The sequence below is a fragment of the Anastrepha obliqua genome, chromosome 1 (assembly GCF_027943255.1).
Source record: "Anastrepha obliqua isolate idAnaObli1 chromosome 1, idAnaObli1_1.0, whole genome shotgun sequence".
NCBI classification, from domain to species: Eukaryota; Metazoa; Arthropoda; class Insecta; order Diptera; family Tephritidae; genus Anastrepha; species Anastrepha obliqua.
Genome location: NC_072892.1, coordinates 36,006,666 through 36,078,754, shown reverse-complemented (window position 1 = coordinate 36,078,754; position 72,089 = coordinate 36,006,666). Strand labels below are relative to the sequence as shown.

Here is a 72,089-nt window from a genome sequence, read left to right as displayed (position 1 = left end):
CCTCCAAGTTTTATTAGAAAGTTTGGCAGTTTTCTGTTCGGACTTGTCACAAAATACTTTGCAGTTCTGCAGCGTTCTAGACCGGACCATTGCGATTTTATGTAGATTGCCTATATAAGCGCTGATCCAATTCAAGATTCCTGTGGAACTGATTCCGATTATTGGCTCTGGCCCTTGTGGGGGAACCGCTGATCCACGGTTGGCCAAATCATCCGCAATTTCGTTTCGTTGAACACCGGAATGTCCTGGAACCCATATTAGTACAAGCCTGTTTTATCTTGCGACAGAATTGAGCTTCTTCTTACATTCTTGAACAATTTTTGAGGTTTGCTTCGGGTTCTCCAGGGCCTTCAGTGCAGCCTGACTGTCACTGAAAGCTCCAATCTGTTTCCCGCTCCATCTCCTCTCGATTATCCATTCGGCTACTTTCAGGATGACAAAAACGTCCGTTGGGAAAGCAGTTGCCATTTCCTCCATAGCATAGTGATACTTGTTACTATCGTTTATGTACCATCCGGCTGCAGACCTTATTTCATTCTTTGACACATCGGTAAAGAAAATATCCGTCAAACAACCTCCCTGTATTCATTCTGGATTGCTCCATTGTTCACGCAATGGAAGTCGGACATCAAATTTCCTTCCAAATGAAACTGTGGGTATTTGGTCATTTTTAGGTGCCAAAAACAGTGCATACTGCTCAGATAGCTACTTAAAGATTTCTCTGTGCCCCGAAGTGCCGTCTTCGTGCCAGAAACCATATTTATGGAGTACTGTGTAGTCTACTGTATCTTAAGATCCAGGGGGAGCAAATCAAGTATAGCATTTAGGGCATCACCAGATGCATAAACATGCACTTCTTTGCAGCCTGTATAGTTTCCGGATTGTGGACTTAACTACGCTCCGTCACCACCAGACTACGGAGGCGTAAGTGATTATTGGTCTGATAATCTTCCCAAAACAAAGAAACTGATGCACGATACGCATGATGCTGATGATGTTTGTGTTCTTCTTGTTGAGGATATGCAATGTTGTGTCAATTGGTTTATTTGGTTTAAATTATGGTTGTGATTTGGTTTAAATTATGGCACGCAGAGTGCACAATTAAAGTAAAGGGAAGCACTCTTTTTTTAAACTATTTACCAAAAACTATTAGATGTCCGAATTTTTTTGATAGCTACTAAAATATTATAGTTTGATTAAAAAGTTTAATAATATGGCGAAGAATATCAATATAAAATGGGAAATGGTCCGCATCAACTCACGTATATTTAAGAAGACATTTGATGACTGGTTTAGAGGCTAAAACTTGTGGTTGTTAGCGTCTAATCTAAGTTGGTTGTATAATTCATTATACAAATAAACATATAATAACTATAACTATTGGGGTCATGAAAACGTCTTCATATTTAAAATCTGGTCGCCCAAATGCTCCTTTGAGTATTAGAAAAAAGGGCTCCTCAAAGTTATGGGGCCGAATTAGCAGCAATAATGGATTGATAGTTTTGGCTAGAACTTCAGCGTGTAAGAATGGAGATGAATACTAAGCTATGATTCTTAAGTAGTGGGTCATGAGTCCAAATTTTACTGCAGTAATAAAAAAACTATCATATGTTCAGCAAAGAAAACAGATATTATTCCGTTTTCTGTTTGAATCCTTAGCTCTTTTACTGCAAAATGTATTTACGAAATAACAGGAAAATATAATAGAACCTTTACAACCATTTTTCAAACAGAAGTGATGCACATTAAGTTCGGGATTTCATAGTCCAAGCGGCCTTCTGAATTATAAAAAAACTTTCCTGAATCGCTCAGCTTTACTGGTACATATCTCACTCTCTTTGCAACATCTCTGATACGTCTTGCGTCTTTTATTATCAGCAAAGGTATTCATTTGCCATAATCGCATACTTCCATCGGGTACGTGTAGGTTTAGCATTAAAAAAATTGTGAAAACTTATTAAGCTACAGATTGTGGTATGTGCGATGTTAAAATCATCAACCTCTCTACCATATTAACCTTCAGGCTTCAATAAGACTTGAGAATTTTTTATCTTTTTAGGATTTAGAAGAAGAATTAGTCAAAAAATCTAATTTTTTTACCATTAAATGAATTCAATTTCATTTAAAGTCAGCGTATCTGTAAAATGGTTAATGATAGTAATAATTATTTAAATTTTTTTTTATTAATATTGCAAAATATTTTAAAATTAAATTAAATTGCAATTGTATGCTTTTACTTCAAATTAGATTAGGATATATTTTATATTATCATAAAACAATCTTCGCTTTCTCATAATTTTCTCGTGCATTTTGTTTGGAGGCTGATTCACTAGCAACAACAAGACTTGAATATTTTTGGCACCACAGGCCATTTCTTTGATGAGGAGCGAATAATAGGACAAAGTAGATTTAGTGATAAGCCTGCCTGGTCTGCGAATATTTATTAGCGCATGAATTTGTCAAACTTCTGTGTCAGCTTGTGGATAAAGATTAAGCGATAAAGAAATACATTTGGAAGAGAAGAGGGAGAAAAGAAGGGGAGTTTAAAATACACATTTTAGCGGAAAATTTGAGTTTAAGATCAAGATAACAAAAATTTAGGAAAGATCATAAGCAGCATAAATTAGTATTCGTAAAGGACGAACAGCAAGTAATATGAATATTTAACAATTTACAATGTGACCGTAATTAAATTACTTATTTCTCTCTACATGCAGAAATTTACAATGTAGACATACCTATTTGCGGAAAATATATGCAATAATAATTTTAGTAAAATTTAATTATGTTGGAATTACAATTCAATTGTGTGACTCTTTTTGCATAGTGCATCTGGAGTACTAAATAATATGCAAATACTCTTATGAATGGACTTAAATGTATTTCATATGCTCGTGTGTATCGAAGAGTCATATGCATCTACGTACATACATATGTACATATACACGTTAGGGTGCACACTCGCCATGCAAAAAAATGCAAAAAAAGAAAAACATGGTACTGTTTTTCCATTAGATTGTAAATTTAAGACTTCTGACTTTTAAGACTTCTGACAAAATATTGAGGAGAAGTATCTATTAAGATTTACCTCAGCTAAGCCGATTTGAAAATACCTCAATATATCGAGTTTTTTGTAAATAAAATTAGTTTTTCCAAAAAGAAACCTTTGATAATAGAGAAGTTTAAGTTTAAAAGGTATGCACGTAAAAATATTTAATATTTTTACCAACGGAGTAAAATCATGCGATTTTGTTCGGTTTTTTGACTTGCTTTGGTTGATCGGTTTCAGGAAAACTTGAAACACTCGACGAATTTAGACTTTGAGAGTATGACTGGAAAGACCTTTTATATTCCCTCATATTTGCTGACCCATTTTTCAGCCAATTCACATCCAAATTTTTATTCACAAATATTTTTGCGGATATACCCTAATGCAGTACATATTATATATGCTTAGGCACGAACTTATGTCAGCCGATTTATTCTAAAACAACAAGAATTTTAGTATTCAAATTGTTTAGAGTTTGATTATACCTATATATACACATATTTGCTGGTCTAGCTATTGGAGCTGTTGGGAAGGCGCTAAACATTTTATTATATTTCTTTCATGTGCAACATTGCGTATACGTAACAGTTCCTTTCCACTTAGACTAACATACAGCATTTCTTTGAACGGCAAATAGGTCAAGTCAACTGCTTGTTATGGAAAATAAAACAACTAAAAATGAGTGTGTGCGTTCAAATGGAATTCAACTTTTTCAAAAAAATGTCATTTTTTTCCTCGTAGGTGGACTAGAAACCCTTCATATGTGCCTGTGTGAATCAGTGCGTATACGTAACACTTTGGGAATCGATTTAATTTATTCTTCGTGTGAAAACTACAGGTATACACATATATATTTTCTGTTGAAATCAAATGTAGTACATGTTGAGCTTTATCGTACTTCACAAGCTCGATATTAGTTATAATTCAAGCGAACAGTGGCGTGTAGTGCGTGTGGATGTACGGGTAAGATTTTAAGGATTCAGTGAGTAAAGTGAAGTGCTCAAATGAAGTGTATTGAATTGAATTAAATTTTGAACTTTCTAGAATAAAGTGCTTAATTGTTGCGAGAAAATGCTTTTTAAATATCAAAGGCTCGTGAAGACATTGCAAGATTTTCTGTACACAATATTTATTCCCATTTGTTTTTGTAGCCAACTGGATTTGTGCATGATGTGTATCAAACAGGAAACAAATTAAATCCAAACCATCTGTTTAAGTTGACTTATTTAAGGGTTTTGGGAATCAACACGGATTATGGCAAAAAATATTATATTATATGTGAGAAGAAGAAGAACAATTCCAAAAATAACTAAACAACAACCCAAGTTTCATGTCATCAGCTGACTCTTAAAATAAATTAACTAGGAGATCTTCATCCTAGCGCTAGCATTTAAAAAGGTTGCGTCAGCTCAATTCTCCGATGACACTGCTGGACAGAAAATCTACCATCATCAATGTACCACAAAACTCCATACTCGACATTTTTCCAGAAGTTCTGACTAAAATGTTTGAAATTTTGATGAATATTTTTTAAATTTTCTACAAAGTTCGAAATTTTGCATTACATGGTTTTTGTTATATGTAGTATAAACTATACTAAGAAATGGTTGAAATAAAAAAATTAATTAATAGATATTCAAAATTTGCCGATATGTGATGTACGCTTTATTTTGACGCTGATACCATACGTTAACTTAAAGCTGAAATTATGCTTAAAAAATTTCTTGATAGTTTTGCATTTGGCGCGGTCAGTTGTGTGTGGTTAAGTTCCCAAATGGAGGCTAAGCAATTGAAAATTTAATACAATCTGTGCCATTATGAGTAAGGAGAAAATATTTAGTTCTCTCATATGTATATACGAGTATTTGATGCGAAAAATTGTTGTTGGGTCTTTGGCTGACCTTGACTTATACTTTGTGCTGTGTGTTATGAGGTACCTAATTTTTATGTCGTCCCTGAATTTAATTAATTTTTGTGACAAATATTTTCATGTCGAAATTGTATTTGAAGGTATATCACTGCTCGCGAAAAGGGTGTTTTCTGTTAGAAATGGTATTATTTGATAATTAAATATTTATTATAAATAAAAAAATTTGTTTATTTTCCTCTATGAACAATAACATACTAAAAAAAGGTCTAAGAATATTCTCAGTGGGTTTTGAGCCTACGACCTGAAGCATAGTAGTCATGCACACACTCAGCGGCCATAATAAGAATTGAATGGAGAATGGAAAAATATTTGGAGGTTTTACTAATGCACATTTTCATGCTGAATTGCCATAGTCGTTCACCCAAAATTGCCTGTTGCGCTATTCATTAAATCCTTATTTGCAAAATACCAACCATACACCTTCTTCTATTTTTCACATGCGTGATCATTCTCAGTAACTTATATATACTGTATATATATATATACTTAAATATACTGCACGCAAAATTAATATATGCTTTTTGTGAGACCACTATAAATGATTCAATTGTACAACGCCATTGCGTATACGTAACCCATACGGATTGCAGCTGATTGAAAATTTCACGAAATGCTACTAATGAGGCGCAACTAACAAATCTTCCAATACAAAACCGAAAAGTAATCGTTTTAAATTTTAATGTGGTTTGATTTGAATGAACAAGTGGAAAAATCGTACGCCAATCGGAAAGCCATACAGCTGGTCATCGCCATGCAGTGTTAATGGGTTAACATCAAATTTATCAGCCGTGCACACGGGCAAGCGATTTTTCATGTGGTAAACAAAGAACAAAATACAAGAATAAAAAAAGTCAGATTGAAAAATTCCGAAAGAAATAAAGAAATAAAACTTGAGCTTACATTATCTGCTTGCCGTAGGACAGACGCACGTGGAATTCTCAAATAACAAACGTATTAACTTATATGTATGTATGCATGTGTATATTCATGCGTTGGACAACCTTTCTCTACGTTTTTTGTCTTTCCGTTTTTGTATTTTACACCGGGGTATTGTGTTTGGGACTTGTGAAACATGGCACATAATACAATACTTTTGTGCAAAACAAGCACACACACGCACAAACTTATTCGGGAACAGATTTATAGCAGCAATGCATACTCTTGGACCTGACGCTGCGTTGGCAGCATGGTAATGACCCAGTAAAAAACTCCAAATCAAGTTACAACTACGGGACGCTGCTTTACTGGTACTCACACTACCAACACTGTGTAAGAAAGTTGAGCTGAAGTGTTTGGGTGTGGCTTGAAAATGACCAACTTAACACAACCAACATAACAACCATCTCAACTGACCCACATCTTTTACAATGCTTTCAATATCTTTTGCTGGTATCTCTGACATTCAACATAACTTTCCGTTTTCTGCTTTCAATTCTTTATTCCTGCTGCTTGTCTCCTTTTTATTTTTTGCAGTATATACCTACATACCTTTCCTTATGGATTGACGGCCATGAAAAACCTTACTCAAATATCAAAACTTTGCTTACCGTAGAAAACATTGTTTTGCCTGACAGCTTGATAAAAATCTTTCAAAGAAAATGCAGTGATTAACTTTTTGTTCGACGTCGAGTTCAGAAAAGCACTTGTGTGTCTTGTGCAAGTGCGTGCTTGTATACGTGTGTATGTGTGTGTGAGTGTTTTAGCCTGAAATATTATACTCAATCTAATACCAAAAGCAGCACAAATACACAAATAACTACATAAAAAATATAAAAATAAAATAAAACAAAACACAGCAGACGAAGAGAAATGCAGAACACAAATGAAAGGATACAAATTTGTACCTGAGCAGCAGTGAATGAAATGTCGATGAGCATTGAGAGCTGAAGTCGAGTCGCTAAGCTGAAAGCAATTTCTTAATTGTAGGCGATATGTTCTCAAAGGAGATAAGCAGACGGGCAGCAGTTGACCCGGCAAAAACATATATACATACATATACATATATATATATATATATATATATATATATATATATATATATTCACACCCAAATGTAGTACACACAAACACATATACATACATATAGAACAATCAAAAGTTATGCGCTATTTTGAATGGCTATGCCGAAAAACGAACAGCCATTCATTTAAGAACACACATACAGTCACACTGACATATACACACACAATCCCATTTTATTATACGAGCACACCTATATTATCCACCTTTCAAATTGATATCTGTATCATCATTTCAGGCATCCTGGCATTTTGGCATTCTTCTGGCACCATCATGCCGCCGGAATCCATTCATTCATTCCCATTGCATTCCATTTCATTGCAGCGACCGAAAAGCGTTTAAATAGCATTGTGTGAAAAGGCCATACATTGACTGACTGATTGTGAAGGCCGTGCGGTCGAAAATTATGACCAAACACCAGCGCACACAAGCACACAGAGCCGAGCAGCGTGGTGGGCGAAGAAGGAGAGATGATGAAGAAGACGGCACCTATTCTCATAATAAATGGCAAATGTACACACATTCCAATCGAGATGCAGTACTATCAGGCAGGGAATTCATAAGTGCATATATACTTATACAAGCATATATATATACCTCTATACAGTGGCGGTCGAAATAATAGCATAATTTTTGTTATTTTTTTCATTAAAGGTAAGTTCATACTATTACTGCGACAAACCCAGTATACCTCGAAGAGAACTGACTACATCGTCCCGACGGTGACATTCAGTAGAAATTTTGTCAATCTCTTTCCATCTCGGAAAGAGTAGAATAAGGGTTTCTCACTAAACAAGTTCGACACTACAGTCTATACAGATGGCAGTAAAATGGATTGTGATGCTGGAGCTGGTATATATAGACTTAAAATTGAAAGATCTGTGCGTCTCTCGAATGCTTGCAGTGTCTTTCAGGCGGAAGTACTGGCAATTTCTGGAATCTTGTAGGCTACTAATCGCTGATCCCTCTTTTATGGGCAATATCGCTATTCTTTCGGATAGCCAAGCAGCAATCCAGGCACTGGGTTCAGCTACAACAACCTCTTAAGTGGTGGAGCAAAGCAGGACCAGCCCTACCACCTTGAGCGAAAACCATAAACTTAAACAATCAGATCTGCCGCTCTTGAAGAACCCGTATTCTCATCACTAGGTGCAGTCAAGAGTGCAATTTTCCTAAAATACCTCCGAATCTCAGACTGTAGATGAAGAGACCAGACAAAATGCAAAATTAGCAGCACGTTATGGCCCACCTACAACCTTAAGCAATCGTCAACATTGGTAAACATGAAACGACGGGACGCCTGGAGACTAACGGCAGTCGTAACTGGCTTTTGGTCTGTGGGAGAAGAAGCAACCAAAATGGGCATCCCTTAATCCGGGGAATCCGGAGAAAAAGGAAACAATCTTCCATTTCCTCTGTGATTGCCCTGCTCTATGAAAGGACAGAATGTTAACACTGGGTAAACCGCTGTTCGAGAGTCTGACAGCTGTCTGGCTTAGACGTCAACAACCTAATAAGGTTCTTAAGCCACACGGACTGGATATAGTCATGCTGTAAATAACCGTTAAACAAGTTGGTTGGATGTGGCAACAAAATGGTGCGGAAGCGTTAGTTGGATTCTGGAAGAATCAGCACTTGAACCAACCAACCAACCAAAGTTCGTACTGCAGCAAAAACCATATAAAACAAGAGCTCAAACGTTGTGCAAAAATTTTAAAAATTCAAATAGTTTTCCTCAAAATTTAAATTTCTCTTTCATGGTTTTTAGAAAAAATTTGGGTATGTAGTTATATACTCCATTACATTTTTGTTGACGCTGTTGCACATTTTCTTTCATATACATCTTGCGATGCATATTTTTTGTACGCATTTCACAGATTAGTTTGAGAATCTAACGCCAACAATATGGCGTAAGTTGTACGAGCCAGCTCAGAACCATACCCTAAGTTCTTATCATAAGTAAGCCTTTAGTTGCCTGTCTGTCAATGTAAACACTCTAATTTCGGCACAAACAGTTCACCTCACATGCCTCAAAGCAATTCTTCGTTTGCAAAATTTCGAGCTTCTTTCTTTTTCTTTAGTTGGAAAAATTGCTACCAAAAATTCAATAGACTATAGAAGATTTCTTAGCATAACATTTTTCACTCTTAGTGCTGGTGAAGGTGCTTTAGGGCTTTTCATTTTTCTTTCTATAACTTAAATTCATGAAAATTATTATTTTGAATCATTTAATGTATTAAAATGTTAAAGTATTGTAATTTTTTATTATACGTTTTTTTTTTGTTATAAACTAAAGGGTCCCGGTTTGCTAGAGATCGAAAATTTAGGGTATTTTCAGGATTTTTTTACAATAAAAAAATGTAAAGCGATATTTTATTTTTTTTGGCTTTCTTTAACTTCTTTTACATACAAGAATGAAAAAGTTTTTTGTTATAATTTTAATAATTTTAAAAATGTCGCTGAATTTGTCCCTTCCGAAAAATTGAATCTGGATGGTGTTCTCCATTTTGGCTCTTCTATTTATCTGAAACAGAAAAGCCAAAAAAATTATTAACTACTACTAGAATAAAAAAACATTTGACAAAATGGCGCGGCTTTGAATTTGATACTCTAAATATCGGGGGTTTTCAGTTTTTTAATCAAATAATACGAAATAATGGAAACAATAATCTGATTATAGTACTGCGAATAGCCATTAATGCTAATAACTTATTAAAATTTCAGACGATTCGGTTGAATAGTTTTTTTTTTTGACAACACAAGGCCGAAAAAAATCGTTTCGAGATAAATGAGTTTAAAATCCTCTACCTAGTTAATGGGCTATAGAAGTTTTAATATTGAGAAGTTCCGCATGAAAATTTCGCAGTGTATTCTTAAAATAGTATACTTTCGAAATATCGAAAAAACAAAAAAAAAATGATTTTTTGAAAGTTAATTTAATTTTAAAAGGTTCAAAATGTATTATTTTTGATAAGCTTTATTGTCATTGTAATGAGTTGTTGTACTTATAGTCCGGGAGTCAGCGGTCGATTTTGGACTGCGTTTTTATACCGTTAAGTTTTTGACTATACTTGTGATTTAGCTTTCATGAATAACGAATGTGAACGTCAGCTGGCGCACCCGCGGTGGGTGTGATTGTGGGAGGGTCCGAAATGTGCCAAAAAAAATTTTCTATCAACTCATTTTATGCTGCTGAAATCATTTTTATGTATTGTTGAAATTTAGTAAAATAAAAAAAAATAGTCGGCTGCGTGGGAGAGGGGGGAAAATACGTCGGCTGAACGCAATGATACATTCTTGCTTCGGCTGACGGTCTTCCCACCGCTATAAACGCAGCTGAGCATCATTATTATATTTTCCTATGTGTCCAAAATTATGTAACAGTTTTCCAACATTATTTCGGTTTCTATTCCGAAATAGAGCTAAAAATCTTTTTCTGTCTGATCCTTGAAGGCAAGTAGATAAAAATATTGCTCAGTTTAAGAAATACTTCGTCTGACAAAAGCGAGAGAAAATGCGTAACATAAAATCCAGGCAAGTGTAACAGCGTAATGCTGTACTTTGCTTGAAACTTCTTGACAGACTTTGCGGAATGAGCCAGCTCATTGTCTCGGTCTACTTTAAAATTTAAGATATTTTTAAATTATGTCTTTGCGAATGTTTTGCTTTTACACATTAACAATTTTTTAAATAAAGAATATTTTTTCGCTGAGTATCATAAATATTTACGTCAATAGTGTAGATGGAAAATAGTAGGGAAGTATCGACGGCGTTGGGTCAAAATTTTATGACGATAAATAAAATATAATAAAACTAGCTGTACCAGGCGCGCGTTGCTACGTCATACTAACTTTTATGACAATCGGTTGAACGGGGCAGAAGTTGCTACTCTACAGCGGCACCTGGTGACGAGTGGCATCAATGAGCATATTCTACAAACCTCCTCCGTAGAGATACCATATATACCAATTTTTATAAGAATCGGTCCAGTAGTTTTTGAATTCATCGATGGCTTACAGACAAACATTCATTTTTATTTATAAAGACAAATAATGAACCACTGCAGCTTTAAAAGGTTTTTCACTCCATACTTCCTCAAAAATGAGCTCGAGTGTGATATGTTTTATTTCGCTAAGGGTATTTATTTATAAATGGGTGCCTGTCATTTCCATGTATGTGGGTTGCTGTGTGAAAGTCACCAGAAGTCCAGTAGGAATTTCTAAACGGGATTCTCCAACGGAATTCTCCCGACATACCTTCCTAAATAAAGCCTCTAGGCATGTTGCTTACTAGAGCCCATCTAGCCGAACTTCTTAAAAATCTCAATTGGAAGTTCTTTGCTCAAATGCACTTCTCCTCAACCTGCTAAACTTGTTACAGTTTATATTTATTTGCTTATTGTTTGCATTTATTTGTATTTGTCTATACAATTTGTAAAAGAAAAATTGGCGCGTACACTTCTGTAAGGTGTTTGACCGAGTTATTCCTCTTATTTGTGGTCTGTGCCCTCATGTTGTTTCATAAAGAGAGGGATCTACAGCAGCCATAGTTTATTTATGAAGAGCTTTTTCGAGGCTACACCGTGATTCGAACCCACGCATTCCCGTATGGTAGTCACGCACCAACCCATTCGGCTAGGGTGGCCTCCAATTTATATAAATAATACAAATAGTATCAAATTAAAAACAGTTTACATTTTGTGAAAATCTTTAGAACAATTTTTCTTTAAAACTCGACAAATTTTCATAAATGAATTTCCCAAAAAAAGTTACAAATTATCTGTAAAATGTAATTCTTTTAGTAAGCCCTTACTTAAAGTAAATTTACAAGAACGGAGTTCTTTGGTAGGTTGTGATGGTTGCCCAGAGAGTAGGGCCCACTTGGACGAAATAGTTCGGTTCGTTCTTTGTGATACCATTGAAGGACAAAAAAGGGGGAGGAAAGGAATGGATGGGGAGTGGTGAGTGTTTGTGGACTACGAACGGTGACTAGTCTGCGGTTGTGTTAACCTCATTATGCTGCTGATATAGTTCATCAGATTTTTGTTATCAACACCTGCTATATCAGCAGGCGCAGAAAAGAAGTGAGAACCAAGATACTTGAATCTTAGTCCTCCAAAGGCTGGGCAGCTAAGGAGCAGGTGCTGAGATGATTCCACCTCATCCTCCACACAGCTGACGCAAAAACGACTCGAAGGACTATGAATAAGTTCGTGCGGTTTTACAACAGATGGCGTAACTTGATTATTATTCCATCGATCCACATTTCCAAACATTCATTGGAGAGCTACTGTCGTAAGGCACAAACGTCAGTATAAGTTTTTTATTTGAAGCGTAAACAACAATATTTTTACCACACTTGAAAATGTCGAATTTCGTGCCAAATAATGTGTTTTTGCGGGGAATTCTTCTTCATTATTTTAATATGAAGAAAAAAGCAGCCGAAAGTCATCGTATCTTGGTGGAAGTTTATGGTGAGCATGCTCTAGCTGAGCGAACGTGCCAGAAGTGGTTTGCACGCTTTAAAAGTGGTGATTTTGGCTTGGAAGACGAAGAACGCGAGGGTGCGCCGCCAAAGTTCATGGATACCGAATTGGAGGAATTGCTCGATCAAGATCCGGCTCAAACGCAAGAAGAGGTTGCAAAAATTTTGGGAGTTGATCAATCAACCATTTCCAAACGTTTAAAAGCCATGGGAATGATCCGAAAGGTAGGCCATTGGGTGCCGTATGAATTGAAGCCAAGAGACGTTGAACGCCGTTTTATGGCATGCGAACAACTGCTTCAACGGCACAAAAGAAAGGGTTTTTTGCATCGAATTGTGACTGGCGATGAAAAGTGGGTCCATTACGACAATCCAAAACGTCGGGCAACGTATGGATACCCTGGCCATGCTTCAACATCGACGTCGGCGCAGAATATTCATGGCCTGAAGGTTATGCTGTGTATCTGGTGGGACCAGCTGGGTGTTGTGTATTATGAGCTACTGAAACCGAATGAAACGATTACGGGGGATGTCTACCGATGACAATTGATGCGTTTGAGCCGAGCACTGCGAGAAAAACGGCCGCAATACGCCGATAGACACGACAAAGTTATTTTGCAACATGACAATGCTCGGCCACATGTTGCACAAGTGGTCAAAACATACTTAGAAACGCTCAAATGGGATGTCCTACCCCACCCGCCGTATAGTCCAGACCTTGCGCCATCCGATTACTATCTCTTCCGATCGATGCAACATGGCCTGGCTGACCAGCACTTCCGTAATTACGATGAAGTCAAAAAATCGATCGATTCGTGGATTGCGGCAAAACCGACCGAATTTTTCACAAAGGGAATCCGTGAATTGCCAGAAAGATGGGAAAAAGTAGTAGTAAGCGATGGACAATACTTTGAATATTAAATTTGTAACCATTTTACGTCAATAAAGTTTCAAATTTCGAAAAAAATCGCACGAACTTATTCATAGTCCTATTAATTCCGAGTCTCACGGCATGTGTACCTCGCGGACAGTGCCCCGTGATGATGCCCACGAAATTTGAGAGATGACATTTTGTCATCCCCAGGATATCCCTCGAACGCCCCCTATCCAAACGTGGCCAGAAGGACTTCGCGACTCTACACGTTCGTGTACTTGCCCAGCGTTCGCTGAGTTGGTGCATAGCCCATCCTTCCAGAAGTAGAGCGCAGGTTGTCAAGGGGATCCCGATCCTCTCCTTTCGCGGGCACATTGCCTCACAGGTCCCCTGTCTGGCCAGCTCGTCGGCTTCGCAGTTTCCTGCAATGTCACTCAGGTAAGTCTCAGGGTTTATTGAACAGGTAATAGTAAATATCAGTATTAGATCAACTGAATTGATTGAGTCTTGTAGAGTGTTGTTTTGTTCGTCGAGAGAGGACTTTCCTACTCAGTTGCCTACTTAGTCCAAAGTAGCACTTGTTGGCAATAGAGATTCTACGTTGGATTTCAAGGCTGACATTGTTATCGGTGTTAATGATGGTTCCTAAATAAACGAAGTCTTTTACAACCTCTAAATTATAACTGTCAACAGTGACGTGGGTGCTGATACACGAGTGCGCCGACTGTTTGTTTGAAGGCAGGAGGTACTTCGCTTTGTTTTCGTTCCCCACCAGACCCATTCGCTTTGCCTCTTTATCCAGTTTGGAGAAGGCAGAACTAACAGCGCGGTTGTTAAGGCCGATGATGTCGATATCATCGGCATACGCTAACAATTGTACACTCTTATAAATACTCTAATTGGCAATATTTGTTTATAGATTTTGCCACTGTGGGTACCGAAAGCTAAACCAAAACACATTCTTTTTGTTTCTCATCTACTGCTACCACCTGGTTAATGTGCCTTGGTTAGACTGTATGGAAGCCCTTCTTAGAGAAACAAAGTTATAAGGCCTTACCCAGTGGATCATCTCACATAAGAAAGAAGGGAGAGCGCAGGGCCTGCTAACTGCCAATGGAAGGACTGGAAGTACTTCGAGAAGTGGTTTCAGGTACTACTGCTGTAAACTGGGAATGCTAATCAAACCCACACACACATACATACCGAAATTCCTGTACTGAAAAGCAGTGGCATTCACTGAAGCAGACATAGAAAAGTAGCCCAAATAAGTTGTGAGGCATGGTGTGAGGTGAAAAGAAGGTTTGCGATGCTGTGGTGACTAAATGAAGGGGTAGTGAAGTGCGAAATGTGACATGGAGTAGTGAAGAAATTTGATGCAGTGATTGGTACCTAAGATGCGCTACGCTGTTCTTCTAACTTTTGTTGTATTGGGAGCGCTATGCAGAAAAGTTATCACATTTAAAATATCCTGAAGCTGAAGTATGTGGCTGCAATGCGAAACAAAAGAAAATACCTGCATATGAACATGTAGATCTACATATTTTTAAGTAAGTAAGGAAAATGTGAGTTATTTCATAGCACAAATTTTATGTGCAAAAATTACGGCCGCAATACAGGATTAATAATTGCAGATATGAATCAGAAGAAAGGATTTTTAATTAGCGAAAGGAGCTTAAAAATGTAATGTAGTAAATAATAGTAATACAAATTAAATGCTAGAGTAAAAGTAAGAAAATATATCAATTACCTATTTAGAATAAATTGTATATTATAATAATTATTTAAAAATCTTTCATTATAGAAAATATAATAAAAATAATATAATAATAACAAATTTATCGGTTATCCTTCTCTCACCCATGTCACGCAATGAAGGTATACCCTAGGGATGCTAATTATAGCGCAAAATTTTGAGTTCGGCATTAAGAGTGATTTTTATGGTAGACTTGTGATTCCTGGACTAGTCGCGGGGTTCACCTTGAGACATAATTTCACACTACACCATAGTTACTAAACCAGACAAATCTTGAAGCAATACATGTTTTCATCGCATTTAGAAAACCATCTGATTCAGAAAAACATACACAGGAAATAAAAATTCATATAAAAGATGCTTTTCAAAGTAGTAATTAATATAAGAAAATTTGAACAAAAATTCACAAAAATATGCAAAATCAATATCTACTACTAAATATATTTTTTCTACTTCACAAAGCAAGTGTAAGTAATCGGAAGTATATCCTACTCTGTTTGTACGTGGCAGATACGTTCCTTAGAAATGCGTGCAAAAAAACAAAAAAATGAGTAAAAATGGTCGCATGCATGGTAAATTTAGAGATAGTTTCAACAACTTTTAAGAGAAGCGAAAGAAGTAGTGACGAAAGAAGTAGTGATGAAATCCATGTTACAAAAGTATTTATAAAACAAAAACAATTAATTTTTATTACAAAAAAATATATACTTATAATATAAAAATGAATCGCAAAATGTGTTGGTAAGCGCATAACTCAACAATGCATGGACCAATCTTAACAATTCTTTTTTTAAAATGTTCCTTGAAGTCCAAAGATGGTCTTTACGGCGAGAAAAATTCGCATAATTTCCGGGGAACCCCTAAAACAGTCCTTATTTCCCATACAAATATTTTCTAACTAAATGTAGAGTTGTGTGTGTGCGCGTTCGCGTTGGAGGATCTAACGCGTTTACACAAAAGTGATAATATCGTGAACCCGATCAAATTGAAAAGTCAAAAAATGTAAGAGCTATAGATTTGATTGGCCTCGCAATATTCTTTCTTTTGTTTTAGTTTCAGAACGCGACATAAATTACATTGGTTTTCACGACGTTGCATCTGTCAATCGAACCGCGTTAAAAAGCGTTTATTATCTTTAATAATTAATTTTGATTGTTTTACATCGTGTTTTGTGCAAAGTGTTTTAATAGCTGTGATTAATATTTATTTCATGTGACATAATTTAGGTAAGTATATTCGATATGCCTCCTATAAGCCGATAAGTAATTTAGGTAGAAGAACCCGAAATGCTACAAACCAAACTAATTACCGATATAATCATACTGCACAAGCACGTGACGACCGAAATGAACGTGAAAGAATTCATATATCACGGACGCAGGAAGCGAGAGCGAGAGATTCAACTAATAATCGCGGAAGTTTGAATCGAGCTGCTTTCAATTACGATTTGTCAATTGACTACAGTAACTACCAATGTGTTACTATTGGACCTATGAACTTGGTTTGCTCTCATTGTAAGGCGTTGAAATACAAAAATGAAGCCAATTGTGTTGCGCAAATGGGAAAGTGAAATTGATGCCATTGGATCACCACCACCATAGCCATTGTACTTATTGGTTTCCGGAATAGGACAAGATTCCATACACTTTTTGTCAAATATCCAACTTCTTTGCCTTTGAGTTATTCTTAGAAATTACAAACGGTTAATTATTGTTCAATTTTTATTTTATCTCCTTCAAAGTAATCACCATTGGAGACGATACACATATGCCAACGTTTTTTCCAATCATCATAGCATTTCTGGAAGGCCGATTTCGGTATGGATTTCAGTTCCTTCTTCGAAATCCCTTTTATGACTTCAATTGTCTCAAAATGTTTTCCACGGAGCGGCAACTTGAGCTTGGGAAACAGGAAAAAGTCACATGGAGCCATATCAGGTGAATACGGTGCTTGCGGAACGATATTAATTCAAATAATCGCGAACAAGACGTGATGTGTGAGCTGGTGCATTATCGTGATGCAAGAACCATGACTTGTTGTCCCACAATTCCTTCCTTTTAAGACGAATGTTCTCGCGCAAACGCTTTAAAACGTCTAAATAATATTCAGCGTTAACCGATCGGCCTTGCGGAAGGAACTCCGAGTGCACCACACCTTCGTAATCGAAAAAAGCAGTCAGCATAACTCTAATTTTTGAGCGACTTTGGCGTGGTTTTTTGGGTTTCGGCTCCTCCGGGGAGCGCCATTCCGACGATTGTTGGGCTGTTTCGACGTCATTCTCATAAACCCAAGTCTCGTCACCAACTATGATGTGCCGGATGTCCGTATCAGTCATGGCGAGCATTTCCTTAGCGACAGTTGTGCGTTGTTCTTTTTGGAGAAAATTCAACAATGACATCATGAATAATAGTATGAACGGATCCATTTGATATGTTCAGCTCACTAGCTATCTCTCTTTCGGTCACACGGCGATTTTCAAGCACAATTTCCTTTACTTTTCCGATGTTTTCGTCGTTTACTGATGTTGCTGGACGACGTTCATGAGGCAAGTTTTCAACCGATGTACGGTCCTCTTTGAACGATTTGTACCACTGGAAAACACGTGCACGCGATAGAGCAGAGTCCCCATAGGTTGTCTGCAACATTTTTAAAGCATCTGAAGCCGAAATTTTGTTGGAATAACAAAATTTCAAACAAATTCTTTGTTCAACTTGAATTTCCATCGTTAAATTCGAAAAACACACTCGAGATTGACTTGTTTACAGTAGCACAGAAAACAAACTATGTGACATATCACGCTGAAATTTGCCATGTAAGCTTATAACAGTCCTACCATCCAACAAAAAATTTATTTTTGCCATATGTCATCCGCGGACCGTTTTATTGATGAAGTCTCGTTCATATTTGAGCAGAAGTATAATAATTGTTTTCATATGACGTCATTTGGGGCAACAAACGTGGTTCGGGAAAATTTCATGCCAACTTTTAAGGCATGTAAAGGGTGGTTAAGTTTTAAGGGCCGGTGTTGATTTTGAATAAAATAAAATTTTTTTAGGAAACTATTATCATTTTTCTTTATTATGATTATACTGGTATAGTTCAAATATCGGCCAAATGGACGCCGCGGCCTCGGCGGGACACCACCAAATGCAAATAGTTTCTTATCTAAAGGGTGGTTAAGTTTTAAGGGCCGCTGTTGAATAAAATACAATTCTTCTTTAAATTCAAATTTTCGATGACGCTGAGGCATAATTGAGGTTCTATGCCGTTAATGTGCCGAATGATCTCATCCTTTAGCTCTTGAATTGTTGCTGGCTTATCGACGTACATCTTTTCTTTCAAATAACCTCAACGAGAAAAGTCCATTAATGTCGTTGACGTTTAGGTGTGGTTCACATTCAACATCGGCCCTTGAAATTTAACCATTTCTTATTTATTATAGCAGTTAATTATTATCATTTTAGTGAACAAAATTTCCTGTTAACTAAGTAAAGGTGTATCATTAACCTTCAGTTCCCTAATTCCCAAGAAATATAATATATTACTTAGTCATAATATTATTTCGTGATTCAGTATTAGCAACACTTTTATTATTTTGAAACACAATATAATTATTCGATGGTGGATATTAGTTACAACTAATTATTACATATTGACATACCTAAGCATATCAATTATTATTTTGTGATTCAAATTAGGAGGCAGATATGTATACTTTTTAGAAACAAATATTATTTAAATTTGGAAAATAATTTTTTTTTTAATTTATTGTTACCAGTATCAGACAGCAATTGCAAATTCCTGCAAATTTATTTCATGAGCAATTTACCACAAAAAATTCATATGCGTTGTTCACATAACAATTCACTAAAGAGGTCTATTGTAGAACAATTACAAACTTTATTTCATGAGCACAGTCAATTGATTGTGTTGTTTACAACTGCACTGGATCTGATGCCATCTGATAATCACAGCTGATAAAACTGTAATCAGAGCTGATAAAACACCTGTTGGCCAACATGCAAGGCGTTTTAATGCACCAACTATTGAATAAGTTGCCATCGTTGTAGTTGGAGAAAACTTGGAATCCCGTGATATTGTTTTACATCGTCGGAATGATCAATCGGTTATTAACCCTATGTTAATAATAATAATAATAAATAATTAATTATCTCTATGTTTTGCCATTGAAGCACCCACTTTATAAATATCTATCACTTTTAGGTTCGCACTATCCCTTTAGATTATTTTTCAATTAGGTTTGAACCTTAAGTTCCCCTCTTAGTTTGAAGCGCTCTGGCAAACATCCCAGTCGGGGTTTTTAGTGGGTCCCAAAAGGGTGGCCAAAGTTCGTGGAAGCGAAGATATTTAGGTCACCCGAGCTGACTTGTTTCTTTAATGCTCCTGAACAGAATCGTCACCATAATGATAAGGCGGTGTGTGAAGGCCAGCAGAAAAAAAACGTCTTAAGGTCAAAATAAAAACTGCCACATTCAAAATCTATTTAACAGAACGAAGTCTGTCGGGGCCGCTAGTATTTGTATATATATAATTAGTGTAGGTGGAAATTCAATATGTAAGTGCAAAAGATATAAAAATTCAAATTGAAATTAGGAAAGAGTCAATTTGGCATCTATCCATCGGTAGTTAATAACAGCGTGTACGTTTCTTACATACTGGACCAATAATGTTATCATCAGTAAATATTTATTGAAATTATTAATCCCTTCTGTTGGTTTTTCACGGTAACAAAGTCTGTTATTAGCAATGGCTTTTTGCTGTCTCGAGTTGTTTATACAATGTGGCGCAAAATTAGTCAGCCTATTGGACAAATTTTTAATTTTTGCAAACGGCGTCATACGTCAGTCACATTTGACACGTGTGAACTAAACAGGTCAAGTACACAAACAGATCCATCATTCAAAATGATTTCTTTTATTCGTTAAAAAAATAATTCAAAAAATGGTATGACTAATTTTATACGAAAAGTTTTTACCTGGCAAAGCATTCATTTAAGAATTATGTTTTGTTTAGAAAAAAAGTTTGTTTTAATATACGTACAAGAACGAAAATTTCATGGAATGATCGAATACATTTTTTTTAATAGCGGCTACCCCTAGACAAGCAATGGAAAACCTTCACGTGGATTTCTGCCATATCGGAGGCGACATAAAACTATATCAAATATCCAAAAAGGGTGCAAGTGCAAGTAAATCCTCATTCCAAAAATACTCATACTATAAAACAAAAAGTATAATTTTGAGCTCTTTCTTAATTGTAGCCAAAAATGGCATTGTACAAAAATCATACTTCAGTTTACGAGTATATGTATGTATGTGTGCTATTAGGATTCGTTTGAAAAAAGAGAAAACGTCAGACGTTCGACGCTGTTGAATTCTTCAAATGTTTTCAAATTAAAGTAACTTTCTTGAAAATGGAAAAGATTTTATTGTAATTCCGTATTTACAAATTGTTTGCGATCCTGGGATTATTAAAAGATATCCCGGTATTTTCGAGACTTCGGGATTACAGGAGTGATACCCCTAGTGTATACCCTTTTTTGGACATCGTGATGTGAAAGCAAATATTTAGCAAGGTTTGAGTTTAAAACTGTTCTGCTGAGTAAAAGCTGATTTCCTATATTATACTTGTGGTCCAACATAAAGAATAATATCGTTTTCTTAGCTATGAAATGAGACTTTTTTTTTTAATTTCAAACGTTTATTATCAAAAAATGGTTGTAAATTTAATCTTCAAAATAATAGCAATCGCTAGCGACACATTTTTCCCAACTCTCAGGTAATTTGTGGATGCCGCGCCAAAAAAATTGGCCGTCTTTGGCCGCAAACCAATCATCGAGCCATTTTTTGGCTTCTTCGTGAGAATTGAAGCGCTGCTCGGAAAGTGCGTGACCCATCGATGCAAACAAATGATAATCGGAAGCCGCCAAGTCTGGTGAGTAGGCCGCATGCACCAGGGTTCCCAATCGTAAGTCTCCACCAATTCCCGGGTCGCTCTTGTTCGATGTGGCGATGCATGTGGCGATGCATTGTCATCAAGAAAAATTACTTTGTGACGCCGATCGGCATATTCTGGGCGTTTTCGGTGTATAGCGCTGTTCAAATCGCTGTTCATTATCGTTGGTAGCGTGCACCGTCAACTGTTTCACCTGGTTTTAATATCATACCACGCTGATCCCAGAAAACACACAAAACCGGCAAATCGTAGTCGAAATTCGACATTTTAAGAGCGACATTGCTGTATGAAACGTAACAAACAATGAACTGAATATTGTTGACAGATGACAGACGAAAAAAACAAGATATTTAGGAAAGTTTAAAAATACTCGTAGCGACATCTATGGACTAATAGCTCAAAGTCTCATTTCATAGGTATATGCCGGTAAGTACAGATTTATGGTACTGTTTAGGCCACACCCTAAAGTCTAATAAATGTTTAGCCACCCTAATGTTAATTGCGCCTTCCGTTCCGACTGTTGCAAACCACCGGTTCCAGTCGCTGCAACGTTAAGGCCGTTAACCTTGGCTACCGTGGAGGAACTACGTTTGAAACCTCACAACTGCGTCGCTCTCCGATGGTCTTGTTGTACCTTTATTTATATTTTAAATGCTCTGGAATAGATTTTTTCTTTGGAGAATTTAGTGTTTAAGAATATTGAATCCAGAGTATAAGAAGATAGGTGGGTGGTTGGGTGTGATATAAAACCCTCAGTCTTAAATATTCTACCAAAATCAACTAAAATTAAAGCGGAAAGTTGCATAGGGAAGTGAACTGGTGCGTTCCGATTCTATCGTTTTTTTCTCAAAAAATCATTTTTGATGTTGGTTATCTCGTTTGTTTTTTACTTAAATAATGAACAGATTTTAATACTAGTGTTTGAGCGAATCATATTTTTAACGCAACTAATTTTCAATGCTATACTGGGAGTAAATTATGCCAAAAGTAGTACCCTCTTATACGCAACTTGTCAAAGATTAAAACTCTAACTACTATTTTTTCTTCATTTAAGCACGAGATTTGTATATTATACTATGTATCAACTAACAAAAATATATATATATATATATATATTTGAAATGTACACTGAATCTATCGAGAGTTACTCTGCCAATGCCAATGATATTTTTTTCACAGAAGTCTCAAGACCCTAGTTACTGAATTTCTAAAATTTTTGAATGAAAAGTTTCCAAAAATATTTAGAAATATATGTCACTGATATGTTGAAAAATTATTTTAAATAAAAAAATCAGAAAATATCGCTTATTTACTTCATAGTAAATTGAAAATTGTGAAGCCTTTTTTCTCAAGATTTAGATTTTTTGGATTACGAAACTATTGAAGTAAATGAAGAATATATTTTCTTGTGGCCTGGGAAACATATTAATGCATTGTAATTGCATAAACTCTATAAGATTTCAATATCGTGGAACCGTATTTCGATATCAGTTATAATAATGATGGTGATGATGAGCATCGCTCAAGACAATTTATTGAAGATTTCTTGTGCCTTGAAGGAATATACATTTTTAAACATTTAGACAATTTTTATTTGCAACAGGATGGATGCATAAGCCATAAAACACGGGAAAATATTGCATTATTGCGATCTAAGTTTCCCGGTCGATTAATTTCACGAAATTATAACATAAACAGGTCACCTAGTTCATGCGATTCAACTCCACTAGACTACTTTTTGTGGGGTTTTTCGAAAAGGAAAGTCTATTTGGTTTCCACGACATAACTATAAACCCGCGATTCGTCACCAGTTATGACCCTCTGGAGCAAATTTGGGTCGTCGCTGACAGAGTCCAACATCTCATTAGCAATGTTCATGCGGTGCCGCTTTTGGTCGAAATTGAGCAGTTTTGGTGCGAATTTTGCGGTGACCCGTCTCATGCCTAAATCATTAAAAAATCGAATGGCGCGAGCCAATCAATATGTCTAGGTCCTCAGCAACTTCTTTAACGGTGATTCGACGATTGGCCAATACAATTTTTTTCACTTCATCAATATTTCAGACTGTTGTTGAAGTGCTCGAGCGTCCGGCACGCTTTTCGTGGTTCCCACCTTCTCGGCCTTCTGAGAACATTTTGTACCACCGATAACCGTTGCTTTGGTCCAAAGTAGTTTCTCCGTACGACACAGTCAACATTCGGAATGCATCCGCGCACTTAATTTCGTTTTTCGCCCAACATTTTAACAGGTTCTTTGATCCATCCTTGTGAATAGGTTAAAATCGAAGACCAGCTGAAACACGTGCAAGCAAAGCAGCTATCAACAATTAACTAAACATTCAAAATGGCCGAACTCGTCGGCATGAGTGAGAGACATGAGTACCAACATATAGCCCCAAAAAAGGCGAAATTCGAATATGCGTAACCTGCAAACATTCAAAATTCGCGATACTTTTTGAGCACACCTCGTATATACGAGTAAGTACCTACACCTAATATAAGCTGCTTAATGCGTTAAAGTTCACTCACCTTGCAATTATTTGCGTATTTATTTAACCTGAAAATTAGGAAAACAGTTAATTAATTGCGATAACCAATCGATGAAATGTTTCAAAATTTTGTGTAATGAAATTTGTAATGAAATTTGTTCAAATTTGATAAATATATGTGCATGTGTGTACGTCATCTATATTTCATAAGCATATGTTTGCAGTATGTAACATAGTATAATATATAAACCTGTAAATCGTTCATTTATTTGAGTTTAAAGTTGAGTTGTTTGTCGCTGGGTGGGGTGAGATCGTGTTGGTAACCACCAATTTGATAATATGGAAAATATTTCCTATCTATTAAAAAAATGTCCTTGAAAAAATATACACGCGGGAAATATCCCTAAAATCGTATCTATTGTCCATTTTAGTTAACACTCCAAAATTGCCTTATTCACCTAAGGAGGGTGTTTTTGGAAAAATATACAGTTTTGTCCATCTGCAGCTTCTCTCAGTTTGCTAAGCTCATTTGTGGGTTGAAGTAACTAGTTTGCTAACCGTGGCCTTGATAGCTTCAGCGGGGAATGGCTAAACGGGCTCCGGCCAAATAAGTTGACCTAAGAGCCCATCTTAGCTAAAGTCAGAGATCTCATTACCCGCGATACCCACGTGTCCCGGGACACATGCTAGCATCAGGATATCATGTCTACCGACACAGTTCAGCCTGGATTTACATGACTCAACTACCCTCGCTGTGATAGTACTTGCAATAAAAACTGATTCTGTTATATAACGAAATTGCTAGACATACGCTATGATCGAAAATACCGGGAATTTTTAGTTTAAATGAACCGCGCACATGGGAACCGGTCCATATTTTTCTTATGTGGATAGGACTGTAGGACACACATCTGTCACTATTTAATCCGTTTGAAGACGGCCAGAAATGTGCGCAAACAATTCTTGGATTTCGCATGATGATAACGCGCCATCGCACCGAGCCCGAATTGGGCTGGATTATTTGACTAAACACCAAGTATCTAAATACCACAGTGCAAGCACCGTATTCACCTGATATGGCCCCATGCGACTTCTTTTTGTTTACCAAGTTCAAGTTACCACTTCGTGGAAGGAGATTTCAGTCGATAGAGGAGATCAGAGAGAATGCGACGAAGGAGCTGAAGGCCATTCCTTCGTCGTCCTACCAGGGGTTCATGGAGAACTGGGTTAAGCGTTGGCACATATCTATTATCTCCGACGGGTCATATTTTGAAGGATATAGAATAAATTTGCCTGAAATTCAACTCCGTTTTGTTTTATTTAAACATTTCCGATACTTTCTGATCACAGGGTATGTCATAAGGCAAATTTTACTATAAGCGCATAAAATATATTCTCTTCCTTTCGAAAATTTATTAAATCTGAGAGGTCTTACTAAGGTGCACGAAATATTCATATCAAACGAACTTGACTAACTCAGGCAGAGCTACATCCCATCAAGTTAATCGGATTATCTCAGCTCTTATATGCTAAATTTAAGTCATCAATATCTGAATGACGAGTTTTTGTTTTCGCTATTTGCCTTTGAAATAGTCTGCCATACAAGCTGGAAAATACTAAGAAACACGCTGCGTTTTAAAAACGCGTTACGGAATCATTTCACCAATTGTTAAGTACTATTTCTCTTTTTCTGTTTACTGCATCTATTTTTGTCTCTTTCCTCCAATACCTTAATTTTTTTATCCCCACTCCAACGCAGCACTAATTACTCCCTTTGGAAATATGCGAAAAGATATTCACAACCAGCTACACAAAATCCATCGATAAGAAAATCAGATATCACATGGGGAAAAACCAGTATTAAAAAAGTTAATACCTTCTCTGAATACCTCGAAAATATATTCAAGCCATACGACGTATCAAGAGCGGCTGAAATGGGATCGTCAAATTTAAGTCCAAAAGTCACCTGGCTTTAACCTTATCACTAAGCAAATTCCAAACCAGCACCCACCAACTTCTCTAACTAAATTAACCAAAGTTTCAAATGCTAATATTAACATTTAAGCACATTCCTATGTACCGGAAAACCGACGGACTGCCGGCTGAGCTATTCAAACACGGCGGCGAGGAGCTGGTAAGGTGCTTGCATCAGCTCCTATGCAAAATATGGTCGGATGAAAGCATGCCTGCCGATTGGAATTTAAGTGTGCTCTGCCCAATCCATAAGAAGGGCGATCCTGCAATTTGTGCCAATTACCGCGGGATTAGTCTTCTAAATATCGCCTATAAGGTTCTAGCGAGCGTATTGTGTGAATACTGAAGCCCACCGTCAATCAACTGATTGGACCTTATCAGTGTGGCTTCAGACCTGGAAAGTCTACCATCGGCCAAATATTCACAATAAGCCAAATCTTGGAAAAGACCCATGAAAGGAGAATCGACACACACCATATTTTCGTCGACTTCAAAGCTGCATTCGACAGTACGGAAAGGAGTTATCTGTAAGCCGCGATGTCTGAATTTGGTATCCCCGCAAAACTAATACGGCTATGTAAGATGACGTGGCTCAACACCAGCACCGCCGTCAGAATTGGGAAGGACCTCTCCGAGCCATTTGATACCAAACGAGGTTTCAGATAAGATGACTCGCTGTCGTGTGACTTCTTTAACCTGATGTTCGAGAGCATCGTACGAGCCGCAGAACTTAATCGCTCAGGCACAATATTTTATATAATAAGAGCGTACAATTGTTGGCGTATGCCGCTGATATTGACATCATCGGCTTTAACAACCACGCTGTTAGTTCTGCCTTCTCCAAACTGGATAAAGAGGCAAAGCGAATGGGTTTGGTGGTGAACGAAGACAAAACAAAGTACCTCCTGTCATCAAACAAACAGTCGGCGCACTCGCGTATAGGCACCCACGCCACTGTTGACAGTTATAATTTCGAGGTTGTAAAAGACTTCGTTTATTTAGGAACCGGCATTAACAGCGATAACAATGTTAGCCTTGAAATCCAACGTAGAATCTCTCTTACCAACAAGTGCTACTTTGGACTAAGTAGGCAACTGAGCAGTAAAGTCCTCTCTCGACGGATAAAACTAACACTCTACAAGACACTCATCATGCCCGTCATAACGTATGGCGCAGAAGCTTGGACGATGACAACATCCGATGAAGCGACGCTTGGAGTGTTCGAGAGAAAGATTCTGCGCAAAATGTTTGAACCTTTGCACGTTGGCAACGGCGAATATCGTAGACGATGGAACGATGAGCTGTATGAACTTTACAACGCCATAGACATAGCGCAGCGAATAAAGATCCAGCGGCTTCGTTGGCTGGGTCATGTCGTACGAATGGATACAAACGCTCCGGCTTTGAAAGTATTCGATGCGGTACCAGCTGCTGGTAGTAGAGGAAGAGGAAGGCCTCCTCTGCGTTGAAAAGATCAGGTGGAGAAGGACTTGGCTTCACTTGGTGTGTCCAATTGGCGCCGGTTAGCACGAGAAAGAAACGACTGGCGCGCTTTGTTAAACTCGGCCAAAATCGCGTAAGCGGTTATCGCGCCAATTAAGAAGAAGATATTCTGGAAAACAAGCCAGTAAAGCCAATACACGATGTATTATCATATCGGTCCTACCCATTTTATCAAAACTATTGCTTCACATACAATAAAATGAGATATCTTCTACTATATATCAATGGAGTGCAAGTCCCGTATCATAACAAGTCTAAATATCTGAATATGACTCTTGGTATCAAACTCATATGCAGTGCTCACGTAAAGAAGAAGAGAGAAGAACTTGATATTAAATTCAGAACATGTACTGGTATGGGCCTATTTATTTACTTACAATAAAATACTTTCTCTACAACCAATTGCTAAAACCAATTTGGTCGTATGGAATCCAACTACGACGTTGCTCAAGTTCCAGCAACATACTTCAAGTCCAAAGGTTCCAGCAGAAAGTCTTGTGATGCGTTACTAACGCGCCCTGGTATGTACGCATATTAAATGCGATCTCGGCATAGAAGCACCATCCAACACAAATGGTTTGAAAGGTTCAAACGCAAAAAGCCTCACCACCTCTTGCAGTAATCAAATCCTTTTCAAGTCTTGTGTAAAGTATGATCAACAACAAAAGAAAATTGCTCGTTAGTTTATTTAGTGTTAACTATGTTAGTTGCAATGTAAATGGAAGAAAAATAAATGAAAAAATTCTTACTATTTAACTTCTTTTCCCTTTCTCATGTTTTAAATGTCATCGGCTAAGAAACTGTTTTGTTAGATATTAATAAATCAATAATAATAAATAAGTGAAATATAGACATCGCGAGTACTCTCTCATCGGAAGTCAGTTACCTTGGTGTAATACTTGACCCCAAGCCCCACTGGAAGCTGCACATAGAAAATCGAGTTAAGAAGACCTATATAGCTTTCTACGCCTGTAAATCTATGTTCGGCAAAAAATGGCGACTCAAGCCACGTGTCGTACTTTAGATGTACAACTTAGTGGTTCTGGCAATCTTGACATCAGTTGCCTAGTTTGGTGGGTAGCTCTTCAGAAAGGCTACAACACCACTAAACTAGAGAGAGTGCAGAGAACTGCATGTGTGGACATACCTGGTGCTTGACGAACATGTCCCACTGCTGTGCTCAACGTTATTCTGCACTTACTTCCTGTGGATCTGCAAGTTAAATCCATTGATGCTCAGAGTGCAATTAGGTTGAAGGAGATTGACCTTTGGAGGCAACTTCCTGTAGGACATAGTAGCATTTTGAGGTGGATCTCCCCTTCCTTCTCTGTTCTTCGCACTGGCCTCTCAATCCGCAAACTGTGCTTTGAGGGTTGTGCTAGGGCTATCTTTCCGAGCAGGCAAGATTGGAAAAAGTGGAGAGTCGGTACGGATATAGATACCTCTGTTTTCACTGACGGATCAAAGATGGAGTCGGGAGTGGGAGCGGGGGTTTACTCTAAAACAGCAAGCATTAAACTGCCAGAAACAAGCAGTGTTTGTCTTTTTTCCGATAGTCAAGCTGCGATCAAGGCACTGTCGTCGCCGTATTGCAGCTCTCTTCTGGTGAACTCCTGTAAAGAGGAACTCAAACGTCTTGAATGTGCAGGAAACATTTCCCTTATCTGGGTTCTTGGGCACAGGAATATAGAGGGAAATGAAACTGCCGATGAACTTGCCAGGAAGGGGTCGGTAGAACCGGTTTCAGCTGTCGCCTTCTCAGACACCGGTGTCCCTTTGTCCGTTGTTAAAGGGAAACTACACAATTTCTTCCAAGACTTCCATCTGTCTCATCGTGTGCTATTTCGAAAACACTATGACCTCAATACGACAGAAACAGAACGCTTAAGGTGATGGGAATCCCCCGCCATTCAATTTCCAAACTCAATGCCGTGTTCACTTGTCACTGGGTGATCGGAACTCATGCGAAGAAGCTTGGAATTCCGTACAACCCCTATTGCAGAAGCTGTGAGGATCCTGCAGAGAAAGATACTGTGGAACACTTTCTCTGCAAACGCCGGCTCTGGCGGCTAGGCGCTTGGGATTCCTTAGCGTGCCCTTTGGGGATTATTTGAAGAAATTCTCCAGCCTAGATCCCTTTTCTCTCCTTCACTACATCAACAGCACTGGATGGCTGTAGACGGTTTTTCTCTTCCCTAAATCTTTTCATAGGTAGTGGCCCACATTGTGGGATCAAAACGGCACGTAAGCGGTACTTGGAGTGTACCTGGGGTACTCTTGCCATCTTACCTACCTACCTACTGGTACCTAGACCTCGCGACTTCAACGGTTAGATTCGTTTAAATTGGTGAAATAACACAAAGATCAGAGCTGCTCTCCATTCTTGCCTAGGGAAAAGAAAAGAATGGAGGAGGAGACTACTGCTCCTACTCGTGACCTTTTTTTTCACGAGTTCTACAAACCTGCTGATTCTCAGGTGTACTTTATACACTTACTAAGTAGAAGAACGCAGAACAAAAACATAGAATATATTCCACGCCACCTTGTACATTTATATTTTATTTTATATTATAAATTGTTTTGAGTGTATTTCAGTAATATTTTAAGAAGCAAAAATTAGTGAGGTTATCTAGCAAAATGAGGAAAATTGAAAAAGTCTTGACAGGCATAATAAGCAAATGTGGTAAAAGGTGCGCATGGAATGAAATGGTTGTGTGAGTAGCAGAATCACGCATAACGCGAACTAGAAAATACTATTTTTCTGTTTTCAAAAACCGTAACCAATCAAAGGCTATCCTGTAATGATTATTTATTGCACCTGAATTTTTCTAAGAACACATCTTCCCGTACAATATTGCAAATCACTGTGCACCATAACACACCTACATACACACCGCATATCAAATAGTACATAAATAAATCTATGCGAATAATCAATCGGCCGCAGCGCTAAGGCAACAAGGCATGCGAGCGCCCACATTTCCAGCCGCAAAATTGGATATAAAGAATGTGCACACGCACCCACACATAGACATATTAAAACATAAACGCAACGGAACGTGCCCAAACGCGTTAATACATTTTCAAACATACATACATGCACTCACACAAACAAACATGGACATACATATATGCATAGCTGTGTTGGTATGTGTGTAGTTGTATATTTGCGTCTGGCTCGCCTCCGCTCAACCACTTGACGCTTCCCATTCCCTACATTTCTCCTTTGCTTGTGCGCTCTGTGTGGGTGTGGGTGTGTGTCTGTGTCTGTTCGCCGAAAAGCACGCAATCATGCACACCTACAAGAGCAAACATAATTGATATCGTAATCAATTCAAACTCGAAATCTAAATCTTAAGCTCTGCGCGCCAGCTCAACTGAAGCGCCGTAAATATCCAACCAACCCAACGGCGACCAGCCAACCAACCAAACGTGAGTCAGTACTTTCAGCCGTTTACGCTTGTGATTGCCTGCAGTACAAATCAACGACGAATGTGCGGTGAGAAGGAAGCTGAAAACCAGAAAAATCCTACAGAATATCTCAAGTCATCGGGCAACGTAGCTGGTAGGAAGCGATTGGAGGCAGAGAAATCCTTAGACAATGTGACGCATTCGTTTGTATGTATATAAATCGAGTGTTGCGCATAAGTTTGAGTGGATACACAAATACATATGTGTTTGTAAGTATTTGTGTCGTCTGCTCTATACAACGTAATGTGCCGTAACCCCCTTGGCCTCCCGATCCCCAAGCAATAAAATATACAAATATTAGCCCTAATACCATTGAGACTTCAAGTCGAGTTGCTTGTAACAACAAAACAATATAACGAATATATAACAATAGCAATAACAAAAACCATAACCTCCGAGCAATGATAATATATAAGAGGAACAACATGAACCAACGAAAGTAATCTTAAGAGGGCAACAACAACAACATATCAACCCAGTGGGTAGCTTGCTGGTTGTCGAGAGATTGAGGCAGCTGAGGCAGAACAGAATAACAAAACAAAAAAAAAAAAATTAAAAAAAGCGAAAACGAAAACACAAATAAAAACGTAAACGAAAATGAAATGAAATTGTATCGGCAAGAAGAAGGAAAATAACAAAAACGTACACATACGTACATTCGTAACTACAATTGTTTGTTACTATATGTGTTCCTATGTGTGTAGTGAGCAGATAAAAGCACCAAAAAAAGAGAAAATAAAGTAAAATGAATTGTGGCCCTGTGTGCGGCAAGTGACAGCAATGGTTGTGGCAACTGAAACCACAACAGCTACAACAGCAGCAACAGCAACGTTAGCACATAGTCATTGAGGCAAATACAAACAAACGTGCAGTAAGGGAATCGCAAAACAATAATAAAAAAAACAATATTGCAAGTTGAAATTGCAGCAGCAACACAATCAAAGTCAGTGGCAAGAAGCGATGGGAAAAGTGCATGCTCGTGCCTACAACAATAATATAAGTAGAAGAAGCAAGTAGAATAGAAGCGGACTGAGTTATTTATACCCGGTGCATGCAGACAAGGTGGTCGTCATAGTTGACCTGGCTTCTGGTAACAACCATTCAGTTTGCGCAGGGTTCGATGCTCACTATGGGCACTAATAGCCATATAATTGAAAATTAGAAAATGAACTCCAAATCAACGGATTTTTTTGCCAAATGTTTTTCCTTCCACATTGCCTTCCACACATTTTCCATTTGTGGTTAGCAGAAATCGGTTGTGAAGGCCAATATAACACTCCAACTGCTCATTTCGAAATCAGAGACATGACGGCCATGCAATTTTCCGCTCATTTTTCAATGGATAATCAATAATTTTCTCAAACAACTGTCGGTTTCTGGCCTGTGGCTGCGTGACTCTTTGAGTGACGTGTCACCAATCATGTTAGGTAGGCTAAATTAAATTTTTTCTCTCTTCTGAACAATTTTTATGGATTACTGGTCATGTGAAACTTTACATGACATGTCATCGATCATGTCATGCATACCTCTCTTTACTAGGTATTGAAAAAAATGCCAATGCTGAACAGAACAAACAAAAATCAGATAACCAATTACTTTTTACAGTGAAATATCATCTTGATAACGAGTATGAACTTTAGATTATTTAATTGATATTCTACGAGATATCAATGGAGTTATGAATTTATTTTTCCCCAAACTAATATTTTTTTGGTACATTTTTTATTTTTCCGTTGTGAGCTTTTTTGCCTTTCCCCATAAAAGATAAAAAAATACCCATCTATTGAGGAGTTAGGGGACTAAAATGTTCCACAAAGTGTTCTCCGTAGATTTTTACATATAACTGCTGAACAAATCATATATCCAATAAGGGAGGATCACAAGTTTCCTATGCCAATTTGTCATGAGAATAGGCAAATGGGTGAAAACTTTAACCCTCTCAAAAAAAAAAAAAAAAAAAAAAACAGACCTAAACTTTCAAATCGCCGATAGACGTCTATTTTTCTCTTTGTCCCCTCTGCAAGAATCCATGGGCGGAACATTTCTATTTTCGAAAAAGTTTGATTTTGTCGTACAGTGATATTAATCAACTGTAGTGCATCTAGTTAAGGAATGAATTAAGACCGGTATCTTCGTTCCCACGACCGTCCATTCTACGTTACGAAAACGACTCGGATTTATATTCGCCCAGAGACTGTGAGTCCAGCAGCATTCTCCAAGTATTTATGTGGAATTTGATGCTATTAAAACAAGATCGATTGCAGCATAATACGTGAAATATAATATTACCGGGAAAAATTGTTTGAAATAACATGAAAATAGAAAGCAGGCGAGTTGCAGTTAAAAAAGCGATCCTTATTGGGACCATTACAAAGGTAATATGAAAGGAGATGTGCGCTAAGTTGGTTCGAAAAAAATGTTGTTGTAACCCTTTCATTTTGAAAGCTTAATATGTTAGGTATTTGATGCCATAAAAATTGCAGTTTTAGTCAAAGGTCTACTACAGTCAAAATCGTGTTTTCGTTATAACTTTTTTGGGTCGGTTTATGAGTGTGATATATCACTGAAAAGGTATTTCGAAATACTACATAACTACGGGGTACTACATACCTATTGACTCAACTAGATTCTTTCTACAAGGTTGCCCGTATTCGACGGACCCATCTGGCAAGCCTGTATCTTTTGACAAAGATGTCAGGTCGCTTAATGGCATACCGTGTTGGATGCGTCAGTTCAAGCAGATTTTTACCATGGAACAGTACACGCCACGCGAGCGCTCCCAAATTGTTGAAATTTACATTCAACAAAAGAAGTCAATTGTTAAAAGAAGAAGAAAAAGAATAAGAAAAGACGACTTGTGATGCCAATTATTCATCGAAAGCGTATGAGGCAGTTCTGGTTTCAACAAGACGGCGCTCCACCACACACAGCTCGCACCACAATTGATTTTTTAAAGAAATTGTTTCCTCGTCGTTTGATGTCGAAAAATGGCGATTTTGACTGGCCATCGCGTTCGCCCGATTTGACGCCATCTGACTACTTCTTGTGGGGATATTTAAAATCAAAGGTTTATATTAATAAGCCAAAGACCATAGAAGAGCTCAAGAACAACATCCGTGGGGAAATAGCCGCTATTCCAGCCGAAATGTTAGCTAAAACTATGGAAAATGTTGCAAAATGGACACAATACGCCGTACAGGCTCAATGCGGCCATTTGAGAGATATCATATTCAAAAATTGATGTCAACAACTCTACTTGAACCAAATAAAATGATTATTATCGTCAACATCAAAAAAATTTTATTTTTTTTATAAAAAAAAAACACATGGGTCCCTCGAATATGGGCAACCCAGTACATACCAGTAAACTTAATTACCTCCTTATTTTTCCTATTAAATTAAATTTTAATTTGCATAAAATCCGATATTTAAGTACCTGATGAAGTTTCTTCTTGTGAAAGTTAATCTAAAAGTGAAGCTAAAATCATCATGTGGCAAGCATTCTAATTAGGTGAGATTATTACAAACATTTGTGCATGAGAACTTACCGGGTCTATTGTGAGTCAGTTAAAAAATTTTGCACCAAGAATCAGACTACACTTTTCTTCGGGTCTCAATCTGAACTGTGAACACAATACGTAAAACTTTCGAAATATTCCCGTAAATAAAGATTACTTCGCTTTACATATCCAAATGGTTTTAGGAGGGCAGTAGTGTATTTTGAGGTACTCTTACAATTAAGGTCTAAAAATTGCATCTCTTTGCAATTTTTTTTTTAAGGAAAAAATTAATTTTGCACTGCAAAGTTTTTTCTATCTTTTAATGAACATTTAAAAAGTATGCAACATTTTTGTACTGGTTAAAATAAGTTGAAAAAAATGTTTAACATAGAAATTAGTAGAGCGCTGCAACGCTGGAGTTTCCAACTGGCGTACAAGATACAGCTCGTAATTATTATCTAAAGCAAAAAATTCAAATGGATTTCTAATTATCATGATTTTTTATTCTAGATGAACTAAGAAAACTGAGAGAAATTCCAAAATTTCAACTTTTTGGAGGTTTTAAAGAAAGAAATGCCTTTCTATAAAAAAAAATTCATTTCAACTTGGTATAAAAATCTTGGAATTTTTTTTTATCTATTTTGTTAATTCAAATAGAAGAGAATTTAATACTGAAGGGAACAAGCTATGATTCATTTCAAAAGGTTCATTAGTTTTTTTTTTCATTCATGTACGCCAATTCAAAGAAATCATAAAAATGAAAAGTCGGGAAAAGAAGATAAAGTTTGTACTATAGCTGTCCGGTCACAGCGTAACTACCTAATGCTCGCCTACCTTTGGCTTTGTATCTACGGAAATATTGAGAATTAGGCTCTGTAACTTTGTGTGAATATTTTGAAATATATTAGGAATCGCTTAAAACGAAAAAAAAAATTGGTTTTTTTGACCTTATAAACCAGGCTCCCCCTAAGGAAAACATATTGCATAATGTTACATAACCTCAAAAATTGCGAGAAATAATGCTTGTTTGTACTTTTTAAGTCGGAGTATATTGAAAACGTATTCCCTTTGCTAAGGCTAATATACTACTGTGTCCAAAAAATAAGGTGACATTGTATTTATTTTGAAAATTCTTTATTTATTCTTCCAAATCAATTTCATCCCCTTCAAAGTAATCCCCTCCCGACACAATGCACTTATGCCAACGTTTTTTCCAATTTTCGAAACACTGGTTGTAGTCACTTTCCGGGATGGCCTTCAGTTCCGTCTTCGTTGCGGCTTGAATCTCCTCTATCGTGTCAAAACGGTGTCCCCGGAGCGGTCTTTTGAGCCTGCTGAACAGCCAGAAGTCGCACGGTGCCAGATCAGGTGAATACGGTGGTTGCGGAACGATATGGGTTGAGTTTTTGATGAAATGATCACGAATTACGAGTCCAAAAAATTCAATGTTTTCGGTACCAGTCGAGATTTGACGCGCTTGAGGCCCAAAACATCCTTCAAAATGGTATTGACTGAGCCTTTCGATATGCCAACATCATCAGCAAGGTCTCTAATCGTTAATCGACGGTTTTTCAACACCAAATCTTTGATTGGTTGGACGTGAGCTTCGTCAGTTGAGGTTGATGGTCGCCCAGGACGCTCTTCGTCTTCGACACGTTCACGACCGGCTTGGAACTCACTATACCACTTGTAAACATTTTTTTTAGACATAGCCTCATCACCAAAGGCTTTCTGCACCATCCTCAACGTATCCGAAAATTGATTCCGCAAACAAAATTTAATGCAAATTCTTTGCTCAACAAATTTCGACATTGCAAAAAACGAGAAACTCACTTTTAGCAGCTCACAAAACGACGCGTATCTCAAACAGTAAATGAATATTTCACATGAAATTTGACATAGATGTCACTCACAGTACTACCAACCTAAAAAAAAAAAGAATTCTCCTAATCCTTCAAAGCGCGCAGTTTAAAATCAAATGTCACCTTATTTTTTGGACACAGTAGTAAATTTAGTTTCGTATTTAACATGTGAAATACCTGCAAAAAAGTTTGATCTGTTTCTTGGGTCTGAAGGGGGATCAAATTTTGGTGGCTCGTGTTATGGAAGATTCAGACTAAAAGTAAGAAACTCATGATAAATTTTCGCCAGACAACTTTATTGGACGCAAGCCGAAAGGTGTCATTGAGTACATAAAAACTAGCAGTTTTGAAAGGAGGTAGAAATTGAAAGAAATGAGTCGTTCTCTACTACGAAAACACATTTTTTTATTAATATTTATGAGAGTTTGTGATATGTGTGTATAATGGACGCAGACATTAATTTTATTACGTGAGAGGTATAACCTGGTAACCATCCTTTTTTGAGCGTAGTACCTCATTTAATTTATTTTCTTTGGTTACAGAAGGCCATCTGTAGAAAGCGCGCAAACGCAATTAGAAAGGAAAAATCCTACATTGGCGTATACAACCTTTTCAAAGTAAGTAGGTCTAGCATAGCTCCTTCATTGTTTGAAGGATATGCGTATGCATCAGAAGTTTTTACTAGCCAAGAATGAAAACCTTTAGCAATTCAGTTGACTCTGTTGAGTGAAAATTGAGGCTTACGTTGGAATTGAAACAGGAATTAATAGGGTACAATAAAAGAATAAGTATATACTTTTCTACTTTCAACATCCCCTAAGATAATTTTCCGATGCTGGCCGTGTATACTTCTCTTTAACATAATCAGTAAACTATTAAATAAACAGACTCCCATTCTGCACTATTTTTTCTTTCATATACCGTTCCAACGCCTGAAGGGTTTGAATTTGAAAATGTTGTGCGATAAATAAGAGAAGCACCTTCCTTAGTGCCCTGCTAATTTTGGCATATCTCTATGTATGTATGCAAGTTATATGCCCAGAACTGTCACACCTCCAATCTCCAGTTAAGCATTGGGTACAGAAGACAGCAACAACAAAAACGAAGTTATCAAAATAGTCAACTTAAGAATATTGCGAAATAATAGCAACAACTATGTCGGTATATATGCAGATATTGCCATACTTAAGTACATATGTTTGTGCATAAATACAAACGTGTGGTCGAAAATTGTAATGAAAATGTTTGGGGACGGGCTAAAAGTAAGAAAAACACAAGTCGAGAAAAAATAAACAGAAATAAAGCAAAACAAAAGCACACACACCCCCACGTACAGAACAAATGGCAAAAAGGGCAGTCGCTAACGTAGAAAAGAGGAAAAACACATGAGCAAAAGAAAATAATATTTTGTCAAGCAGCAGGCCACACAGCAGCTTCACACACATGCATTCAGCCTGCTGGCGAAAATATATTGCAAATACTATTCGGCAGTCATATGTTACGTATACGACTGGGTGGCGGTTAACCACCAACAAGCGTCTGAAAGTTTAAGCAAAGGACAGCAGAGCTCGAGTGCAGGTACTCAGGCAGATATCGTCAACCACTGCTTCTTGGCTGGTTCCTTTGGTAACTGTAACTATGGCGGTGACTATGATAGCAAAGGCTGTGTGCAACTCTTACTATTACATATCTACTAACTACTGTGGCAGTGCGAATTGAAGTTATGACCGTTGTCGTGCTGTGTCACATTTTTGTGGCATCCAAACAAATACATACATACATATATACATGCGTACATGCGCACGTACATACGTATATGTATAGCTTTGCGGAGTGAGGTTATTAAGTGTCACTGCTCGTGCATTAGAAGTGAAAAAATAATGGGTTGTGGAGATGTACATATGCAAGTGTGTGTGTGCCATGACGTTTACAAAAGGATGCGTAAAAAGATTGCGCCTGGGAGTATGCAATGTGTAGGTTGCCTGCCTGGCTGGTTAATGATTGGTGGAAGTTAATTTGGTTTTTTTAAGGAAAATATCATTTGCATACGATTATACGCAGCCATACATACATATCTATATATGTATATTTATACGTAGCTATGGGTACCATGCACCATTGTAATTATTGCTTTTTTCTGATGGTATTAGTAGCCTGAAAGCTATAAATTTTTTTCTTCAACACTCAACGCCGTTTTTCTTCCATGTAAAAAATTTCGAGCATTGGCATAGCAGTATAGCTACCAGTATCGATCGATTTAACGCTATTTAACTTAGCTTTTTCCGTTGGCTTATTTTTTATTTAGCGCTTATTTTTAGAGTTTTCCCAAGTTCAACTCAAGATTCCCACAAACTGATAAATTACTAAAAAATCTATCAAATTAAGTATTTCACAAATACCATTATATGAGCTCCATCTTTCTGAAAGCGAACATCGCTTACGAGGTGTGTTCAAAAAGTGTCGCGAATTGGTGTTTTTTGAAAAATATTTCCTTATTTCATTAATATCCATTTTGTCCCCTTCAAAGCAATCCCCCTAAGATATTATGCACTTGTGCCAACGTTTTTTTCAATCTTCGAAGCACTTCAAAAAATCATTTTTTATCTCGTCCTTTCGTGGACCTCTTCAGTTTCGGGAACAAGAAAAAGTCACAGGGGACCAGATCTGGGGAATACGGTGGCTGTGGCATCATTAGTGTGTGGTTTTGTGGCCAAAAAGTCACGTACAAGCAACGATGTGTGAGCAGGGGCGTTTTTGTGATACAAGAGCCAAAAATCCGGGTGTTTCTGGGGGATTGCTTCGCGCAAATTGCGCATAACTTGCATGTACTATTCCTTATAGACCGTTTTACCTTGTGGTAAGCACTCATGATGAACAATGCCCCTGCAATCGAACAAAACGGTAAGAAAAATTTTTACATTCGACTGAACTTGGCGCGCTTTTTTCGGTCGTGGTTCGTGTGGCAGCTTCCACTGAGATGATTGAGCTTTGGTTTCCACGTCATAACTATAAACCTACGATTCGTCACCAGTTATGACCTTCTGCAGAAATGTGGGTCGTCGCGGACAGAGTCCAACATCTCATTAGCAATATTTGTGCGATGCTGCTATATTAGGAAATAGTCTTTTGAGGTTGAGTCTGAAAATAGTTGCTTAATGAAAGATTTGACTAGCAAGTGAACAAGCAGATGATTTGACATAGTCTTGCTGCATTTTGCTGGAGCCGCTGTTTTATCTTGGAAAGAACCCTTGACTTGTAAACCTATATTTTATGTCGTTTCCTCCTTTGAATTTTACGCAGTTTAAAAAGAACTAGAAAGTAGTAGTGTTGGAAAATAGTTTCGGCATAGGATATCCAATTACATACGAATCGCCGATTGTAGATAGAGATATCAGACAACATGCACAGTTAGTAGAACGTTTGGCCCACCTGCAACCACAAACAAACGTCAACATTGCCAAATATGAAACGAAGCGGTGCTTGCAGACTCACGGCAGTGATAACTGGCTTCTGGTCCATAGGAGAGCAGACAACCAAAATGCGTATCCTTTACATTCCATACAGTAATAGTTGGAATCAACCGGAGGAAAAAGAAAATATCTTCTATTATCTCTGTGCCCGCCCAATGGCAGGCTAGGATGTTAACCCTTGGCAAAACCCTTTCTGAACACTTCAAAGAACTGGCTGGTATAGACGTAAATAGCTTTCTAAGATTTCTCAATTGTGGCAACAAAATAGTGTGCAATCGCTAACTGGATTCCTGGAGAACCGCTACTCCAACCAACCAATCAGAAGGGTCAATGGAGGTCTATGAATATCGAAAAAAACAGCCATCATTGCTTTAAATGGAGAAGAGCAACCCGAGTGTTAACCATATTCAACATCAAGAAGTGTAAGATTGCTAACACAAAAATGCTTCGAAATTCCTGTTGGTCCTTGCCCAGGTAGGCAGGGAGGTAGGTGCAAGTGGCACTCGATCTCTAAAAACACTCACTTAGACCGTTCCCGATCCTTTGTGACAACAAAGTAGTAGTTTGTTTGCTACTCATCGTTAAACTATTTTGTTTTAAGTGCAAACCAGGCTGCTACTTTTATCCCTTGGGCCATCAGTATCATTCAAGAACGATTAGTCAAAGTATCTAAAGCTCTTGGCGTGTCACACGGGACAGTAACAGAGAAGATGTCTAACGGTCTCTTGGTCCTCCTCATTCTTGCAGCTTTCGCAATAGTCGAATTGACGAACGTTCAATCTTTGATCTTGTCGACTTATGAGACAGTGGCCTGTGATTAGTGCAACTAGTATAGATACCTTTTTCCTTGACCGATTAAATAGCAGCTAGAGTGCCTGGCGTCCCATTTTGGCCAAATTCTTTTTATAGCATTCCATACCTGATTATTACCCAGCTCGAGTTGGCTGAACTGAGAGTGCTATATGTACCATACAGATTGTACAATCTCTACAATCTCCTTATCAAGAGAGAGGCGCTAATTTGTGTGCCTTAAACTCCCTGCTATGTCACTATGCTTTGTCATCCATATCATATGGATGCGCAAATATTCCGTCATTTCGTTAAAAGATGCCCGGCATTTGCGACCAATGATGGAATTAGTGACAACCCCACCAAGAGATTTAATCGCCGCTTGGCTATCAGAGTAAATAAAGACTTCTCCAAATACGCCATTAATGGCTAGAATTTCAGCCTGAATCTCTTATCCGATTCCTTACTTATAATTTGGATAAAAATCTAGTTTACTTTATTCAAAAACTAAACAAAACATTTCAAAAAGTAAATCACCACACTATTGTCCAAATGTGTATCTATTAATGAAGCAATTTTGAGATTTGATAGTAGCTAAAACTAGTTTGTTTTTAAAATTTAGTAAAAATACTCTAAAACAAACGGCCGCCGTAGCCAAATGGGTTGGTGCGTGACTACCATTCGGAATTCACAGAGAGAAAGTAGGTTCAAATCTCGGTGAAACACCAAAATTAAAGAAAAACATTTTTCTAATAGCGGTCGCCCCTCGGCAGGCAATGGCAAACCTCCGAGTGTATTTCTGCCATGAAAAAGCTCCTGATAAAAATATCTGCCGTTCGGAGTCGGCTAGAAACTGTCCCTCCATTTGTGGAACAACATCAAGACGTACACCACAAATAGAAAGAGGAGCTCGGCCAAACACCCAAAAAGGGTGTACGCGCCAATTATATATATGTAAACGACTCAGGACTGGAGCTAATACCACCGTATCTTCGACTCAGAATCGGTCCGAATTTTTTGAACCTATTTGCCGTATTTTCAATTCCAACGACTGAAGCTGTCAAGCAATATATGGCAGCTCATACTAATGAGCTCAAAAAACACACCAACCCGCCTAAGTTACTTTCTGAATTTTAAAACAGTTCAAAAGTAGCTAGTCGTGGTTTCAAGTCATCTAATCGTTTATTTAACCTTAAATATTATAAATCATGCAATAGGACATTTCTGACACTTTTTGAATCACCTATATTTTTATTATATATACATAAATAGTATGGAAAGCCCTACATATATTTCATGACGATAACTGGAAAAGAGCAAAATAATAATACACTTGTGGAGAAGCGCGTGGGTATAAAACTACTTTTTTCAATTTTAATGAAGTATAAATACTCGAAGAAATTTTATAAATCTTTCACTGTGTAGTAGCATCGCTACAGCATCAACGTTACGAGTACCACAACATCACTGAGAGAAATTATGTGTGGTGGCACCAACTTCAACTGGGTACAAGTATTTGGCATCGTTTTATTAATCAAAGTCGTTTTGGAGTGAAGTAGAGTGGAGCAAAGTTGTGGTGTAACAAGAACACCCTCAATGTGGATGAATGCTCAAAACTTTAATGCTACTCGCGGCTGTAAAAGAGCAGGATGAGATAGAGAGTAAGGAAATTGTCGGTAACGGTAAGCGGAGAGGGTAGGAGTGCTGGTGCGTAAAAGTACACAATTGAGTACTGGTGTGGTAACTGTCAAGGAGAAAAAGAAATTCGTGAGTACGCGTATGTGTGTAAGAGCGTGTATGCATTACGGGTGACTCTGCGTGTGTACAAATGTAAATGCAGTTATTTACTTTGCCATTGCGATTGTTTTCGTTTCATTGCAATAGCGACAACTACAGAAGCAACAACATGATTGTGGTAAGAATGACAAAAACAATAAACATCTCCGTATTACGTCCAACAATATAATAGTAATAAAAAGGAGTTGTGTGTAAACAAAGAAAAAAGCGCTAAGCACCCATGCTAACTACTATGCTGACACACCAATAACAAATTTGTGCCACACTGAGCATAGCAGCGAGAGTGAGTGAAGCACGAAAGTTGATGAGTGACAAAGTTTGTTGAAGAGCAAATATGAGTGAGTCAGAGAGAAATTCAGAGAATGAGTGTACAGGAGTTTTAGGAGCGTACGTTTCGCATTACAAAAGCGCTTATTGAGCATTAATTCCAGTTTGAAAGAGAGAGCAGAGTACGTTTGAACAATGTTGCTACCACTAGTGTATGTGGAGTAGGCAGAGCAAATATTGCTGGAGTACTCTCAGAATTGTAGGCGACGGACAGTCAGTTTCTGCTCTCAGTTGTTTTTTTTTTCGTGTTTTTTTTTTTTGAACAACTTCACTCTTCCCCCGCACTACTACCACTACCGCATCTTCAATTCAACCCAACTTTTCTACAATTTTAAATAGAGAAACTTAGTTCAGTGTAGTGCTTTGTGTGTGAGCGTGCCATATAAATCCTGCGGCTACTCGACTGCCTTTGTTGGCTTCACGGCCACAACTACCGCAGCAGCTAGCAAACTCCGTCTGCTGAGTCTTCGTTGCGGTTACCAGACTATTTCCACCGATTCTATTCGCTCGTGATACTCATAGTTGGTTTTGGGCCGCGCGCGCAATGGTTGTGCTGCTGTTTGGTTTGCCCTTGCTCGGCAATGAATTTCGGGGAGTGCATTGGTAATGCGGCGACAGGATGCTACAGTAGCAACAACAATCACATGGGTGAAAACAACCAAGTTGAGCAGTAGCATTCGGCAGTAGTAGGCATCCGTCCCCTTCATATTGTATCCTGCTCGTCATCTTCATCTCCATCACCATTTCAGCTTCATCTCCATTTTCATCTCCATTACCATCGCCATCGCCATTGCCATTACCATTTTCATCTTCATTCACCATGTGCGCTGCTGCTCTGCTCTGCTCTGCTCTGCTTTGCTGTGCTGTGTCACATTTAGAGATTGAGACATTCTTGTGGGTTTTTGTGTTATGGCGTAAAGTGTAATGGAATTTTTAGAGGTTGCCTCAGATTTCCTATTTAATTTTTTCTTTATCTAAATTAGCAGTGTCATTAGACTTAAGCAGTTAATGTGCGTACGCGTGTGCATGTATATAGGAAAGCATACAAGGGCACACACTCATAGATATGTACATCTAAGTACTCAAGTAGGTATACCTCAAGTACACTTGAGTGTTTGTAAGTCGTTAGTCCTTAAAAACAAAATACCACTGAACGAGCGCGGTTGTCTACTGATATATACATATACATATAAACACATATGGGCATGTATGCATGTATAGATTTACATGTGTATGCATATATTTTGGTTCTTTATTTTTACTATTCACAATATTTTCAGGATATCCTTACGATTTAAACATTCCACGGTGTTTTTGGTGTGCCGTGTGCTGCCGTCTGTTGGCTTGTCATTTCAGCCATTCAGAAAATAACAAAATTTTAATCCACTTGACACATAGAATACGCTTGTGAATTTAATTTTGAATTATTAATTTGTGGTCTTCAGCTACGAGCGCATGACGGACAGCACACGAGGCTGCACATTTCGCGGCCATGTTTGCCTTTTAAATCGCTTTGGCTCATGTCGTTATTGTGTTGGTAAATTATGGAATTGCCGCATTGATGGTGGATCGGTTGGCGAATATAATGAGTGGTTTGGTGGCGGGGTAGTAATTCAGGGAATATACGAGCCATGCCACAAATGCTTTCGATAAATGATGAATGTTGCTTTTGATGGCTTGCGACTAATTTGCAGGCGGTTAAACATAATTTAACAATTAAATATGTGCATATGCAATTATGCACTGGATATATGTGTGTATGTATGTATGGGACTTGGGACTTTTAAAAAATTAAATATTAAGCATTTTTCTTGATATGAAACAGCCACTGCCAAATTTTACTCTAAGTCGATATGAAGCGGCCCATGGTAGAAGTTTTTTGGTTTCTCCGTAAAAAAGAGACATCCTTATAAAATAAGGGCACACCAATTACTAGATATGTGACCTAATATACTATAAAGCGGGGTAAGTAGTTACAAACCCCACGAAATCCAATCTTAAAAATTTTTCTTCTGAATCTTTAGAGTATCAGCTGATAATTTAAACTATGACTGCTAAATACATTGCCCTACAGGAAGGGATAAAGGTCATTCAGTTTTGGGAGAAGTGCTACAAAGCCAGTTCTCTTGTAAACATCTGGTCCAAGGAAAGAGTATTAGTACAAAACTTGCCAGTTGCAAAATGTTACTATTCGCAAACAAATATAAAACACCTTTTGTCTTTAGACCCTATACGGAGTGCAACCCACCTTTGAAATGAGACTTTCAGCTATTAGTCCATAGATGTCGCTAGGAGTATTTTTAGACCTTTCCAAATATCTTGCTTTTTTCGTCTGTCAAATGTCAACCATACTCAGTTCATTGTTTGTTACGTTTCATACAATATTGCATTTTTGTCGCTCTTAAAAATGTCGAATATCGTGCCTTCAATCTACGATTTGCGGACATCGTTGAAATGATGATTGCGGACTTGTGAAATGTTGCTCTCCCGGTTCAAAAGGAAGTCTTTTTTGCATCGAATCGTTACGGGTGATGAAAAATGGGTGTATTTCTCCAATCCTAAGTGTAAACGATCGTATGGTCCGCCCGGCCACAAGACAAAAACAATGTCCAAACCAAATCGCTTCGACCCCAAGGCAATGCTGTGTGTTTTCTGGGATCAGCGTGGTAGGATTTGGTACGAGCTAATAAAATCAGGTGAAAGAGTTGACGGTGCAGGCTACCAACGACAATTGGCCTATTTGAACCGCGCTGTATACCGAAAACGCCCAGAATATGCCGATCGGCGTCACAAAGTCATTTTTCTTGATGATTTTCTTGATGACAATGCACCGCCACATCGAACAAGAGCGACCCGGGAATTGGTGGAGACATACGATTGGGAACCGCTAGTGCATGCGGCTCACCTTTCAGACTTGGCGCCTTCCGATTATCATTTGAGAGATGGGAAAAATGTGTCGCTAGCGATGGCTATTATTTTGAAGATTTAATTGGTGACCATTTTTTGTTAATAAACGTTACACTCTCTACCGAGCTACAGTGATTTGAAGTAATTTGATATAGAAAATTACGACTATAACCAAAACCACGCAGGCCGATCCAGGAAACATTTCACTCGCTGAGCAGTCGTTAAGGCGAAAGTCAACCGCATATATTTCGCTGTACATGCGAGGCGCCTGCCACGCATTCATCCTTTATTTTTTATAGCCTTTGACGGGCGATCAACGTTAGATAAGCCAACATTCAGGCGCAAAACAAAACAAATAGGAACAGCGGATTCCATACTTTGAGCTTCGTTAGACGAGTCAACAATACTAAGACGCTTTGATTTCCACTCCAGCAAAGCCTGTGATGTTACTATTCTTGTCTGTAGACCCAGTGAATCTCTAATACAAACTTCAGGCTGACTCCAATGCAAAAATTTAAGAAAATCTTTGCCCCTTAGACACCTTATTTTTAGACACATGGTAATTCTGCTTGGGTAACGAAGTGAGTAATGAAATGGAAAACGTAATAAATGTAGGTTACAAATTTCCTGCTATATTTACCGATTGGTCTAAGCTAAATGCTGGGGAGCGGGACTTACTATAATAAACTCTCTCTAATCCTAAACTAAGATCAACCAGACAGCTGTACTCCCAGTAATAAAGAAGATCTACAATTAATTTGTACGGTTCAATTCATTGCCATATGTTGTGTGAGTCAAGTTGCTATTCATTTTGCAGAAGACAATAAATGAGCTGGCTCTGCTTTGCGCCGCTCATTTGGTATGGGTAGATAGTTCCTGAAAAATATGCCACGGATGAGCTAGGAAGGAGAGTGACTATGATTTTTCCGGATTCATATTGCATGAATAATACTCGAAAGATAAATCCGTTGAATCCGTGAGATACTAGGGTAGTTATTGCGAAACTCGTCAGTTTCACATAAACATATACGTGTAAATCGGGACGCAAATAAATTGAAGATAACTGCTAAGTGAATGAAATAGCAAGACAAGTTTTGGGCACTGAAATCCTTCTAAGCGGGACCTCGGTTTCAATGCTTCTTAGTGGGAAGAAAAACAAGCAACTGCTAAAAGAAGACAGCTAAGACTAGAAAAACTCATTTAGAAATGGTGGGGGGAAAATACGAGCTTATGCGTGTTCGCAAGAGTGACATGGCTTAGGTTTGATGAGGAAAATATTGAAACTAGTAAATAAGGTAAATCGTTTGTGTATTTCTTGAGCGGTTTGGTCCCCTTCGGGGTATTACCATACAAGAGATATTTAGAAATCAGTTCCTCGATTGACTGTCGGTAACAGCTAGTGTGCTAAGAATGTTCGTTAAGTGTACCAAACTTTGAGTGAAGGTTAGATGACGGATAGTTTTATTCGTTTATTATGGAACCCCCATAGGGGCTTTGCGAGTTTTCCGATAAGACATTAAGGTAACCTTTGTTAGTAGTAGGGCCAGGACAATCCATCTTACACTTGCCTCATGCTCTTCGCTGGCTACAAGTACATGAGTTTGGCAGTGTTGCTGATGCGAAGGTGTTTTGACCTTGTACATGCTTCTTCGAGGAAAAATTCCCTAATCCTGAGATCGAAAGAAGCAAAATTTACCTCTGACTTCTTCATTATTAGTAGCGGGGGTATGAAAGTACCTTTTTGTAGGCCTGTCTATCTTCTCGTCACCTAAATAGTTACAGTACCCGGCACCCAGTATTAAATGAAAAATAAACTGCTAGACCATCACGCAAGGCATTTGTGATGTTTATAAAATAATATTTATGGAATCAATATTTTTGAAGTCAGCTTAGGTAAAGAAGTCTTAAACTGAGGTGTTAAAGTTGCGAACGATATTCACCATACTGAATCTGAATTAATTTTAATTTAATTCCTATTTAGTTGCCGACTGCCGCAGACGAGTGGGTGACTACTATTAGGTGGATCTGGATTAAGAACCCATTATAGGTATTAAGAGGCAATGAGCTAGAGCTAGAAACGCTTTTTTTAATGAGCAACGCCATTCGGCAGGCAATGGCTTGTCATACAATTTATCTACCTTTTGGAGTGGGCGTAACACTATATGTTCTTCCCTTCGTAGACCAAACAGAAACAAACGGATGTATATTTATAATTCGTTTGAGAATTTAGAGCAGGAGGAGACCGAGATTTTCACATTCTCTTTGCTATGCGTTCACTGACTTCGCAGTAGTAAATGCCAGTTTCATTTATAACAACAGTCTAGATGATTGAATTCTCATTTTTCTACATCGAATCTATCAGTGTACATAGAACGGAGGGGGCCATCGAAATCCAAGAGCAAGAGATTCGCTTTCATGACACTATTTATTCAATCAAACTCTAAAAACTTTTTCAGGCCCCTCACTGAATGAATACTAGTACATCGGGAAATGTTTCTATGAAATGAGATTATCTTTTCAGTTTCAAACGTTTATTAACTGGTTACAAATTTAATCTTCAAAATAATAGCCATCGCTAGCGACATATTTTTCCCATCTCTCAGGTAATTTGTGGATGCTGCGCCAAAAAAATTGGCCGTCTTTGGCCGCAAACCAATCATCGAGCCATTTTTTGGCTTTTTCGTGAGAATTGAAGCGCTGCTCGGAAAACAAATGATAATCGGAAGGCGCCAAGTCTGGTGAGTAAGCCGCATGCACCAGCGGTTCCCAATCGTACGTCTCCATCAATTCCCGGGTCGCTCTTGTTTGATGTGGCGGTGCATTGTCACCAAGAAAAATTACTTTGTGACGCCGATCGGCATATTCTGGGCGTTTTCGGTGTATAGAGCTGTTCAAATTGGTCAATTGTCGTTGGTAGCGTGCACCGTCAACTCTTTCACCTGATTTTATTAGCTCGTACCAAATCCTACCACGCTGATCCCAGAAAACACACAGCATTGCCTTGCGGCCAAAGCGGTTTGGTTTGGCCGTTGTGTTTTGCTTGTGGCCGGGCGGACCATACGATCATTTACGTTTCGGATTGGAGAAATACACTCATTTTTCATCACCCGTAACGATTCGATGCAAAAAAAAAAGAGGTTGTCTGTAAAGTCGGTTTACTGACGATAGTTTAACGTGATAACGTCCAAGAAAATACTGATGGAATGGTTGCATTTTTCAAAAGAAAATTTTAATTTTATTTGTTTGATAGATATTTTGTATGGATATAGAGAAGGAGGTAAATGGAATCGCAATGGAATTGATTAAGTTACATTTACACAAACGTGAAAAATTACGCAACATTTATCAAATTCATGAAAGATATGTTCAATTTCGATTGTGCATCAGACACTAATAAGTCAACAACACTAAGAGGCAACATCATCGATTTGACTTTTTCAAGACACTTTACACTCGAAACACTCCCTTTCATTTCCTACTTTTCCTATCATCGTCCTATTTTGACAGAAAAATGGTTCATTACCATGCACACAGGAATAAGGCACTTCGGAATTTTTCAAACCACCTGAAGCACTGTGCTCTACTTAGAGCATGTCCACCATAACCTTCTATAAGCATTTGATGAGCTTGAGAAGCGTTTTTCTTCAATTGATAACAGAAAATCAACGATGTCCGCAAATCGTAGTTTGAAGGCCCGAAATTCGACATTTTTAAAAGCGATAAAAATGCATTTTTGTACGAATGAATGAATATTGTTGACAGATGACAAACGAAAAAAGCAAGCCATTTAGGAAGGTTTAAAAATACTCCTAGCGACATCTACGGAAGTCTCATTTCATAGGTATATAGTATACCTTGTATATGCAAGTATAATATATGAATACAGATTCTTCAATATTTGTTCGGGTGCATTGTGCATTAATATTTTCTGGCGCATAAATTGTCTGTCATATTATATAAACTGTGGCATAAAAAAAATTATATAAAAAATCCTATAAATTGTTGTCAATTAGTGCATTATGAATTGTTTGGCGGTCAGCCGTCTGCCGGCACACTCATCCATTCATTACTGCAGCAGCCGCTCGTGCATTCACTCAAAGATTAAATCATTCAAATGCTTTTACCAACATTGTTAATGGCTATATGTTTTTACGTTTGTTGGTGCGTGTGTAAGAATATTAAAATAATGTGCAAAACTGTTTTATATGCGTATATAGTATGTTGTATATGTGCCTGTGTAGGTGGTGTATTGAACATTAAATATGCATGAGGTTTAGTTATGCACAACAACGAACACAAATACAGTCAATTACCATTGAATTATAGCCGTTGCAGAAACTGAAATTACACAAATTAAGACACAAACACAAATTAAATTATATATATATATATATATATATGAAAAAGTATATCTATTTGTTAGTTGTTATGTGGTTGAAATCATACCAATGAAACAGAATTCCATTTGTTGTAATTGGGAATACCAAAGCCCATACGTTTCTGTCAACTTCTGGAGTATTATAAAGTAACATGTGGGTCCTATATTGTTTATACTTTTCATTAATGACGTTGGGCTTTGTTTCAAGCCTTCAAAATATTTACTTTATGCAGATGATTTGAAACTTTCTCTTTCGGATACATTGTTATTACAGGAAGACTTGCATGCTCTGAATAACCGGCCTCTGCTATGTTTTAATGCAAGTAAGCGTTATCACATGACGTTTTCCAAGTCCAGAGATTCCCCCTTTCCTCAACTTATTAAGTCTTAAATCTAATTTCTGACTCACTCAATGAAATTCGTGGTCTTGGTGTTATTTTGGATTCGTCTTTTACGTTCATTATCCTTATCTATTACTCCGAAGGCATATGCCAACTTAGCTTTTTTGCAACGCCTTGATACTGACTTTAAAATCCCATACCCTAGACCACATCAACGAAACGAAGATCGCATTAAGGGCACAAACAACCAGGCCGATTCCTTGGTCGACAGCGGTCAATTTGATAGAGCTGACATTCAGGCAAACGGCAAAGTAAAGGGTGTGTTTTTTAGAGGTTAGGTTTTCAAGATGAAATAAAACGTATATAATTTAATGTTATGGCCAAGAATTTAGCTTTATTATAAAGATAAGGGTTTGCCATTATGTTTTGAAAATGATTTCGGGCAAGTGGCCGCCGCGGCTGGCTCGAATAAATTCCAGCCGAGAGGCCCAATTTTCGACCACTCTTTGCAGCAATTGGGACCGTATGTCAGCAATAACGCGCCGAATATTCCCTTCCAAGACGTCAATCGTCTCGGGCTTATCTTCGTAGACAAGCGACTTCACATAGCCCCACAAGAAATAGTCCAGCGGTGTTATATCGCACGATCTTGGAGGCCACGCCACAGGTCCACGGCGCGAGATAATGCGCTCACCAAAAGTTTCCTTCAATAAATCGATTGTTGCGTTGGCTGTATGGCATGTAGCGCCGTCTTGTTGGAACCAAAGGTCGTCCACATCAACATCGTCCAATTCAGGCACGAAAAAGTCATTAATCATGGCTCTATAGCGCTCTCCATTGACTGTAACATTATGGTCGGCTTCATTTTTAAAGAAATATGGACCAATGATTCCCTCTGCCTATAGAGCACACCAAACAGTGACTTTTTGAGGATGTAACGGCGTCTCAGCAATGGCTTGTGGATTATGTTCACTCCAAATGCGACAATTTTGCTTATTGACATACCCATTCAACCAAAAGTGAGCTTCATCGCTGAACAAAAACCATTATTTTCGAACCGCGCGAACCGAACCATTATTTTCGTAATAAATTTGCACGATTTGCAAACGTTGTTCAGGTGTAAGTCTATTCATTATGAAATGGCAAACCAAACTGAGCATAAATCAAGTGACAGCTGTCAAAAAGACCATCTACGAAAAAAGTAGTGCCAACTTGAAAACCTAACCTCTAAAAAAACACCCTTTATTAATGAACGCCATGAACGGAGCTGTAATTTGGCTGCACACCGTCAGGCTCGCTTGAACGAGGTACTGACTTTGCATCAATTCTTCCCCGATATCGCCTATGAGGAAAGTTGGATAAAAGAAAAAAAAAAATTGCTGGTTGGCTCTGATGACTATGGTCGTGATTTGACTGGTGTAAAAAATCTGAGAAAGAAACATAAACGTCTAGACGCTGAATTGGCATCACATGAGCCAGCAATTCAAGCTGTACAAGAAGCAGGTGAAAAATTAATGGATATTTCCAATTTCACCCAAATTGAACAGCGACTTAAGTCCCTTAACTAGGCTTGAGCTGAACTCGAGAGGCCGGAGGCTGGATGAATCCCTGATATGTCAACAATTTTTAGACCAAGTAGAAGAAGAAGAAGCGTGAATAACAGAGAAACAGCAATTACTCTGGTTTGATGACTATGGAGATTTAAAGGCTGCTGCGCAGGTACTTTTGAAGAAGCATAACGCATTTCAAACGGACTTTGCAGCTCACAAGGATCGCTGTTCATTAATATGTGATCAAGAAACTGAGTTAGTGGAGGCTAAAAATCACCACGGTGACTCTATTGCACAACGTTGTCAACAACCTCGCAATAAAGTGGACAATTTGAATGCATTGGCTGCCCGTCGCAAAGGAGCACTTTTACTGCTTACCTGCAATTTATGTGGAAAGCTGATATGGTCGGGAGCTGGATCGCCGATTAGGAGAACTATGTACGGTCGGATGAATATGGGCGCGTTCTTTCAACCATTCAAATTCTGTTAACAAAGTAAGAGACGTTTGATGTTGGCCTCAATGCCTTTGGACAAGAAGGTATTCATAATATTATATAACCACTTTAAAGGACCAAATTATTGATGTGAATCACGCTCAATCAGCGGCTCGTGCTCTGCGCGATGCTTCACTTTCGTCCGCCGAGGCAGACTTTAAGGCTATGGCAGCGCTCGATCAGAAGATCAAGAGCTTCGATGTTGGACCCAACACATACACTTGGTTCACTATGGAAGCTCTTGAAGAAACCTGGCGCAACTTGCAAAATATCATAGAGTAGCGAGATGGCGAATTGGCTAAAGAGGCCAAACGTCAAGAAGAGACATTCTGGCACTCTGGAGTATCGGAAGATTCACTAAAATATTTCTCAATTTCTTTTTTCTTTGCTTAATGTTACCTTAATACTTTAGTAAGGAAGTGCCTGGACATGGAGTTGAGAAAATGCCTAAATACGCGACATAACAAACAATTTTTTCTCGAAGCCAAACTTTCAAGTCGGGCGCGCTCATAACTCGTTTGGCTTCAACTAAAGTACTTGTACATTCGCAATAAAGTTCTGAATGTTAGGCTTTGCTTTAAAAAATAATTTTTGGTGGATTATTTTTTTATTTCTGTTTTTGTTAAAATCAGCGTATAAAAACACTGAGAAGTTATACATAAGCTGGATAATGAAAGTTGTTGCTTGATCACCGTAAATTACAAATCGCAGGTGCAGTAGAATCGCTTGCGCACCCTTCCAAAAAATACTTCATTGACAACAAGTTGTGCAGCCGCGATTTTTCTTCCTATAATAAATCAATGAATAAAATATGTGAGCATATAAATGAATAAATATAATTCATATAGTTTATGGCACATGCAATACAGGGTCTTTTTCAAAACTTTGATGTATTCCATTGTCCCGTTGAAAAATATTTACAAAACATCATCCTCACCACCATTAGCTTCATAGTGTTTGGCAGACTATAGCTTGCACAGCTACATCCCTCCGTTTAACTCGATCATCTAACTACGGACTCCTTATCCGTAGATGATTTCCATCAGAATCCAGCTACATTTCCGCGGTCTTCCTCAACTTTTGTTTCCTATCGGTATTCTTAAACACGCTATGCTAGTAGCTCTATTTTTTGGCATTCTGCTAATATGACTTATCTTATTAGTGTACAATTTATACATCTTACTACCTTTTCTATATTTGTAAGAATATCGAGCTCTTCGTTATACTTCATTTAATACGCACCATTTCGCATACAGAGTGGAACATATATTTTTTTTTTCTTGGGAAAGTTAATAATTTCCAAACCATGTTTAGTTTTATTAGGTTTTGCTGCTACACTAAGGTAAGGACCAAATAGAGCAAAATAATAAATAAAACCAAAAATAAAAAACATTAAATTAATCATTGTAGGTTGGTTTTAAATACTTTAGTTTGACTGCAGTTGTCTACTTCACAAGTGTCAAATATGGCTGGCTTACAACGCTATTTGCAAAATTTATAAATCTTCCGAAAGTGTGACTAATTTTGCGCCTCCTTGTATTTGCATAAGAATTGAATAAAGGTAAAATTTTCGCTTAAAATTGGATTCAATGAACTTCGACAGCTTCATTGGTTAGTCTGTTCCAATTCCAGACTCACTATACAGAACAAACTGTGTACAAAACTATGATTAAACCAATCTGGCTATATGGACTACAAGTGTGGGGAACGGCTAAAAAAACTCATATAGAAAAAATCCAACGACAGCAATCTAAGATTCCTCGAATTTTGACCATGTCTGACAGGGACACGAAAAATGATGACATCCATAGGACTTTTAATATAGCAAGAGTAGACGAAGAAATCAAAAAGATAACAACAAGGCACTTTGAAAAAATACACACACACAGTAATGCAGAAATCAACAAACTTCTTGAGAGGGAAAGAAACGCAAAAAGACGTTTAAAGAGAACCCGGCCAAGCGACCTAGTATGATAAATGCTAAAAAACCATAAATATGTAAAAAAATAATAATTAAAAATAGTTAAAATAGTTGTCAAATGTAATCATGTAAAGTGAAACTTGTATTGTATTATTGTATATTATTTAATTGTATATTCTTTCGTTTATTTTAATTTTATCGCTTTTGATACTGGCCATTAAGTGATGTATATAAATCCTGACCAAATTGTTAAGTAACATACTTAATGTCAATGGACAGATGTATAAAATAAATGGGAACAAAAAAACAAAAATGATTCTTACTATAAACAGCTTGCTATCTTCATCAGTCGCACATTCGATAACACGTTAAGAGTGCAGAATCACAACGGGCTAGCCCGTAGCACTTGTATGGAAGCCATGCAACACACTCAAAAGCCTCCCGAGCTATAAGGCGCCACAAATTAATAAAAAACAGGTAGACAGCTGCACTGTCCGTCACACGAGTTATAGAGTTTAAATAAATAAACCCATACCATATCGCCATAACCTTTTGCCATAAGCAGCTGATATTTACCCATATTATCACTTATTATCAAAAACTAAAAAAAAAGATAATATCATGAGCAGTGAAGAGGAAATTAGTAATTTATTCATTAATAAAACGACATCATGACCACAATGCAGCAAATCATAACGCAACACAATACAACACAATGGTCACGGGGAAACCCCAAATTCAATTTGCCTCTACGGCTATAGCTATGAGTACGGAATTATGGCATGTTACCTCTAATCGATTACGATCTTGCTCAAATTAATCGCATTCTGGTTATGACACCTCTACCTTGGGCTTCATTTCGAAGCTTAGGTGACCTTCCTATTCTCTTTGCTATTCTAGATCCTAAGTTAACCACTTGCTGTTAACGGATTAACATAAATTACATTTATATTTATGGTACTTTTCCGATACTTCTTATCTATCTATACTTTTTTATTGCATGCTTAACTTAATTGGCGAGTACTAAACAATCAGTTTCTAGCCAATGTGAAAAGTGTATAGGGCTTTCCAATAACATGTGTTAGGTGTTAAACAGGAGAGATGATTAACGATTTTTTATGGCCGGAATGGGATGCTATTGATCTGGACAACGTTTATTTTCAACAAGACGGCGCTACGTGCCACACAAGCAACGAAACCATTAATCTTTTGCGGGAAAAGTTTCTGGACCGTGTTATCTCTCGAAGAGGTGATCACAATTGGCCACCGAGATCTTGTGATTTAACACCTTGTGACTTTTTTCTTTGGGGCCACGTGAAAGAGAAGGTCTGCGCCAACAGCCCAGTCCTAACGTATGGCGCAGAAGCTTGGTTGATGACAACATCCGATGAAGCGACGCTTAGAGTGTTTGAGAGAAAGATACTGCGTAAGAATTTTGGACCTTTGCACGTTGGCAACGGCGAATATCGCAGGCGATAGAACGATGAGCTGTATGAGCTTTACGACGACATAGACATAGCGCAGCGAATAAAGATCCAGCGGCTACGTTGGCTGGGTCATGTCGTCCGAATGGATACAAACTCTCTGGCTCTGAAAGTATTTGATGCGGCACCAGTTGGTGGTAGCAGAGGAAAAGGAAGGCTTCCTCTGCGTTGGAAAGATCAGGTGGAGAAGGACTTGGCTTTACTTGGTGTGTCCAACTGGCGCCGGTTAGCACAAGAAAGAAACGACTGGCGTGCTTTGTTAAACTCGGCCAAAATCGCGTTAATGGTTATCGTGGCAATTAAGAAGAAGGATAAGTATTTTAAGAATACACTGTGAAATTTTCATGCGCAAATTCCTAATATTATAGTTTTTATAGCCCATTAACTATGTAGAGAGTGGTCTGCGCGCTCCTGTACCTCAAACTTTAAACGCATTTAACTCGAAACTGTATTTCTGAAAACTGCTCGTGTTGTAACTCAAAAAGTTATCGATCGATTTGTTTGAAGTTTGGTGAGGCCTTTCTGTACATTACTATCGGAGGGATAAACCTTAAATTTTTAGATATGTTGCGTTGATAAATTACTTTTTGAGGGTTAAAAAAGTCATTAAAGTAGCCCTAAATTCTGACTTTTTTGTTCAAAGGCTTATTGTATAATTAATTGTATACTTGTTTTTTAATTTTATAGGTTCATCCTTTCCGTTAATATGTTATAAAAAACCAATTTCATTTTTTTGTTTCAGATCGATAAATTAAGAGTAATAAATAGAGCAGTTTGGGACCTCGCGCCGTAGGCAGCCGAGAAGAAATGATCCGGAGCCGCCATTTGAGGGGAAAACAATAAAAAAAAAACTTTTTTGGACTCTCGAAAGGTTAAGCAAAGTTATGTTAAAGCTTCCAAATAATATACAGTGCACTCGCGATAACTCGAACTAATTAAAACAGGCGCTGTTCGATTTATCGAATTTGTTCGACTTATCAATTGAGTGTGCTATGTTAAAAAAACAGTCATCGATATCGATTTTTTTCAATTAAATTTATTTATTTATTTACACATGGATATGAACATGAATATGTTTAAAATAATTAATTCGTTTCAATATTTTTCATCAAATATTTGGCAGTCTTTGTGTCAGTTAAACAAAAAAAGTCAGCTTTAACAGAAAAGTTAGGCCGAAAAGAAAGTTGTAATGTGTGTTTGTCTTTTCTTGCCTGCAGCAATGTTGAAGAGTGTTAACCTTTGCGGGGTTTACTTGTTCAGTTGTGGCCCACTGAATTACCTTATTGATAGAGCTAACTGCCCCCTCAGATGATATCCGCTCACATGTCTCAGTTGTGTTGTTAAACTCAGACTCAGAATCACTAGTTTCAATTATTACTTCTGTGTCGGTAAATTCGGCACCATCATTCCATTTGTTAACATCATAAAGCGTAAATTCGACCTGTAAATTATGTTTTTCATGTTATGTTCTTTCAAGATGAGTCCACTTATTGGGTAATTCTTTTTTCTTTGGGACAGAAACCATTTGTATAAAGCGGCTTTCATTTTAGGAAACTCAGAAGCTTTTAAAGTTCTCCTCTTCCCAGGACCCAAAAACGTGTTGTTTACTGCTTTTAAAATTGCCTTGTCTTTCTTTTTTATAAGACTTATGGTGGACTTGGCTACCCCATATTCCTTCGCTAGAGAAGTAACACTACGTCCACGTTTAATTTTGTTAAGGACTTCAGCCCTCTCTTTTAATGTTAAACACTTCAACCTTTTACGATCCATTACTCACATGCACTGATACACTACAAATGACAAATTTAAAGCAATTTGGTCAATGCAAGATGTTGTTCCCAGAAAACTAACGGGATATTAACGTCGAAATATTCATATGGACAATACACTAGTATACATATAATTTATATACATATACTATTACATATGTATGTATGTACAAAATGTACATGTTTGAAAAGAACGTGTGTACAAATACATTTGTTTTTTTGTTCGAGTTATAGCGCTTTAATATTGTTCGAGTTACAAACTAGTCAATAGGGGAAAAAATGTGTTCGAGTTAGCACGTCGTTCGACTTAGCGGCTATTCGAGTTACCGCGAGTGCACTGTAATTATTTTATCACCTTTAAAAATATGTTTAAAAAATGACCGATTTCGAAGCTTTTACATGGACTTGCCCCTTAATGGTGCATTTTCGTCTGATAAGACCCCTACTGAAATTCTTAGGAAAATATTTTTTTAGAATGTTTTAGTGCTCCCTTTACCCTACAAACCTAATAATTTTAGGGGTCAAAACGATCAACACGGGAAAGAAATATTGAGTTACTATGTTCTACAAATATATGTGCCATCAAAGTTCATAACGGTAAATGCAGTTTCTTATGAGACTTCAAATAATCTAAACCAGATTAGGAATGCTCAATACAATGTAAAAAAAAATTGTCGTTTTTAAAAAAATCGACAGGTGATTCACAGCTCTCCATTCTTCACATATGCTTATCTATATATTTTCATATTTGGCTGCTGCATAATGCAATCGGTTATATTTCAATGGCCAAGGGCTGTATGTAACGCAAACGCTAGATTTTGTAGATGCAAATATTTATCAATTTTCTTTTATTTTAATTATTTTATTTTTATGGTTAAATAATTTTTCGTTTATTTGTATATTTATAAATAAATTCAGTCAAAATATGCAATATTCAATATTTGGGCTTTAGCAATTTTTATTTGCGGTCGCATGCAAACTAATGTACACGTACGTGTAGATAGGTATGTGCATGCGTAACGGTGGTTTGAAATTGGTAAATAGAAAAGTTGAAATAGTTACAAATTAGAATTTGCAGCAAGCAACGTCAAAAGTTGGAAATCAAATGGATTAACCGTAAATAATTGACTGTGAGTAATTGTGTGCCGTGTAAAATGTTGCTGCGCCCATTTCAGCTACAATAACAATATGAATAACAACAACAGCATGCTGCGAAGCATATGCATGATTTTTGGCTGCACTAAGTTTATGAATAACGCTTACTTTTTTCTTTTACTTCAGTGTTTTTTCTTTTTCTGTGTTTTTTTTTTTGCACCCTACTAAATTACAGGGCAACACTAAACTTATTCATCGTATTAGTACGTGACTCAAATACTAACCAACAACTCCTTTCAGACTCAAGCCACCACGCACGCTGCGCCATTCATCCACCCACTTAGATGCTTACTTACTACTTAAGCAAGTACTTACATACCTACTTATAAGAAATCGTGTGATGCCATATTCGGCACTCCTCTTCCTCTTCTCGTCTTGCTCTGCCTTAGCGTAAGTAAATGTGCATCTTTGCTCATCGTTATTTATAAGTTTATGCAAGTGTAAGCAATTTTATTACTTAGTGAAGTTACTTACTTAGTTTCATTTGTATCAGTTACTTATGCACATACATACACATCCATCTGAATACCTACGTATATGCATAATGCAAATGCCCTTACACACATATGGTAGTGGCTTACTTTATGTGCGTACGTGAAAGTTTTCCTACAAATGTTAGGTGTCTCAAGTTTTTGTTTTTCGAAGACAAATTAGTTGTAATATTAGTTGTTGTAATCAAGTGTAGTACATAATGCACGTAAAGGATTTCACTGCGCTACACTACGTACTATACTGTCATGCTTCAGAATATTTGCTTAGGTGAATGTGTTGTGTATTTGCTTGTGTGTTTGTGCGTATGTGTGTGCACGCTGTGAAGAAGTTTCTTATGTTTACCTGCAGCCAAAAACTAAAACAATAGCTGTTATGATCTTTGAATGACTAACCCTCGCTCTCCTTAGGGTCGCTTGGGTCGCTTGGCAGTTAACGCAGCTGCACATATGATTGTAGATATATGTGTATATTAGAGATGTTCATCCCGGTATCCCGAGATCCGGGACTTTTTTAATTCGGAAAATCTCGAAGCTAATAGAGTTTGAGTACACTATTTTTGCATGATATATAATAATCGGCCTGTGGGTATACTATTTTTACACCACATGCAGTTGTAAAATTTTTATCTCAGCCTATTTTGAATCCTGAAAATACCGGTACTAGTCAATTCAAATCCCCTCATCAAAATGTTGACAATTCTTCACATCCTAATGCTGGTAACTGCCAAGACTCGTCTTTCAGTAGACGCAAAGTTTCGATATATTTTGATTACAAGTTGGGCACTACCACCCGCACATGAATTTACGAAAAGCAAGACTTGGGGGCCATATTTATATCGAAAATGCCGTTTTCTAAACATATAGACTTCATGATTGCCGATTGCCAAGTCTAGATCTATGCACGGCTTTGTACAAGGTGGGTTTAATAAGACCTACTAATGTAAAGCTCAAATAACTTTTTTATTTTTTGTCATATTTATTTTTCTCTTTTTTTATTATGGAACCCTACAGTTAAAATTGTCGAGTTTTTCTATTCTTGTCAACGATCAATTGTTTTAACGCAGCGTAAATGTATATGTCGGATGAAGCCCATTTCCATTTAAATGGTTATGTCAGTAAACAAAACTGTAGATTGTGGGGCTCTGAAAAGCCAAGGGCAACACACCAACATCAGTAGCACCCATCTAAATGTATTGTTTGGTACGGTGTTATAGCCACTAGAGTTATCGGTCCATATTTCTTCGAAAATGAGGATGAAACGTCGGAATCGATTTCAGGAGCTTCTTACAGAATATTGATTGTAAACTTTTTGCGGCCAATGGCGGAGCAGTATCCTAATTTTTGGCTTCAACAAGATGCAGCAACTGCGCATACTGCTAGGCAAACTATGGACCTGCTGAGCTTCAGATTTCCCTTGGCCACTTCGTTCACCAGATTTGACTGCACCCGACTTCTTTTTATGGGGATATTTAAAAGACAAAGTGTATCTTAATAAACCGGAGACTATTAGACAGCTGAAGCAAAATATTCGAGACGAAATACTGAGCCTTCAACCAGAAACATTATGTGATGTAATGGAAAATGCGTTAAAAAGAGCCAATCTTTGTATCAAGAAAAATGGTGGGCATTTGTCTGATGTAATATTTCATACATAATTTCCATAAAATATATTCAATGTATAAAAACAATTAACCAAAATAAATGATTATTGCAAAAGTTATTTGTGTTTAACCTTAGTAGGTCTTATTTGGCCCACCCTGCAGTAAGGAATTAAAATGAGTTCCAGGAATTCTACGCTGAGAAATTTGCATTTTGCTCTTGTTAGATTAAACCTCGAACATTGCAGCATTATCTAGATCCATGCTTTATGGGTTCATATTTAAGAATTGAGAAAGTACAGAATCGTTTCACTAGTTTTGCAAACCATTTCCTTCATTCGCCATGTAGTTTGCTTGCATATAAAAGCAGGTTTGTTTGATTTTCTAAAAATGTAGATATAATCTCTAACTCACGAAAGACTTTTAAGTCAAAACTTAATCTGCAGATACACTTTTTGAATTGTGAGTAATGTACTCACCGCATTGTGTACCATATGACTTGTATCTTAGTATTTAAGCTATAGTATAAGTAATCCATTTGAGTTGTACTCTAATTGATGAAAGAATGAATAAATAAATAAATCCCATCATTTTTGAGTATAATTTTTTACGTCGTATGAAATTGGTAAAATTTTCTTCCCGCTTTTCTTTGAATCCCAAAATCTCAGGACTAATCGGTGCAAATCCCAACATTTTTTAGTATAAATTTTTTGCACCTCATATATTGTAAATATAAAAATTTGAATCATAAATAAAATTCGTGCTTTAGAGGTTTGCAATATTTTTATTTAGCAAACGGTTTTTAATTACAATTGCCTTTGCTGCTTCAAGCTACTGATGATATTTAAACTATATTCTATATTGCTATATTCAAAGAAGGCCGCGGTAGCCAAGTGAGTTGGTACTTGCCTATCATTCGGAAGTGCATAAGTTCGAATCTCCGTGTATGAACATCAAATAGTAGAATTATTTTTTTCTAACAGCGGTCGCCCCTCGGCGGGCAATGGCAAACTTCCAAGTGTATTTCTGCCACGAAAGGGCTATTCTTAAAAACTTTCCACTTAGAGACGGCATAAAATTGTAGATTCCTTCATTTGGGGAAAACATCAAGGCGCACAACACAAGAAAGAGGAGCGCCAATTATATGTAAGTATGGTAGATATATAATATTTCAATAGTTGTGATTAAGAAAATTTATTCTTTTTCTAATGGTAGTAGCTGAGGCTATTACCTATATATTAGGCCGGGTCGATTTGTGGGGAGGCAAAAAAATCGCCCATTGCTCTGTGAAAATCATATTCTAGGGATCAAAATAAGAAACTTTGCCGAAGGAACCATACCTCTAAAACGAATTCTGATATCCCCCAATTTGGGTCGAACTTTTTAGTTTCTTTTCTCATGTAAAGGCCAAAAATGGGGGGGTCGGTCATACATTTGGACTCGATTGGAGCACTCTAAATGGGTCAAAGTGGGATTTTTCGTTCGATCCAAATTGGGGGACATCAGAATTCGTTTTAGAGGTATGGTTCCTTCGGCAAAGTTTCTTATTTTGATCCCTAGAATACGATTTTCACAGAGCAATGAGCGATTTTTAAATCGACCCGCCCTACTATACATATATATATATATATATCAACAATCCAGCCAACAAGTGTTAAAACAGAAGGGTATTTCTCATTTTCTGGAGTTGCGTGCAAAGAATTTAGGGTGCGCTTAAAGCAAAACAATTTTTTAAAACTTTAATGCTTTTAGGATTGCACTTCAATCAAATCAAACAGTAATAAGAAAGTATTATCATTATGACGAGATTTAGCTTTGGGGCGGTAAAATCTATTTTGCCCTTTTCGTCCATACATAGTACCTCTATGTATGAGTCCAAGTTTTTCAATAAATTTAATTATTTATCCAATTTTATTGAGTTTTATTTCCTCCTTGGACTAAATTTGGTTACCGTTTATGCATCATTGCTGGTCAAAATGACTTGTTGTTATTTGAAGCGGCTTTACATATTCCCAAATTTCTTCTAAATTTTTCTTATTTTCTAATCTTCTCTCTCCTCTTTTAGGGTTTACTCTTGCTTTACGTTAGGATGAACTCTCCTTACCTTTACATTCCTTGGTTGTATTTTGTGTTAGTTATCTCTCTAATTTTGCTAGCTTTATAGCTAAAACCGTTACTGAGCTTAGCAAATAAGCTACAACGTAGATCAAATTTACTCGGTATGAGCTGCATAAGCCGAGTAAATTTGGAATTATAATTTACATCGCAATGGATTTGGCAAGTAAATATATTATAAATGTCTTTCCTTTCTTAGGCAAAAATGAAAATAAGCCACAATCAATATCTTTTGAGGAGTTTGTTGTCCTAAAACTAATTGAGCCATTTACTGGTTGGGGTAAGAATGTGCCAACTTATAATTTTCTTACAAGCAAATCACTGGCTTCAAAACTTTTGGAAAAAATACAATTTACTTTATAAATCTAATATTAGTTTCGAGCAAAAGTAGTCGATTTGTTTTCTAAAACTTTGCACAAATGGTTTAAAACTGTTATGTAGTTGATCTTTATTCCCTGGAGTGCCGGTCAACTTCGATTATTTCTGCGATTTTATCAATTTATTTTCAACGACGGGCCTGCCTGTACGAGGTGCATCTTTAATCCAAATTGCACTTAATTAGCTGTTATAGTATCAGCACCATAAACACCATTTACAATTTCAGCGGCCTGGTTTTCATTTTCGTCTTTATCAAAGAAAACCTGCAAAATGTAAATGTACTCTTTGTTGACTTTCATTGTTAACACTCTGTAACTCACAACTGAATGGAGCAAATACAAAATAGCAAACGAATATTCTTGATGTGAAATTTCACCTAGACAATGAGCATTAACTTTAAATTGTTTGATATACTTTACGAGATATCGGCCATTAAATCCATCTACCAAGAAAATAATCGATTTATTTTTTTCCAAACTAATATCTGTATACTCACTAGGCCGGGTCGATTTGTGGGGAGGCAAAAAAATCGCCCATTGCTCTGTGAAAATCATATTCTAGGGATCAAAATAAGAAACTTTGCCGAAGGAACCATACCTCTAAAACGAATTCTGATGTCCCCCAATTTGGGTCGAACTTTTTAGTTTCTTTTCTATATTTCACTCAAATTAATTTTTTCATTTACATGTGTTCTGACTAAATAAATTTCTTAAGAGAAAACATAGATATTATTATAAATAAATAATAAATATTATTATAAATAAATAAAAATAAAGAAAAAACATAGCCATTTAGGTGATTTTTTCATGTAAAGGCCAAAAATGGTGATATTTATAAATTGGGGGAAATCAGAATTCATTTTAGAGGTATGGTTCCTTCGGCAAAGTCTCTTATTTTGATCCCTAGAATACGATTTTTACAGAGCAATGGGCGATTTTTAAATCGACCCGCCCTAATACTCACGGTGTAAAAAGCCAAGTCAAATAAGAAAGTTCTTTTACTTAGCTCTAATCATACTTCCCCAAAAATTAAACAAATCAGAAAAAAAACTTCCTGAAACTATTGCATTTTACAACCGCATTTAATTTGTTGCGGATATAATGGACCAAATGCCTGAAAAATATACTGTTAAGTCGGGATCTCGGAGAAGACGCCTATAAGTATTTTTTAATATCCTCGACATGGCTGTGATTAATTCTTGCCTTCTGTACAAAGAATTGACGGAAACAAGTATTGTCAGAAAGAACTTTTTATTTCAATAAGTAGCAGAACTTTCTACTGGATATCAAGATTCCTTCAAACCAGAAAACCTGAGTGAACTACTGATGGCAGATAAAATAGGAAATTCTACAAGAAAATGCTTTCAAATTTGATTTTGCAGCGAAAATAAAACCACAAATATCTGCGTTGGTTGGTACAAATTTGTGGGTAGTGTGCAGTAAAAAAATTTCAGTTTGCATAAATTATACTAAGAAAGCTAAAAATGAAATTACTGTTAGTTAGGTTTATCATAAACTGTATACAAATTCTGTAAGTAGAAAATAAAAAATGAATTCCATGATCGTTGCGAAAAATTATATTTCTTTGTTGTAATGTTTTGATTTACATCACTAAATCAGCAGAGTAAAATATGTTACACTTTTTGAACAATAAACTTTAACAAAATCAAAGTCTCGTTTAATTTGGAACTGTCTGGCATTCCCGGACTAGAAAATAAAATCCCGAAAATCGTGTGGTTACAAACGCATCTCAATAGGTTTTCTTATGCACTTAGATCTAAGCGATTAAAATATTATGTTTCTAAATATTTTCATTTGCCTAGGAAAAGTTTGGAATAAGTGTGCAAAATAATAATAAATAAAGAAAACAGCATTGTAAGGAACTAGTTAGAGTGTGGGTTGTGGAGTAGCTGGCAATACGCATGGACTGGGAGTCGACGGGGCGTATGAGTGACTTAGCGCTGCTGTTAGCGATGGCGTACAAAGAGAGTAAGCTTTGTTCTTTCTTTCTTATCATAAAATTACGCTGTGGATGTCATGTTATTTGTCGTGAACTTTTTAATTATACTTGTCAATAGTAAGAACTCTTATGGGCTGAAGCTATCTTTTGAAAGCCGAGATACTCTTGTTCGGCATACTTTCAAAAATCGACATTTTAAATTTTTTGTCCTGAAATCGAGTGCTTTCACCTACGTATTAAATATATTTAAATATGTACATATGTATATATAGCATGCGCGTATACAGTTTTACGAGTATGCTGAATCCGAGTGGCAGAAATTAATTTTACTCAAGAGATTTTTCTATGATGTGTTTCATGCTCGCAGCGAGCTTCGAATGGTAGTCACGAACAAATATATTTGTTGCGGTGGCGGCATAAACGATTTGTTTATAACCACATTAGGTATTTAAAATGAGCAATAATAATTTAAAAAGGGTTTTTGGAGTACATAAAATGAAAAAAAAACAGGAAAAGTTATAGAAGGATTGTGGAGTTTTCAATTTATTCATTTTGTAGCTGGTATCCGTCGCGTTGCTGCCGGAAATATCGTTTGAATAAAGCTTATAAAATAATGAAGTTTATTATGGAAACGAAATGCAGCCCGAATAGGGCACTACAAAAAACACACTGGAAAAACCTGCACCTAGAGAGGAGAGAAAAATGATACTAATTTTTGAAGACATTCTTTAGCGCGAAAGAACTCAGGAACTCATTTTCAAAATACTTCATAGGTAATAAAGTAAGTGAAAACCGGGCATAGTTTCCTCCTGCCAAGTCCAAATGGGCTATTATTCAGATGGATTGCAGTAGATGATATTGTTTTTATTTTTTGCGAAATTAATACACTTTTTGATTGACCGACTCGTGAACAAGCAAAATATAACGGGATATGTGAGAAACGGAGTATTCTGAATTAAATCCGCACTCTTGAAAGGGTTGCCCTAAAGACTTATTAATGATTAAAGGTAATGTAAAATGAAGGGGGAACTGCAGTAATTTGGAATCAAATGGTTTTGAAAATTGTTGCCTCAATGATTCACTCTCCCTCAGTTTTGCACGACAGTACAATCGGCGGACTATTATTATTATTAGGAGGCCATTACGCACTGCGATCAGAGCTGATCTATTGTGAAAGGCCTATTTTTGTAACCCTAGAGTTTTAGGCTTTTTTAAAATTTTAGCACAATTTTAGGTTTGTTGTTCCAAAGATTGCATGGAGATACTCCGATACCAGCTGAGCTTTCTATGTTCATTTCGCAAAAGCGGCTGACATTGGTCGCAGATAAACCAATATTATTTAGATAATACCTCAGGCTGCATTGACCTGTAAGATATCCTGTTAAAAGACGCAGATCTACACTGATTAGTGAGAGTAGCTTGTCAGATATTCCTTTGTTGGGACTTAGGAATAGTTTGGCTTGACGCTGACCGGCACAGTTTAGCCAGTGTGCAGAAAATTTCCTTTCTTCCCATTTCCTAAGGAATTCATTAATGTGGCTTTTTGTGAGTCCACAGAAGGGCTCAGGACCAGTAAGTTGCATATTTGCTCCTTGTTTTGCAAGGTCATCAACCATTTCATTTCCCTCATGCCCTTCATGTCCCGGAATCCAGCCTAGTGTAACTATGTTGAGGTTTCCTAACGTGTTGAGAAGGTTTAGGCAATCATTTACCAATTTAGAGGTGATAGTTGTTGATAGAAGGGCTTTTAGAGCCGCTTGGCTATCTGAAAGTATGTAGATGAGAGTACCTCTCATTTTCCTGCTAAGGCATTCTCTCACACATATTTCAATGACATGTATTTCTGCCTGGAATATTGTTGGGTAGAGTCCCATCGGAATCGATTTTTTGAATTTAGGCGCATTGATTCCTGCCGGAATAACAGCGTACATATATAAAATATTTGTACTTGGAACTGAACTAATCCATATCATTACAATGTGCCGTGGCTATAACTTTTTTGCCAATAATTCCCCTACGGCACAAAATTGAGTCCAACTCTTTTTGTTTCTTTTTATGTTTCTTGCTGCACATGAATCATTTTGCTTCATTGGGAAAGTTGTTATGACTACTCTAAGTGTAAGTAATAAGCTGAACAAATTTCATGAAAATTTAACGGACGGTGTGGCAACTCATAAGGTACGAGCAAACCGGAAATCAAGCATTCATTTTTATATGTTAGAAGATTTGCTGGCCAACCCGAAATTCAATAAATTCATTTGTAATCGTTGACTATCACTTTCTTCCCTCAGGTCTGATATTATTCTTTCATATGTCGAGGTACGCCTTATTACCAACTTCTCTTTCAATTGGTTATTATGATATGAGAATCCGAGCATATCCAGGGAAGTTTACAAATTAATTTTAAATTAGTTTAAAGTTTTTGGTCAAAGTTATAAATATATCATTCTCTGAATACCTGACTTGACCAGAAACCCCAAAGCCATCTCCTTTGTGTTGAAAAATATGTGATGGCGGTCCTGCTGAGCCCATTTCTATCCAGTAGAGTTTACAATTCCTAATTTTGCTTAGTTCTCCAAGCTTGAGAAAGCCACGCTAACGTCGCTGAGGTCGCAACTTCGTTGAGGCCAGTGCTATCAATAGAATGTCGACTATAGAATTTTGTGTGACCCATAACCGTTTTGCGTTTGGATTTGAAAAACTCAGCTGCTACACCATCGGATGCAAGTGTTTTCGTTGTTTTTCATTTGCTTTAGAGAGACATGGAATGCGTCCCGATATTATGGGTGTGGGTTTCTCATTATACCAGTTATTCCTGCTTAGGAGTTGTTATTTGAACATCCTTTTCAGAACAGTTCATATATGGTTAGGGAGATGAAGTCCCATAGCTCATTTACCCAGGTGACCATAAATTAACTTATGCAGACAGGATTTAAGAGTAGAGCCCGTCTGAGAATTCATTGCGCTACTTAATGCAAATTCTCTGTTATTGATGTTGGCACCTTGGATTTAACGTAGGTCAAACACACTTGAAGCGTATTTTCCCCAAACCACAGCGTTTTTCATTTGCTTTTACGCTTTGAATTCGTCAATTTTCAAATACAATAGATTTTTTCCCCAATAATAACCCCTGTCTATGTTATAATAGATTGTAATAAAACTGTGGTCTCTTAGTAAATTTTAATATCATCAGCGTAGTGGGGAAACTTCGAAAAAGGGAAACCAGAACTTGTCTTTTTAATAAAAATTATAAAGGGAAATGCACCGACAATACTATGATACCTTGAAGAGCACCGGACAATACTGGGTACGGAGGGAAGTTGTGTTTGGTAGTGCCACTGTGCAGATCTTACCATATAAATATGATGTTGTGCAGTTTCGGACGGAGGAATGGAATCCTAAATAAGCTAATTTACAAAGCAATATTTTACGGTAGACGCTATTAAAAGCCTTGGGAAAGTTCTTGTAGGTAGTATTTACTTCATAGACAACCTTAAGGTGGACTCAATCAGTCTCATTTTGATAACAGGTCTGTAGTTTGCGATGCTATTCATATTCCCACTTTTAAAGATTCGAGTTTTATGAGCATTTTTGTAATCTTGTAACCCAGCAGACAGCCAAGGAATTGAACAATTTTCGTTAATGGCTTTTTGACCGAGTATCAGTTTTTGAGTGGAATAAGTGGAATAGGAAATAGTTCCATCGGCATTGGTTAGGGATTAGGGATTAGGGAGAGTTGCAGTCATTTTTTGCGCTCATTAGAAGCAGTTTGTCTTAGATTTTTTAGAAGCCCAGAAGGTTTTCGCAACTAAAAAAGTTGATAGCTAGCAGTCCCACGAATGTATGCCTTAGACTCCAAGCTGGTCTTCATATTTTTCAATGCTTTGTACGCTGTCAAAAATATTAAACTCTCCGATTAATTGTGAGGTATAGCAACCCTTAAATGGATACTTCGGCTAGCTCTGCAGTAGGCCCATTGTATCCATACAATATTGTATGACCATATTGAGGTTTTCCAGCTCTGACTAACGAATTATATCCACATATTATCCACAATCTTTGAACAAAATCCTTATAAAATAACTAGCAGGGTTTAACCGTAGCTCCGAGGCGACGCGGTAACATCATCTTATTTGCAAAGGGAAAAACAGAAGCAATTCGGAAATGCCTCGGAAAGCGCATTAGCTTATGGCTATCAATATGATACAAAGTTTGTTTTTACACACACATGCACGTACATTCAATGCAAAATGTCATACAGCCAATCAATGAAAAAAAAAATTAATCTAGAACATAACTCCCTGAAGCATCGATGAGCATTTTTAGTTAGCAAAAAAGTTTTACGAACTCACATGGCAAGCGAATTGATAAACCCAATTCGAGTTGGCTTCAATAGCAAACAAATATTGCCAAAAGCAATGGATTGAAGAAAAAATTCGACAAGCCTACATTTGCAGAGTAGCAAAAAGTATTCATGTATGTGTTTTTGTATATTGCATATACTCGTATACTCGTATGTAGGCACCTAGGTGAAGAAATTTTTTCCTGGTGACAATTATTGAACAATGTATGAATAATTTGTGCAAAATAAAATTTATTAAAAGGGACGTGATAAAATGCGATATGACCAAATGCTTAACAAAAGTGCAAGTAACCAAAAAAAAAAACAAATTGCTCGGTGAAATTTTGTTAAATTTTCTCATAAAATTGCAAATATGGAACAATATGAAAAAAAATTCTTTTGGAAAACATGTTTTTTATAATAAATTTTTATTCATTCGACAAGGTAGTGAAGGTAATAAATCAATGCGTATGAAAATATCGAAATTTAAATAACAAATATAATTATTAAAAAAATATAGGGTATGCCATAGTAACACTTTGGTTACATTTAACCTATTAGAACGTCATGCATTTATTCGGCCGAATTCGCGCATGACGTGCTGAGACTTCATTGGAGTGGAGGCAATATTTAGCATGTTCGTTCTTGTTTATAATATATGAGAGTAATTTGTATGAGTTGCAACAAAACAAAATATTTAAAATTGTGGTGAAACTTATTTGGGATATACAGCTCCATAATGGCAGAGGTAGAGAATTCATTTAACCAAAGTGATAGCTACAGTTTTGAAGAAACTAATGGATTTCATCAATGTGATGAAGAAGTTTTTAGTAATCTTTTAATACTTTTGAAAAATAACAGAAGCTTCAAAATTATTAATGATTTGCGTTTTGTTATGAATTGGATTTATTTGCTTGAATTTTGTTCTTGAAATATTAATTTCCGTAAGCTACCTAAAAATAGTCTAGAAGTATATATCTTGAATATATGAAATAAATGAGGTCTGGCATAATATGTACTGCTTTTAATTTCTCACAAAATAGAAAGCGCTGCAAAACACATAATTTCTATCGAATACTTGCAAATGGGCGCCCATAGGGTTAACTTTGTCAATGCAGTTACTGAATAACTTTCGCAATGTTCAATAGATTTCGAAAAGTTGTTTTAATTTCCAACCATAATTCTGTCATATCACACATGCCATTTTAACAGTGAAGGGCAAAAAAATCTATAATTCCAGTTCTAAACGCTAGGGGGACCCCTTTGTACTAAGGTTAAGCTAAGCTCACGATTAAACCCAACTAGTTTCCAAGGAACAAGCAATACTGATTGAACGTACGTCGACTAAAAAAAAGCTAGTAATCTTATGTTAGTGGTTCGTTTTAACCCCAATATGTCTGGTATCGAGATTTTGTGAAAAAAGTTTCCGGTTTTGGCAGTATGTAATGAAATAATTAAGAATAAATCAAAGCGGGTAATGATAGTGTCACATGTTTTGGAAACACACACACACAATACGGAAGTGTTTTTGTTGTTTTGTGGGTGAGGTAGGATTCTAAATGCCAGTTCTATTCACCTTTGTGTGGGTCCACCATGCTTGTAGCTGGCTTCGTGATATAGGCTCGTCTTCTTATGTCTCTGTTTGTGCGGCTCCACATTTTGTGCTGCGTCGACATCTATCTCTTTTCGCGTAATACGTCTTCAGTGTTCTTTTAATCGCTTTCGAGTTATCCAAAAAAAAGAAGTTAATTTCCTCATATTAAATAAAGTATACGCAATGGCTACCTTTGTTGACGGTTTCCTGTTCGAAACTTTAAAGTCTTGTAAAACTTGTATCGATGAAAAATTTTGCAGATTCACGTGCATACGAAAACAAAGTTGATTTTATAGGTACGGTGTTATCAGTGCTCCAAAAATGCGAGCTAGTGATTGCGAGCAGTTGGATTTCCGGTTGTGGTAAAAACTAAATACGTTTTCGTTTTCGAATATGTATTTAATTTATTATATAAAAGTAAGAAATAATCAAATTCGTCACATCGCCTGCGACTCAGAAAACGAAGATTCAATCTTCTCATTCCAGCGTTCCACCTTATTGTCGAGCATTTTCCAATTTCTTTGTTGTCGACAGGAACTGAGCCTATTAGGCCTTAAGATTTTTTCCAAATATTCGACTCTTTCTTTCTTTTCTTCAACTCGAATAATCGTTGCTTTTCTAATTCCGATAATCTTTGAGTCAACTCCACTTCACAAGATACAAAGAACAGCGTGTATCTTAACTACAGGAGCGCTTAGCACCAGTCCTACTAAAGCGCTCAATGTACTAACTCATCTGCTACCATTAGATTTACACATTAAAACAATCACTACTTACAGCGCGGCGAGACTCAGAGACATAGGAAGCTGGACAACAAGGTCGTAGGGTCACAGTAAGATTCTCCTACAAGGATCATCGCTGCTTAAAAACAGATCAGACTACACTGCCCCCGACCTTAACTTCAGGAAAAACTTTACGGTGCGTTTTCCACGGAGAGCCGAATGGAGCAAAGGGAAGGTGATTGGATTATACGATGTCGAAATCTATTCCGAAGATTTTAAGATGAACTGTGGTGTGAGAGCTGGCTTCCATTCGGAGCCGCTCAACCTATTTCAGTAAATTTGTCTTCCTGACTATGCCAGCGTATTCCAGGCAGAACTGTTAGCGATCAGAGAAGCATGCAATTCACAAAAACTCTACAAAGAAGTTGGTGCAAGAGTAGCTATCTTCTCAGACAGTCAAGCAGCTATAAAGGCCTTGGACTCCAACTCCATTTCATCCAAACTAGTCTAACAGTGTAGAGAGGAGCTGGAAATGCTTAGTCATTGGCTTGAAATCACTCTGATATGGGTTCCCGGTCAAAGAAACATACGGGGTATTGCGATAGCAGATGAGCTAGCAAGAAAA

The 72,089-nt window shown here is 37.2% G+C and overlaps 1 pseudogene; it reads left to right on the top strand.

Moving 5' to 3' along the window:
* Positions 1–13,783: 13,783 nt before the first annotated feature.
* LOC129246981 (spectrin alpha chain, non-erythrocytic 1-like) lies at positions 13,784–52,218 on the top strand (annotated as a pseudogene).
* The last annotated feature ends 19,871 nt before the right edge of the window (positions 52,219–72,089 follow it).